This window comes from Heteronotia binoei, chromosome 4 (genome assembly GCF_032191835.1).
Source record: "Heteronotia binoei isolate CCM8104 ecotype False Entrance Well chromosome 4, APGP_CSIRO_Hbin_v1, whole genome shotgun sequence".
In the NCBI taxonomy this organism is placed as follows: Eukaryota; Metazoa; Chordata; class Lepidosauria; order Squamata; family Gekkonidae; genus Heteronotia; species Heteronotia binoei.
This window is the reverse complement of record NC_083226.1, coordinates 82770958-82843046: the sequence shown is the minus strand read 5'-3', so window position 1 is coordinate 82843046 and position 72089 is coordinate 82770958.

Sequence of the window (72089 nt, the reverse complement as noted above, 5' to 3'; positions counted from 1 at the left end):
TGACAAGACCAATGCGGGACAGGCAGGTCCGGCCACAGTGGCTGCAGGGAAAAGTCTGATTTGGGGTTGGTGCTGTAGCAGTATGATTCTTCCTCAATCTCCTTTTGTCCTCAAGACCAGCTATGCATGCGTTCTCAAAGGAAGAGACAGCCTGGTGGATGGTGTGCCTCCATGCTTTGCGATCTGAGGCTAGGTCAGACCACTGGTGATGGCTAATGCAACAGGTACCAAGGGATTTCTTCAAGGAGTCCTTGAACCTCTTCTTTGGTGCCCCTCTATTTCGATGGCCGGTGGAAAGTTCGCCAAACAGGGCAATCTTAGGAAGGCGGTGGTTTTCCATCCTGGAGATATGCCCTGCCCAGCGCAGCTGAATCTTCAACAGCAATGCCTCGATGCTTGTAACCTCCGCCCACTTGAGGACTTCAGTGTTGGTCACAAAGTCACTCCAGTGGATGTTGAGGATGGTGCGAAGGCAGCGCTGATGAAAGCGCTCAAGGAGTCGCAGATGATGATGGCATAATACCCACGATTCGGAGCCATAGATGAGGGTTGTCATCACAACCGCTTTGTAAACATTGATCTTTGTGCCTTTTTTTCAGATGCTTGTTGCTCCACACTCTTTTATGCAGTCGGCCGAATGCATGGTTTGCCTTTGCCAGTCTATTGTCAATCTCCTTGTCGATCTGAGGAGATGATGCACCCCAGGTAGCTGAACTGCTGGACTGTCTTCAAAACTGATTCACCCACAGTGATGAAAGGAGGGTGATAATCTTCCTGTGGTGCAGGCTGGTGGAGAACTTCTGTCTTCTTCAGACTAACTTCTAGACCGAATAGCTTAGCAGCCTCTGCAAAGCAGGACATCATATGCGGCAGAGCTGATACCGAGTGGGAGACAAGTGCAGCATCATCGGCAAACAGTAGCTCTCAGATAAGTTTTTCCATTGTCTTGGAGTGGGCCTTTAGTCGCCTCAGGTTGAACAGGCTGCCAGCAGTGCGATAGCGGATGTAGACACCATCGTCATCATCTAAATCTGCTGCGGCTCTTTAAAGCATCATGCTAAAGAAGATCGTAAAGAGAGTTGGCACAAGAACACAGCCTTGCTTTACACCTGTGCCTATTGGGAAGGGCTCCAAGAGATCGTTGCAGTGTCTAAGTTGGCCTTGCTGGTCTTCATGTAGCTGGATGACCATACTGAGGAACCTTGGGGGACATCCTAAACGTTCCAAGATTTGCCACAGGCCGTTCCTGCTAACGGTATCAAAAGCTTTGGTAAGGTCAACAAAAGTCACATATAGACCCTTGTTCTGTTCCCTGCATTTCTCTTGGAGCTGCCTGAGAACAAATACCATGTCGGTGGTGCTCCTGTTAACTCTGAAGCCACAATGGCTCTCTGGGAGGAGTTCTTCTGCAATGGTGGGCACCAGTCTGTTCAGGAGTATTCTAGCAAGGATTTTGCCTGCGATGGAGAGCAGGGTTATCCCCCAGTAGTTGGAGCAATCTGACTTTTCCCCTTTGTTCTTATGTAGAGTAATGATGATTGCATCGCGGAAGTCCTGTGGTAGTTTGCCTTGTTCCCAGCAGGTGACAAGTACTTTGTGAAGTGTGCTATGTAGTACTATACCCCCATGCTTCCAGATCTCTGGTGGGATTCCATCAACTCCCGCTGCCTTGCCACTTTTCAGTTGCTTGATGGCTTTAACAGTCTCTTCTAGGGTGGGGATCTCATCCAACTCTGTTTTCACTGGTTGAAGTGGGGTGAGGTGGATTGCTGAATCTTGAACTACGTGATTGGCACTGTACAGAACCTGAAAATACTCCAACCACCATTTCAGTATGGATGCCTTGTCTGTGAGGAGCACTTGGCCGTCTGCACTACGCAAGGGACTCTGAGCCTGATATGATGGACCATATACTGCCTTCACGGCTTCGTAGAACCCTCTTAAATCACCAGTGTCTGCACACAGCTGGGTTCTCTCTGCAAGCTTGGTCCACCACTCGTTCTGAATGTCTCGAAGCGTGCGCTGGAGGTTGCTACATACAGCGCGAAAGGTTGCTTTTTTTCTGGGACAGGAAGGCTGAGCAAGATGTGCTTGGTAGGCAGATCTCTTTTTCGCCAGTAATTCTTGGATCTCTTGATTGTTCTCATCAAACCAGTCCTTGTTCTTCCTTGTGGAGAACCCGAGAACTTCTTCAGAGGTCAACAGGATGGTAGTTTTTAGGTGTTCCCAGAGTGCTTCTGGAGAAGGATCTGTGAGGCAACTGGGGTTCTCAATTCTTGTCTGGAGTTTTGCCTGGAAGGCAGCTCTAACTTCGGCTGACTTAATGCTGCCAACCTGAAACTTCCTCCGGGGGATACCGCCTCTCCTGGGTGTAGATTTAAAGTGAAGACGGAGATTGCAGCATACAAGACGATGATCCGTATGACATTCTGCACTGGGCATTACTCGGGTATGTAAGACATCTCGAAGGTCTCTCTGGTGCACCAGAATGTAGTCAATAAGGTGCCAATGCTTGGACCGTGGGTGCATCCAGGTTGTCTTTAGACTGTTCTTCTGTTGGAAGATAGTGTTGAGAATGGTGAGCTGATGCTCCGTGCAGAATTCTAGCAGGAGGTGCCCGTTATCATTTTAACCTCATGACATTCCAACACATGTGAGTGTACCATCCTTTCACTTTTTTACAATGCCAACAGTTTGAGCTTAATCCTAGAAACATGTTGGCTAAGGTGGCTGGGGTTCTGTACCATTTGGTATAAAATTTTAGCTCCATTTCCCTTAACTTATGTATTTTTATTCCCTTAATTCCTTCCCTTAATTTTTTTTTTATTTTTTTGTTCTGTTATTTGAGTTTCTGTACTCCATTTTCTTTGAAGGTGGTCTATTATTCCTTCTTCATCTGAGGTCATTTTCTTATAAATTACACCTACCAATCGTCTTTGGGTTTTTTCCATTAATTTATAAATCTCTTCTATTGGTTCTTCTATATTTATGTCACTATTTTCAATTATCTTTTTTAATTTTTTGTGCATCTCTAAGCAAAGTAGGTGTTCTGTTCATTCAGACATCTTTTAATTCTGTTTCTTTGGCCTTGATTTTGTTTCTTAGAATGTCTTATTAGTTCCATATGGCTGTAATGGGCAAAACAAACAGGCACTACATAAATAAATAAATTACTCAGTAGAACCTTTTCTAAGTTTCCTTTTGATTTTTCAAGTCACTAAAATGTGCTAGTTCTCCAACCTGGATGGTACAGGCTAGTCTGATCTCATCAGATCTCAAAAGCTAGGCAAGGATGATTGGCTGCTGGGACTCCTCTCCTCCTCCCTCCCTGGGAGACCACCAAGGAATTCCAGGGTTTCTATGAAGAGGCAGTCAATGGCAAACCACCTCTGAATGTCTCTTTGAAACCTTACAGAGTCATTGTAAGTTGGCTGAAATATGACACCACTTTTTACCCCCACCAAAATGTGCCATAGTTTTGCATTCATCATTGAAATATTTCCTCGGAGATCAAGAACACACAGCCATTGCTGCTCCATGAGAATCACTTTTGGAGCACCATGCCAATGGACCCTCCTACTTTACCACAGGAGACAACAGAAGGCATTTTATTTCCCTCCAGCAGACCCATCCCTTACACACAGGCTACTCATGCCAAGGAAAAGCACTTGTGGTCTTTGTGTGGGACTAATGAGGGCAAAGATGGTGGGGCAGGTAGACTGGGCTATGGACCAAATAAATAAATATTGCCTTGGGGACCCTGTTTGTGTGGGAAAATGACATAGAAATGTTTTAAATAAATATATTTTTAAAAATGTAGTGGCCTGTAATGGTCAAGAAGAGCCCATGCAGCTCAGTATCCAGCTGGCTTGCTTACACGGGTTAATGTACAGTCACACCAAGCATAGTTTTTCAATAGGATTTAAAAAGTGTTCCATCTCTTGCATTACCTCATTATTTCTTTTCTCTTTTTGTGAAGGGAAGGGGAGCTTACTAAAGACATTGTTATGTATGTGGACTCAAGTGAGAACCGAATGGGGTGTTCCCGCAGGGCTCATTAGAGCCAGGCGACCAGCACTTGGGGACTTGGGAAAAATAGGCAGCAGGATCCAAATCTCTGCTGCCCTGATCCAGTCACAAGCCCCCTGCTGGTTTGAATGGACCAATAGAATGCTAGCACGGAAACCCTGACATGTATATAAGAATGGCCCATTGGCCCTTTTCCCCAGTCTTATACTTAGGCCTTACTATGCTGAAATCAATAAAGAGCTTATGATTCACTACCACCTTGCCTCTTCAATGTATGGAACCCACTATATTATAGTGGCGATGAAGGTGGGATCCTGGTGAGCGGCCCAGACTGGCACTGCAACGCGCATTGCTGCTCAGTCCCAGCACCATGCTCTGCACCACTATGGAAAAGATGGCTGCCATGCCAGGATTAATTCCGGCCTTTGACTTGGCCAGGCCTGAGAGTTGGGAAATGTGGTTAGAGCAGCTGGAGAATCACATCGAATACAGCAAGGTCACGGGTCACAGGAAGAAGATGCTGCTCCTTAGCTCCTGCGGAATGGACATCCTGGAGCTGGTGCAAGGCCTCATGGCGCCTGTGACCTTCAAGGCAGCCACCTTTGATGAGATCACCACGGCCCTCACAACTCACTTCGCTGGTGCGCCACCTTGAGTTCTTGGAGTGCAGCCAATGACCCAATGAGTCTGTGCCCGAATTCAGCGCCGCCTCCGCCAGTTGTCCATCCACTGCGAGTTTCCAGACCTGGACGAAGCGCTGAGGGACCGTTTCATCTTTGGTCTGTGGGACGAGAAGCTGCGTAGGAAACTGGTCGGTAAGGACAACACCGATCTGGCCAAGGTCATTAAGGAAGCCACGGCCTATGAGAAGACAAGGAAGGAGTGAGCTTTGACTTCCATGCATCGAGCTGCCGCTCCATCATCCAAATCTGAGGACTCAGGGAAGGACGACGCACTCAAGCTCCGGCACATGGTTTTGAAGCAACTGCTGAAACAACCTACTGGAAGTGTGCCAGCCCGTGAGTGTGCCAGCTGCAGGGAGGACCACAAACATCATTCCTGTCGATTTCGAGATGCTGTCTGCCACCAGTGTGGAAAGACGGGCCACCTTGCAAGGGTCTGCCACTCTGGGACAAGGCGATCCACCCTGAGAAGCACTGGCCGGCGAAATGCAGGCAGACACCAAGACACCACCTTGGCGGAAGATCTCCACTCCATCTACTCCTCGGATGAGCAGGTATGCTAACTTCCCCTGCCTTCCCCTGGGAAGTTGCAAGTGACTGTATTCTTAGAGGGCAAACCATGTAAAATGGAAGTAAACTCGAGGACCGGACAGACTGTAATTTTGCTCTGGATCTTCTAGAAGTTATGCTCTGGGAGGGAAACCCATTTGCAGCCATCCCCGTTCGTGGTCCGGGACTACCAAAAGCAGGATATTGCAGTAAAGGGAGTGGGGTTCCCGAGCATGAAATATTGCGGCTTCTCAGGGAGACTGCCCCCAATAGTTGTGGAAGAGAACTTGAGCAGTTTGCTGGGCAGAACATGGTTTGAGCCCCTCAGAATCCATGTGACTGGATTAAACCAAGTTCCTACGCAGCCCAGGGACTTCCAGAGCATCTGTGGGAAGTTTCCGGCAGTTTTTGATGGAACCCTGGGGACTTACACGGGCCCCCCTGTGTCTCTGCAACTAGACCCAAATGTCCAACCCATAAGGCTGAAAGCCCATCGTGTTCCCTTCGTCTGGAAACATAAGATAGAGGAGGAGCTAGACCTCCTGGTAGCCCAGGGAGTGCTTGAGCCGGTTGCTAACACCTGCTGGGAGACCCCCATCGTCACCCCAGTCAAGCCTGATGGCCGAGTCCACCTCTGCATGGACTATAAGTGTACGATAAATAAGGCATTATGGAACCACACCTACATGGTGCCAGTTGTGAGCCACGTGTTAGCCTCCCTAGCATGGGCCAAGATTTTCATAAAATTGGACTTGGCCCAGGTGTACCAACAGCTGCTGGTGGACACCGCCACAGCTGACACACAAACAATAGTGATGCATAGAGGCACCTTCAAGGTCAAGCGCCTCCCATTTGGAGTCAGTGTGGCCCCGGGTATCTTCCAGGACCTAATGGACTCTTTTTTAAAAGGTATCCAGCCATTTTTTGACGATGTGTTAATCGCCGCCACCATGGAGGATGAGTTCGCCTCCCACCTCCATGCAGTTCTCCAAAGATTCGACTCAGCGGGCCTAAAGGTGAAGAGGGAGAAATGTCTGTTGAGGGTTCCTAAGATCAACTTCCTGGGATACTCTGTGGATGCGAATGGCATCCACCTCTCGAAGGAAAAGGTGGAAGCCATCTGTGATGCCCCTGCCTCACCAATAAAGGGAAACTACACGCTTTCTTAGGACTTCTCAACTTCTACCATGCCTTCCTTCCCCACAAGGTGGCAGTAGCAGAACCCCTCCATCGCTTACTGGACAAACTGGCCCTGTGGGTATGGGGGCACCAGCAGGCTGCTGCTTTCCAGGCGCTGAAGGATCTCCTCACATCCAACAGCCTGCTGGAACATTTTGATGAGCAGCTGCCCGTGGTCTTGGCGTGTGATGCATCTCCTTACAAATGGTCATGAAGTTCTGGTGGCTTATTATTCGAGAACTTTGCAAAAACCTGAGCGCAACCACATGTAAATAGATAAGGAAGGGTTGGCCATTGTTGCTGGTGATAAGAAATTTCATGATTATTTTTACGGCCGACCCTTCACCATTCTCACAGACCATAAACCCCTCCTAGGCCTGTTTGCCCCCGACTGCCAGACACCGCAGATGCTGTCACCCTGGGTTTTAAGGTGGTCCATTTTCTCAGCAGAGTACCAATATGACCTCCAATACCGGCCTGGAAAGGCTATGGGCCATGCGGATGCGTTGAGTCTGCTTCTGCTTCCCTCTGGGGACCCAGATCCAGCGCCGGCACACTAGATAATGTTGTTGGAGTCGCTTCTAGACTGCCTGGTTCATGCTAAGGACATCACTAAATTTTCTGCCAGGAACAAAATCCTCTCCCGGATTCTCAACTGGGTATGGAGGGGATGGTCCATGGGCTGGGTGGGCTCGGAGTTTGCAACTGTCGTGTCCCACTGGGATGAGCTATCAGTTCACAAGGGCTGTTTACTATGGGGAGGACGGGTGGTGGCGCCCCCTACTCTGTGGCAGAAAGTCCTAACTGCACTGCACGGCTCACACCCATGGATCGTGCAGATGAAGGCTCTTGCCCACAGCTATATCTGGTGGCCGAGAATAGATGACACCATTGAATCCTGGGTGGCGAGGTGCCAGCCATGGCAGGAGACCTGGCCAGCACCACCCTGAGCCCCAATCCAACAGTGGGAGTCCACACGCAACCCGTGGTCCCACCTGCAACTGGACTTCGCGGGGCCCTTTCAGGGGCAGCTATTTTTCCTCATCGTGGACTCCCACTTAAAGTGGTCAGAGGTAGTCCCTGTGGCTTCCATTTCCTCCCGAGCCGCAATCACAGCACTCTGCAGGGTTTTTGCCACCCAGGGGCTTCCAGACACGCTCGTCTTGGACAATGGGACAGCCTTCACCTCAGGGGATTCCAGGACTTTTGCGACCATAACCTATTCCGGCACATTAGGTCAGCCCCTTTCCACCCAGCTACCAATGACCAAGCGGAAAGGATGGTGTGGTCCACCAAAAAGTCACTCCACCACATCATCCAAGAGGACTGCGAGGCCTGCCTCATGGAGTTCCTGCTAGCCCCTGCACAGGCACCAGCCGCTGCCCGGCTGAGCTCCTCATGGGCCGGCGGCTGTTGACCCTCCTAGACTGCATGCACCCTGATTGGGCCTCGGACATGCAAGAGATACCTGACATGGTCTGAGCACCCAAGGGCTTTGATACATGAAACTTAGTGTATGCCAAGAGCTTTGGGGGGGGGGCTTGGCTTCTGGGCAGAGTCTCAAAGGTACTGGGGTCTGTAATGTACGAGGTCACCACAGAGGGGGGTTCACCATGCAGTGACACATCGACCAGTTGAGGTCACATGAGGCACCCGGGGATGAGATCGAGGAAGACGGCATGTCACAGGACTCACCAGCCGACCAGCTTGGACAGCCCCCGAGCCGGCAGCCACAGCGATTCCAACCCCCACCATTCCGCTGGAACATGACACAGCAGGAAACTCCGAACCACCAACAGATGTTCCAGCATCACCGGCCCCTTCACTCACCGTGCCAGAGGCCACTGCCACACTGCCACCCTCTTCCACACCCAGGCAATCAACACGGGAGCACTGCAAGCCTACATACTTAAGGGACTATGTGTGTAAGGGCTTGTGAACTAGGAGGGGAGGGATGTTATGTATGTGGACTCAAGTGAGAACTGAATGGGGTGTTCTCGCAGGGCTCATTGGAGTCAGACAACCAGAGCTTATGGACTTGGGAACAATAGGCAGCAGGATCCAAATCCCTGCTGCCCTGATCCAGTCACGAGCCCCCTGCTAGTTTGAATGGACCAAGAGAATGCTAGCGCAGAAACCCTGACATGTATATAAGAATGGCCTGTTGGCCCTTTTCCCCAGTCTTATACTTAGGCCTTACTATGGTGAAATCAATAAAAACTTATGATTCACTACCACCTTGCCTCTTCCATGTATGGAACCCACTATGTTATAGACATGGATGTGATCTGTTCCTAGAATCTATTAAACAACTTTGAGTTTAAGATCTTCAAGTCTATTCTAGAGATTTTGAGTATCACTGAGCTGAAAGGGGGGAGACTCTTATGAAATTATCAGAATTGAAATCCTCTCTTTATGACTTTTGGGGATTTTTGCAGGAGAGATGAGAATCTTACATTATTCTTGGGTTGATCTTTCATTAGCTAAGATTACCCATATGAACCAATACATGAAATAATAGTGAATTTAGCATGTAAATCCATTTGGTTACATAGGGAAGTGACATCATTACTTCCATTACATGATTCTTGACTTACTGGGATCATTCAAAGAGAAATGAAACAAAGGAATGGCTGCCAAAAAAAACAGTGGGAGATGAGTGTCTGTGAACAGCTTCACACAACTGTGGGATTAAGGATGTTTTCTGGTGAGAGATTCACATCCTTCATTTGGAATTACTACTTCTGAGGTGAAAATAAAAGCTGGAAAACACTCAGCTGCACACTAATTTTCAAGCTATTCTGCTGCATTACCTTCAATAGGCCAGTGCAATGAGCTCACTAAACAGAATTCTACCAATACTAACATTGATGTTAGAAAGGAGACACTTTGCTAAAACATAATGTAATTGCCAATTTCTTCAATGTGCATTTGTAATGAGTTTTATCAGAAGCCTGATTCACATGAACATGCACAATTAGCTCTGACCAAACCGATTGCATGACTGTTGCCACTGCATTAGCCTTAGTTTCATTATCTTTTGGAAGTATGTTTTTCTAATGCTTGCAGCTAAGGAATTCTCTGAGCCTTACCTAATGCTCTGCACAATCTTGAAAGACACCAGCCTTTCAAAGTGAGATGCTAAAAAGGTAGATGTTATGTTGCTTGTGAAGGATAGCTTATCAACTTTTTAAACAGGAATGATTGCAGGTGATTCAGGCAACAAAACAGACTGACACCTCAGAAACTGAGGGAACTCAACCATCCAGTAAAACCTACACTCTCAATGAATAACACTAAAATACACAATTAATCCAAAATAGGTAGAAGATTTAAAGGCCCCGTGGCGCAGAGTGGTAAGGCAGCAGTACTGCAGTTCTGTGATATGAACTCTCTGCTCACGACCTGAGTTTGATCCTAGCGAAAGCTAGTTCAGGTAGCCGGCCAAGGTTGACTCAGCCTTCCATCCTTCTGAGGTTGGTAAAATGAGTACCCAGATTGCTGGGGGGAAAGTGTAAAAGACTGGGGAAGGCAATGGCAAACCACCCTGTAAAAAGTCTGCCATAAAAACGTGAAAGCAACGTCACTCTGGAGTCGGAAGCAACTGGTGCTTGCACAGGGGACCTTTCCTTTTTCCAAAATAAGAAGTGAACTAGGAGGGGAGGGATGTTATGTATGTGGACTCAAGTGAGAACTGAATGGGGTGTTCCTCCATGGCTCATTGGAGCCAGACAACCAGACAACCAAATCCCTGCTGCCCTGATCCAGTCACGACCCCCCTGCTGGTTTGAATGGACCAATATGTTGTACTAGGAAACACAGCTTGCAATTTGAAACCATATGCATTTTTGTTCTAGACACCAACTCTTCCCTTCACAAACAAAACAAAAAGGATAAAGTAAGAACTTCACATCTTTTTATTTTGTCACATGTAAGGATTGTCTCATTTTTCAGTTGTATGCTGCAGTTGGCTGCCGATACTAATCTCCCCTCTTCTACAAAAAGCAGTTAAGCCATCTATTTGAAGACCTTTGGTCCACCTAGAAGTTGCCACTCAGGTCCCAAAATGTCATCTCTGCATAGGAGCTAGTCAAGGCTGAGTCAGTTTTTCTGTCGTAAAGCAATGGCCAGAAAGAATGAACAAGGATCATTTGTGAACCTTGTTGTCAAGCATGTGGTAACAATGACGAGTCGAAATTGATACAAAATTACATTTATTGATAAACCGATACTTTCAGTGTAGCAGATTCTTGAGAGTGATGCTGCACATACATTAATACAATACTTTTAAGGCTTTCTTCAAAAGGATTCCAAAAGGTGGGGGTGAGGGATAGCTCTCACACATGCTATCATAAATGTCTACATTCTCACAGCGTTATCAGGACTCTGTCCTTGCTTTCCCCAGATGTGTCGCACTCCCTACCAGGAATGTATGGGAAGGTGCTGATTACTTCTCAAATTAGTTTTGTTTCTCTCTACTTCTACTTTGCAAGCAATAAAGCAGGAAGGGGGGAAGGGAAGGAATAACAGAGCTAACAGATCTTGGTTCTCCAAGAGACTTCACAGACCAGTGTTATGGAGGACCCTAAAACAATCAATTATCAATGGAATTTTACCATGCTTGACATACTGTCCCCCTTAACATCAACGTCGGGGTTTTTGAGGGAATGCTTTATAAAACTTGTTTATCAAATCAGGGGCTAAAACATCTTGTTTTGCTACCCATTCATTTTCACTGGCCGGGAAATGTTTCCACTTAATAAAATAATACAACACTCCACATTTTACTTTAGCATCTACAATTTCTTGTACTTCATGATGACTCTGATTCCCAATCTGGATAGGTTGTGGAGCTGGCGGTCGAGGGTGCCAAGGAGGGTGCCAAGGGTCTCTTTGCAAAAGACTGCAATGAAAGACAGGGTGTATTTTACTAAACATCTTGGGCAACTCCAGTTCTACCATCACTTTATTGATTACCCTCTTTATCTTAAAAGGACCCAGAAATCTATAAGCCAGCTTCTTTGAAGGATGATTCAGTGGAAGGTATTTTGTTGACACAAACACAGAATCCCCCACTTGAAAATCCCAAACAGGCACATGGGATTTATCATACTGCTTTTTATAAGCTTCTTTGGCCAATTTCAAGTTCTCTTGGATCCCCTTCCAACTGCTCTCCAATTTGCTCCACCATTGCTCGAAAGAGGTGGGGTCTTGGGTTCGCTCCCCCCCTGGCAACAATGGAACAGGCTTGCCTTCAATCTGAAATGGGAAAGCTTTGGCTGAGCTATGCACACTGTTGTTGTAACCATACTCGGCAAACAGCAAGAGGTCCACCCAATTAGACTGTTGGTGGTTCACATAACACCGTAAGTATGGTTCTAAAAGTGTGTTCATCCATTCTGTCTGTCCGTCCGTCTGTGGATGGTAAGCAGAGCTCAACCCCTGTTCTATACCCATCAGTTTGCAAAACTCCTGCCAGAAGTTGGCAACGAAGTGTGGGCCTCTGTCACTAATGATCTTATTGGGGAAGAAGTGGAGTTTCACAATATGGTGGAAAAACAAATAAGCTAGTCTCTTAGCAGTTGGCAGTTGCGCACAAGGAATGAAGTGCACCTGTTTGGAAAAGGTGTCCACTACTACCAGGATTACGGTCTTCCTTTGCGAGACTGGTAGTTCGACTATGAAATCCATTGACACTACAGACCAAGGATGTGTGGCTGTTTCTAAAGGTTTCAAAAAACCTGGGGGGCTTTCCTCCCCTTTTCTTAGCCATTAAGCAAATAGGGCAAGAAGCCACAAACTCAGAAACGTCCTTTTTCATGGATGGCCACCAGAACTGCCTATTAATCAGATGCAGTGTCTTCACATACCTAAAATGCCCGGCTGGGATGGCAAAATTGCAGGACCTTTGAGCGGAGGCTCTTAGAAACATAAAGTTTGCCATCTTTATACCAGAACCCATCCTCCCCCTTTTGCACTTCACCTGGTCGGTCTTCCCCTTCCTTTTTGGTCTCAGTGGCCAGTCGTTTCCACCCGCCCCCCCACTTCTCCGTTTGCAGATTCCGCCTTGTTTTGGATCGGGTGGTTACCATGGCAGCTACTTGAGAGGGGGAGATCAAGGAGTCCACTACCTCCTCTTTTTGGCTATTGTGCTGAGGGAGGCGCGAAAGGGTGTCTGCCAAGAAGTTTTTTGTCCTCGGGATGTGCCTTAGTACAAAATCGAATTTGGAAAAGAACCTCGCCCACCTAATTTGCTTTTCATTAAGTTTGTGACGGCCAGTGAGTGCCTCTAAATTTTTGTGGTCGGTCCAAATTTCAAATGGCAGTTTGGTGCCTTCCAGCCATGACCTCCATGTTTTTAAGGCATAAGTCACAGCAAAAGCCTCTTTATCCCACACCGACCAATTTCTCTGCTCCTGGGAAAACTTTTTAGAAATATAGGCACAGGGCTTCAGCCTTCCCTTCTCATCTCTTTGCATGAAGATGGCTCCGATGGCGACATCGGAAGCGCCACATTGCACAATGAAAGGCTTCAATTCATTGGGGTGGCTTGACTGGCTCACTTGTGAACAGCCTTTTGAGCCTATTGAACACTTCCTGACAATTCAGCTTTGCTCCTGTTTTTTTGGAGTCTGGACCCTTCCCCTTTGTTTTCAGTAACTCCGTGGGGGGCAACATTATTTGAGCAAACCCCGGTATGAAGGTTCGGTAAAAATTTGCAAACCCGAGGAACGATTGGAGCTGTCTACGTGTTCTCGGGAGAGCCTAATCTAATACCACTTGAACCTTACTTGGGTCCATAGCTAACCCCTGCCCTGATACTCTGAAACCCAAATAGTCGAGTTCGGTCTTGTGGAACTCACATTTTGACAATTTAGCATACAACTTATGCTTCAACAGTGTACTGAGGACCTTCCTCACTAGTTTCACATGCGATTGGAGATCTTGTGAGTAAATAATTATGTCATCCAGGTACACCACCACCCCCTTAAACAAATACTCCCTCAGCACTTCATTGATAAAGTTCATGAACACTCCCGGCGCTCCTTGTAACTCAAATGGCATCACTAGGTACTCAAATTGTCCCATTGGTGTATTGAACGCTGTTTTCCATTCATCCCCTTCTTTGATGAGCACCCTGACGTAAGCATTGCTCAAGTCCAGCTTAGTAAAGATCTTCCCCTCCGACACAGTACTGAGTAAGTCCTTGATGAGGGGTATTGGATAAGCATTGGAGGTGGAAATCCCATTAATCCTCTGAAAATCAGTACAAAGTCTGAGTGAGCCATCTTTCTTTTTTCTAAAGAGGATGGGGACTGCATGGGGGGCTATGGTGGGTCAGATAAAGCCTCTCTTCAGTTCTTATCTAGGAACTTCCTCAGTTCCACCTTTTTAGCCCACCCCATTGAGTACAGCTTGGCCTTAGGCAGGGTCTGCCCTGGAATCAGTTCAGTGGCATAGTCTGTGTCCCTATGGGGCAGAAGTTCGTCGGCTCCCTGTTCACTGAACACCCCTCTTAAGTCTCGATAAGCTTTAGGGATTGTCCGGACTTCCTCCATTGTCAAGCAAACTTTTTCATTTCGGGGCGGCGGACTGGGGCCCCACTCCTTATTCCAATGATGGGCTCGACACCTTGCATCATTGAATTCCATCATCTGGTCTCCCCATCGAATGTCTGGCTCATGCTTGGCTAGCCACCCTACTCCCAAAACCACATCGTAGGAGGATGATGGTGCTATTACAAAAGCCTCCTGGTCCCAGTGGTCTTTGATGCCCACTGGCACTAATTGAGTCTCTAATACGCATGGCTCCCCCCTCATTACTGACCCATCCATCTGCTCAAACTGGATGGGAAGCCCCAATGCATCCACCAGCTTAGGGATGATTATGTCTCTCGTGCACCCTGAGTCAATCAAAGCTTTCACCTACACGAACCTCTTGAGTCTGCTGTTTAGCAGAATTACTGGCACAAAATATAGCGACCCTGTTACTCTCACCCTGAGTAGTGCCGGTTCATCGGCGACCTGCTGACTGGCACCGCTTAGAGCAGGTCGTCCTCGTTTCCGCCAGCTCATCCTCCCAGGACATCTCACTCAGCTCATCGATGATGATGGTGTCCTCATCAGGCATCGAGCTCGCGGCTGTGCTGCTCTTCGCCGCATCCTTAGGGCGGCCAGTCTGCTTCTTTGGAGTCAGAGTGCTTGTCTTGGAGGTGCTGGATGGTGGTCTAGGGGGGTTCGGGCAGGTACTGGCCAGATGGTTCGGGTCCCCACACTGAAAGCACTTGCGGGTTACCGGGGGCTTCCCAGGTCCTCCCCCCACCTGGGTCTTTTTCACCTCCGTCTTCACCCCTGGTTACGGGTCACAGCCTGACTTGCTGCTCTGCTGCTGGTGTTGCATAGCCACTCTCTTCATGTTGGTTTCCACTTCCCCCTCCAGCTGTATCCACCCCACCAGGGTGGTTGGCCTCGCTTGCTGCAGGGCTCGATCCAGGACACTAGCGTTCAGCCCGCGGGTGAAGTGCTCGATCTTCATCAGCTCACTCCACCCCCTCACTTTGGCCGCATTCGTGTGGGACTTGGCCGCATACTCACAGATCGACTTAGAGCCTTGTTGTATGTCCCTCTGGGTGGCCAACGTGCAGGTCTCCTGTAGGGGGTCCTCATACTTGGCCAGTAAGGCTTGTAGGAAAGTGGCCCCATCATCCAGTTCTGGGCTCATGGCCTCGTACAGACTCACATACCATCGTTTGGCGGCCCTCTTCAGCTTCGATCCCAGATAGTCCACACAACTAAATTCATCAGGGAAGGTATTCCCCCAATAATGCATGTAGCTATTAGCCTGGATCATGAAATACTCCACCTCCTCAGGGTCCCCATCAAAGGTGGCTTCCAACTCCCTTCCTTGGCCCCCTTCCCGAGGGACCAGGGGTGTCGCTGGCTGCGCCCGTGGTGGTATTGTCGAGGGTCTAGCCGCAGGTGGTTGCAGGGCTCTTCTTGGGTCAGTCATTCTCAGAATCTGGTCGACTTGCCTGTTGAACTCTCTGGCCATCATGGTGGTCATCGCTTGCATCTTATCCCACAACCCCTTGGCGACCTCTTCAACTTTTTTCGTACCATTGATCGGAATTCTCGAGCAATCTCGTCTTCCTCCTCCCTTGGGCCCATTATCTTGTGGGTCCCAACTGCTTCCACCTTGGCCAGAGGTGGGTCGGCTTCCACGCCAGTCACTGCTGCACTCCCCTCCTCTCCAGGCTCAGCCACCTCGCCCTCTTCGTTGGCCATCTTCACCCAGCGCATGTGCCTGGTTAGGATGGCATCTCTAAGTGCCGGGGCCTCATACATCGTGGTGGTAGAGGTACGTGGTTGCCACTGGCGCGGGGTGACCAAGAGTTGAATATGGAGAGAGGAGCCCTTTCCCACGACTCTTCGGGCATCCAGCATGTGCCATGGCGATGTTGGTGCTCTCATTCCTTCCTCAGGTTCTGAAAGTTCACTGCTCACTGGAATCTTTTCAGCCATTCGGTTATAAAGTTGCCAGGGTGGTTAAACTTCTTATAGGATCACTCTCAAAATGTCAAGCATTCGGTTTCAATGACGAGTTGAAGTTGATACAAAACTACATTTATTGATAAACCGATACTTTCAGTGTAACAGATTCTTGAGAGTGATGCTGCACATACATTAATATAATACTTTTAAGGCTTACTTCAAAAGGATTCCAAAAGGTGGTGGCGAGGGATAGCTCTCACACATAAACTATCATAAATGTCTACATTCTCACAGCATTATCAGGTCTCTGTCCTTGCTTTCCCCAGATGTGTCGCACTCCCTACCAGGAATGTTTGGGAAGGTGCTGATTACTTCTTCTCAAATTAGTTTCGTTTCTCTCTACTTCTACTTTGCAAGCAATAAAGCAGGAAGGGGGGAAGGGAAAGAATAGCAGAGCTAACAGACCTTGGTCCTCCAAGAGACTTCACAGACCAATGTTATGGAGGACCCTAAAACAATCAATTATCAATGGAATTTTACCATGCTTGACATGCTTGTTATGCATGGGAAAATTCTACAACTGCAGAGTGTTGCAGAGATAACTTATAAAAACCCAATAATATGATCAGATAATGTTGATTCAGCTAGGACATTGCTTTGGGTTACTAAATGATTGACAGAATGCAAGGCAGGGTAACACTCAAGGCAATGAACAGACTTTCAAATGGAAACTGGAGCTATGAGATGAGATTTCATGAGGGCAGACTGCCATCTGATTGCTCAAATTTCTTTAGTTCAAAAGCAAAAGTCTGATTTAGAGTAGAATCATTATATCTGCTTGGCCAATCAGGACATCCATGAGCAAGGCTGTAGCTGAGTTAATATTCTCAGCTGCAATTCTGTCACTCAGTCTGAAATGATACAATTTCCTCAACTGGAAATCTAGATGCCATGCATATGAAATGTTTCAAAGTCTTCTACTGAGAGTCCTGGATGACCTGTCTCTAACAAAGAAAACTCAAACTTTTAAAAGCTTTCCTAAGCTTTGTATCTCCATAACAATATCACCGGAAGTTTTAATCTTATATTTTACTTTTAAATTGTTATAAAAGATATATTTAGTTGCAGGTTTATTTGAGGTACTTAAGAGGTACTGGACCTGCAGTGCAATTCTGAACAGAGTAATACTGATGTCAGTGAGCTGAGAAAGATGTAATTTTGCTTAGGATTGCACTGCTAAACACTTGAAATCAGTGAGAGTCTACTAGCAATCAATTGCAGTCTATCACTAGTTGTAATGTGGAACAAGATGGAAATTACCTACAATAACTGGGGCTAAAGGAAATATAAGTATCCCTGAACATGACCAGAATAGTTTTTTTCCACTTAAAGAAATTGGCTGCAGAGGATAGAAGTAATAATGGGTTAAATTAAGGACAGGAAGGTACTGGCTGGATACTAGGAAAATCTTTTTTTACAAAAAGAGTTGTTCACCAGTGGAATCAGCTACCTAGAGAGGCGGTGAGCTCCCCCTCTCTGGCAGTCTTTAAGCAGCAATTGGGCAAACAATTGTCAGGGATGCTGTAGGCTGATCCTTCATTAAGCAAAGGTTGAACTAGATTGCCTGTATGGCCCCTTCCAACTCTATAATTATTTGATAAATATATTAGCCCCCCCCCCCCCAAAGAAAATAATTTTAAAAGCATTTCTGAATACCAACTAGATGGGACCTAACTAGATGCTGAGAGATTGCGACTCACTCCTCCAAATGATGTATAAGGCACATACCAAATACAGGGGACCCAAATGTGCCTGTTTTTATTCTCCCAGAGCTTTAATTGTTGAACCTTTGCTAGTGTGGGTTAAATCTCTTCTCCCTCTGCACCATGGCTGCTAGTAAGACCTGCCTACTAGTTGTCTTTAAATACCTCTGTTTGTCCTGGTGATTTGGGGGTGATGCTGGAGTCAGGTGAAATTTGGGGAGGGGCAGAAACTTAGTGGAGATGTTGTGTCATACAGTCTGCCCTCTAAAGCTTGGAAACTTATCTTTGCAGTCCGGAGATCTGTAGTAATTCTGGGAGAACTCCTGGCTCTGCCTGAAGGTTGGCAACCTTATTCTGGAAAGATCCAATCACAGATTTTCCACTATTGTGACTAGATAGGACCTTAAAATGGTGGTGTCTGTCTTTTCCTTTCCTTCTCTGGTTTAATTCCTCCATGTCCCGATGCACACCAGTATTACTAAAAATTGATATAAAGTTTAGCTTTTGACTTTCATCTCATTATCCCTTGTTTTATATATCACCATCCTTTTGTGAAAAGAAAATAACTTTCTACACACAGGCAGTTACAAGTGAACTGGGAGGTTATCTTTGAAACTGCGGTATATTCTGTAATTTTCCAAAATTCACATTTTCATATATTCACAATTTGCTCCTTAATAGTAAAAGGAATAGTTTATTGTCCTAGTCAGATTATGCACTGTGCCATAAAGTGTCTTAGAAATTTTTGAAGCTCGGATCTTCTTTTGAAAAAAAGTTTTTTTGATATTCTGATAGAAGAAATTCTTTCCCCTGTTGATAATGAGAAATGAGAATCTATTAACACTGATTATTTTCATGACGCCCATTCATTACTTTATGTGGATAATCAAATCAAAATTCATCATATAAATTGACTACTCTTTTTCATCTGGCAATGATCCATTTTTCTTTCTAATTACCGTCTTAATTCTTTCCAAGCTGTGCACCAAACTATTCATTTTTTCTCAATTTGATGACAAGTACCATTAGAACTAAAAGCCTTTCAAAACTTTGAGAGTTTTAAAGAAAGAGAAAATAGCTTATTTGATCTAAGCACAGCTATTATATTTGACACCAATAGACAATAATCTATAATCATTGTATTGCCACATGGATGAAAATGAAAACCTAAATCTTGATTTAACTAGGTATTTCTAAAACACTTAAATTATTCATGCATTAGTTACTATAAAAGGCAATAGCAAATTTTGATTTGAAATATTTACTTTTAATGACGTTTCCACACATCTACAATTGAGCATCCCAATCCTGAAGGCCATTATGGAGTAGCTAGTCTCTACCAATGTAATAGTGGTAATGCTGGACCTTATGGACATTCTGTATGGGGAACAAACAACATGTGCTCCTCTGAACGACCTCGTAGTAAGCACACTGGAGTCCATAGTAATCCCAGTAATGCTCACCACTCAGGCAGTGGCTCACATAGGCACAGCCAGCCACTGCTTACCAAAGCATTCTCCTCCACCCCACATGTGCCACCAGAGGACAAAGAAGGAAGACCCAGAAATAGTACAACCCCAGCAGAGATATGGGAGCCTGCACATCTCTACCATAGCCCACAGGATGCCCACCCATGCCTCTGGTAAGATTTTAATGGGAGCACACAACCATCCCTGCTCCAAGCCACATGCTCCCTACCTTGTAGAAGAAAAGAAGAAAAAAGAGGCTAGGCTTGAACCTAAATGCTCCACACCCAAGACCAACATCCTGACCACTGGACAAATAAGACAGATGCCAAGGTGGTATGCTATTAGGCTTTAGGCAGCTTACTGCAGCTCTAATGCCACTACCAGCCACATGGGTCAGGAAGAGAACATTGCAGAGAGAAGCACGGCTAGGACTCCTGGTTTGATCAACACAAGAGGACAGACTAGAGGCAGAAAAAGAAGAACAGTATGGCCAGCCCCAGACAGCCACCATTTTAGATGAGACGCCCTTCATAGTTTATCCATGCTGCATCCATGGAACCCATCAACCCTGAGCCCTTTGAATTCCTGCACCACTAACCTGCATGGCTTATTATCATATGCCAGCAGTGCTATGGGGTGGTGAGACCCAGACACCTGCCATGTGTGTACATGCACATCAATTGTACCTACTCCATCAGTTTCTGCTGCTGCAGAGGGCTCTGATCCTGCCATGCCTCTTCTTCCACTAACACAGAGGGTTAAGCAGGTGATGCTCTAGCAGGAGTCTGTGGTATTGTTGTACTGTTAGCCAGCTGTGGTGCAGCAACAGCAGGGCACTATTCTTCTGTCATATCTTTGAGATATATGGTGTAGAGGCTGGTCAGCTACCTGAATGTTTTCACACACACAAATTGTGCTGCAAGTAATGACAAAAATGGGTCAGAGAAACAGAAAAAACAAAGCAATGTTTAAAGCAGTAATTTTTGTTTTCACAAATTCATTGCAAAGTGATAATTTTAAAATGATGGTTGTGGAATTTTAGCCTCCAGTGTGACAGGATCACCCACTTTGTAAATGGCCACAGGTTAGACCATTCTGACTCTGCAGTATTCATGAGCAGTATCTGCAGGAGAAATAAATCTTGTTGACTCTAGATAAAAGCAGGGGCCAGAGAAGGCACTAAGCTATTCAGCCAATATAATACTAAATGTACATCCCAGCTGCAAGTGCAATGGTGTCATGCTGAAGTAGTGATCATGAATGTGATGAAATTTAAGCATACCTATTCACAGATTTTTTTTTTAAATGAGCAAACCATTCCTTTCTCTCAGCAGGATACTACTTACTCAGTTGTCCTAATACAGATTGCTTAGTTAACATTGGAGCCTCACATCCAGTGTACATACTAAAGACCATTACAGGTGTATTTGGTGAACAGTGAATCAACATAGGAATGCATTATAGCAAGGAATACAGACAATGTTATTAGTTGGAAAAAAGAGAATCCCATACTTGAAAAGAGCTCTATGCCCATCAGAATCCTGTGGGTCATAGGACTGCGGTGATCCATTGTGGAAAGCAATAAGAATATTTTGCACCTTCAGTTCATTTTAATATTGTTTGGACATGAGCATCATACAAACACTAACGTTAATGGATTAGGCATAACAGCTATGTTAGGGTGCTTGCATGTGTACGGTGTATGGAATGTAGGTTATTGCAGTCCTAGGGGCAGGGGAGGAAATGAAGGAGAAAGGAAAAATAAACCAAGCAAGGAATGTGATTTGAGTGAAAAACAGGCCACAGCTATCCATCATCAGGTGACCCACCTGCTGATCAATGACACTCACCTTGCCCCAGTCTGCTGAGAGAGCACCATAGAATGGCAAGTCCCAGGATCCCACATGGGGACACACCATGGCATGGGTCCCTTGCTACATGGGCATAAGAGTCAGCTGACAGCTCCTGAACTGAGCAAATCATTGAATGGTCCATACCTGCCCACCCTGGCAGCCATCATCAATACTCAAACTGCCAAAAGAGCTGGGCAAACCACCCTGCTCCCACCAAAGGTCCTGTGACTGCAACCAAGAAAGCAGGCCATTGCAAATGATGTGCAGCTTAATGTCCTGACCTCAATCAGAGAGGTGAATGCCATCTGCCTAAAACAGTCGCCTGCCTGAAATCAATGTCCAGCTGCCAGATTATGAATAGAGACGAGAAAAGAATGCAATGATTTTGGGGTGGTGCTGGTTAAGAACCTTTATGAACCAGTCAATGATTGCAACACATATACAAGAAAGCAGAAAGTGTATAGGCATAAATGGTAATGCACAAAATTAGTAAACAATGGACATGGACATAAGCAATAATATTCTGAAAACAACAATTAATGCACAAAGAACTACTAGAGCAAGGAGGACAGGAATGCTGGCTAATACCCTGTTTTGAAATCTTCATACTATAACCTTTTGCTCAAATGTGACCTTGTGCTGTCCAGGCTTGCAGCCAACTTGAACAGAAAAGTCTTCTTTGTAGCTTGCAACCAAATTGAGCAAAAATGCCCTATATGTAATGTATGCTGTAGTTTGCATTAATAAGCAAGTTGAAGAGATTATCCTGAATGCATTACAAGTCTGTGACAAAATGTACATGATCAATACATGACCCAGAAAGCAACAATTAATGAGTAAAATAAAATATCACAAACCTGGTTGGAAAACTTGCAATAAAGTCATGAATTTAAGCATATGCTTGAATAATGGAATTATCCCGGTATAATACAAATCTGCAACAAAATACGCATTAAAAATGACCCAAACAACTGCAAGTAATGAATAAAAGAATTCATAAACCTGCTTAAAAATTAAAACATAGCCCTAAATTTAAACATATGCAGTCTAGAAGATGATAGGGTAGAAGTAAGAAAAGTGTTGCCTCAGCCAAGTCTATATACCAGTCAAGGAGTACTTCCTTGAAGAGAGCAGAACCACATTAAATAATGAGCTATTAGGGAAATAATTCAAACTAGCTCTTTAAGGTAAAAGGTTAAGTAAAGAGTGTGTATGTAAGTAAGGGATCTTTAAAAGAACCAAAAACAAACTATCTAGAATACCAGTATACAGGAATATGGGCCAACATTCATAATAACACAGAATTATATGAAGGGAGAACCACACACTGAATGATGAACCACACACTGACTGCATACAAACTGTACTAGTTTTGAGAGGTTTATGCCTGAAACAGCTGAGCCACGAGGGGCAGCCTGTTCCCATGGCTCAGTTGTTTTGGGCTCTAAACAGCAAAGTCATGGAAGCAGACTGCCCCAGTGCCTCAGCTGTTTCTAATCTAAACAACTGAGCTGCAGGAGCAGCTGTTTAAAGAGGTTTGCTTGAGCTGCCAGCACTGTCCAAAAATGCCCCTTAAATATCTGAGCTGTCAGATCAGGTTCAAATGTTTTGAGTCCAAAATAGCTGAATTTTAGTAGCAGGCTGCCTCTATGGCCCAGCTGTTTTTTTATCTTTTGGTGGCGTTTGCAGTTTCCACATAGAGGAGAAAACAGGGGTTTAAAAACCTTTGCTTCTTGCTTACCATGAATCCACTACCACCATAAACTGCTTTAAAAGTTCATGGAGGTTCATGACTAGACTGGGAACTGGCCAAAACTCCACAACTGCAAAGTGGCCAAAATTAGTCACAAATAAAACTTCATAAATCTGAATATCTGAATGTTTATCTGTTTTAGATGTATTTAAATGGTTTTAATGGTTTGAATGGTTTAAATGGTTTTAGATGTATTTAAATGGTATGAATATGAATATGTGTGTTTGATGTGTTGGTATGTTTTGTGGAAGAGCACCTCATTTCATTGCTCTCTTTTTGTTGAGAACAATGACAATAAATTTATCTATCTATCTATCTATCTATCTATCTATCTATCTATCTATCTATCTATCTATCTATCTATCTATCTATCTATCTATCTATCTATCTATCTATCTATCTATCTATAAATCAGTTCATGTTTGGTGAGCCAGTTTGGTGTAGTGGTTAAGTGTGCGGACTCTTATCTGGGAGAACCGGGTTTGATTCCCCCCTCCTCCACTTGCACCTGCTAGCATGGCCTTGGGTCAGCCGGAGCTCTGGCAGAGGTTGTCCTTGAAAGGGCAGCTGCTGTGAGAGCCCTCTCCAGCCCCACCCACCTCACAGGGTGTCTGTTGTGGGGGAGGAAGGTAAAGGAGATCATGAGCCGCTCTGAGACTCTTCGGAGTGGAGGGCGGGATATAAATCCAATATTTTCTTCTTCCTCTTCATGTTCATCATTGATAACATCTGATTTGGGGCCATCTTAGATAGTTTGTTTGTATGTATGTACTGTCATATTGCAATTGATTTATGGCAATCTCAACAAGGCACTTTCAAGGTAATTGAGAAGCAGAGGTGGTTTGCTATTGCCTTCCTCTTCAGAGTTTTCCTTGATGCTCCCCCATCTAAGTACCAAACCAGCTTAGTTTTCAAGATCTGATAAGATTGTGTTATACTTTACCATTTCACATCCCCTTAGACACATTTTTTGGTTCAGTCACACAGTCGAGTCTGACTCTTTGTAACCACATCATTTAAAATCAACTTGGTTTTGGTAAAAAGACACTATTCATTTTTGAAGGTTTGACTATTCATTATTTATGAGCATGCTGTGATTTGAACACATGCTCCAAATGGAACAAAGGCACGAAAGATCAACTAGTATTTGATTTATAAATATAATTACTCCTAAACTTGCTCTGTGATAAGTAGCACTGTGATTCTCTCTCTCTCTTTCTCTCTCTCTGTCTCAGTTCCCCCTGAAATCAGAAGCGCAAGATAGGTAATATGGTAGTAGTACATGACAGAAAACTACTTGATCAGGAAGTGACTTTTCACCAACAAATGGTAAGACAAAACAGGCTTCAGCTGCTGCTCTTTGAATAGACTTCCATGCTCAGTTCTAGTCCCCAACATCTGTTTTCTCTTCAAATAAAAGGTAGAAGGTACTTTCAGAGGACTACCTACCTGTGTAGTGTGGTCATTAATGTGTGTTTGTTTTGGGCACATGGACTAATCAAATCAAAATTCTTTGCATATAAAGTTGTAGGGAAACACCTCAGGCACCGCCTCTTTTAAAGGGATGACAGAGGTATTTCTTTGTCACCAGGTTTTTATTTAGTTGGTGTGCTGTGTAAAATGCCCTCAATACCACTTTGTCCCTGCCCTCCACCCTTCCCACTCTTCCTTGGAGTTTTAAAAATGTTCTATGTTGAGTGCTACCATGCTGAACCAATCCTGAAATTTAGCATTTCATTGTCTCAATTGAAATGCATAGATCCCATTGACATACGCTAAACGATGTACAGATTTACATGAAGAGCCTTACTGACTTCAGTACATTTACTCTAGTGTCAAGCATTGGCACTCACCATGCTGCTACTGTTTCTCCTCTGAGGGATCCCATGGAAGGCTGCTATTTCCATTGTGCCCCCCCCACCTTTTCAATAGCATTTGCACCCCTGTTTTCTTCCTGTGAAGGGGTGGGGAGGTTCCTTACTCCAGCCACTTTCCTTTCCTCTCAGCATCATGGGTTTAAGAAATCTCCAAGAGCCTCTCCCATTAAGTGGGCCTGGTCATTTCTCCCCACCCCCTGCTCTATACACATCACCTCCCATTCTTCCTCTCTGCATAAATTTATGATCTGGAGGCACCCAGTGCAACATGCAGACTTTTTTGTCTGTATGGAATACTGCTGGATTCCACGTTGCACAATATTTATGTGAATGCATGTGTGGGATCTGAACTTAGAGAGTTTCCTGATAGCATACGGTTAGTTAACTGTAGGATTCAGAATACTGGACCTCTTGGTCTTTTCCAACAAGGCAATTATGGGAGGCTCTCAAACAACAGCAATACTCTTGTACTTAGAGCAGACATTTCCATCACAAAAGAAGAGGTAGATAATGGAAGTGGCACAACACACACACATTCACACACAGGGCCAGCCCGATGTCCTGGGGTGCCCTAGGTAGAATTGCTGCCTGGTGCCCCCCCAAGCACTCCCCCCGGCTCCCCCCCCCATGGCTCCATGCCCCCTCCTCTCCGTCCCCCACATGTCAATTGTGATGCTGGAACCAGCTCTAACGTTGTGTTCTGGTGATCAAAACCTCCCCCCACAGGCGATGACTCACTCGGTGGCTAAAACCGCACCGTGGGGCCTTGCTTGCACTCTGTCCAACTGGTGTCCTGAAAGGGCGACCTCGCTGTCATTGACTCCTCCCCTCCCTGGATGGGAGAAGAGTCAGCAACAGTGAGGCTGCCCTTTCAGGATGCCATTCCAGACAGAGAGCAAGCGAGTGCCCGCGACGCGGTTTTACCTACCAAGCGAATTATCACTGACAGCGGTGGGGTTTAGATCACCAGAACGCAGTGTTAGAGCCAGTTCCGGCATCGCAATTGACATGTGGGGATGGGAGGGAGGAGGAGGAGGCATGGCAGGTGGAGCCGTGGCAGGGAGGCATGGCATGGAGGCGAAGGGAAGGGAGGGGTGGTGGTGGTGGGCGGCGGTGGTGAGTGAGGAGGCAGGCAAACTAGGTTCTTGCCTGGGGCACCAGGAGGGGCTGGGGAGCCGAATTTTCTGCCCCCAACTTCCCAGCACCCTAGGCAACTGCCTAGTTTGCCTAGTGGGAGAACCGGTCCTGTTCACACAGATAGTGTGCAATGTGTAATTCAGTAACATTCCATACAGACAAAAAAGTTTGCATATTACAAATCCGCCTTTTTCATCTTTGGTGGGTACAGCATCTGGCCCCTTTCCTGGAGCCTGATGACTTAGCAATGGTGATCCATGCTATGGTCACCTCGAGAATAGATCACTGTAATGCTTTCTACATGGGGCTACTCTTGACCCTGACTCAGAAACTACAGCTAGTGCAGAACACTGTAGCATGGCTGTTAATGGGGCTCCCTCGATGAGAGCACATTCACCCAGTGCTGAAAGAGCTGCTCTGGCTACCTATTGTGTTCCAAGTCCACTTCAAGATATTGGTATTGACCTTTAAAGCCCTATATGGTCAAGGGCCTGCCTATCTATGGGACCACCTTTCTCCATATGTTCCCCAGAGAGCACTGCATTCAGGAAAACCTACTATCTATCCCCAGACCAAGGGAGGCCAGACTGTGTTCCACATGGGCTAGGGCCTTCTCAGTGGCAGCACCAGAAATGTGGAATGCTCTCCCAGAGGCCATAAGGGCCCTGCAGGACCCCTCTCAATTTTGCAGGGCCTGTAAAAATGAACTATTTCAATAGGCCTTCAACACCTAGGCCAGGAGAGGACTGCCACACTACACTGCTGAGGAACCACTCTTAGAAGAAAGAAAGATCCCGCCTATATTGAAGTTGGACAGCACCATGAAATGTATTTTAATTGTTATTTTATCATTTTAAATTATAACTGTAAATATTTTGGATTGACTATTAGCCACCCTGAGAGAGGGTGGGATAGAAGACGAAAATAAGAAATAAACAAACAAACAAACAAACTGGTTGCCTCGTGATCATAAATCTATGCGGAGAGGGAGAATGGGAGGAAGGCAGGAAAAAAATGGCCATATTGCACCACAGACAGCTCATTAATAGAAGGAAATTTGCTTTGTAAACCCCTCCGTCCTTATATTGCTTTACTTGAAATTGGGACAAAGACAAATAACATCAGACATCAATTTCTCTCCAGGTCAGTTTGGTCAGGGATCCTAGAGAGCCATCTTCTAGGCTTGAAGCAGGAATTGCTGAGTGTATGTGTTGGGGGAAAGATATGAATTTTCTGTGTTGTGCAGGGGGTTTGACTAAATGACCCTGGAGGTCCTTTCCAACTTTATGGCTGGGTGCAGACCAGTGGCTTGGAGTGGCAGCCTCCTGTCCCAGAAGAAAGGCAGCAGAGGAGGAAGTGCCCCTGGGGTGGTTCGATTGCATGTGGCTCACTGGTGGGCCAGGCTGTGCAAGCACTGGAGGAACAGTCAGACCACTCAGATGCTTGAGTGGCACTTCCCAGGTGCTCCCTGGCTGTTCAGACAGCCAGGAAAGGTGGGAGGGAAATGTCATGGGGATTTGCTACTGCTTCAGAAATAGTAGCTTTTTCAGTTGCTTTAAGGACAATGGGGGACAGGTTGAGTACGGGAGTGGGACAGTCTCCAGATGTTTGTGTCTGAATGTTCTATTTTAATCTGACCATCCTTGTGTTACCTCAGACTGTCCATCTGGACCCTGCCTATGATTCTATGATTTCTTCTAACAACTTGTTATACAAGTATTATGGTTATGCTTAAATTTGTTGTGACAAAGGCATAGGTATGTTTCTATTGTGTGATTTCCTGTGAGGTTACTAGGAAGCAAGAATCTGACTTCTGTTGCTAGTTTCTGACGTCTTTCAAGCTTCATGGTTTCTAATTGGTAGTGAATATCTGGTTAGAGACTGCAGAAGAAGAATCTGAACTGACTGATTAAAATAGCAAAAAAGTTAATAGCTAATCTATTCTTTCCTGTGACATTATTTTGTTAATCCATTTAATCAGATCTAATAATTAGCTCTTGCTGAAAGAGTAAGCATTTCATTTTAAAGCTATAGGAGGCCAGGAGGTAGGATTTTACAGCCTATCACAGTGCTACTATTTGTCAGTCTTCTCTGTGAGGGATCCATTAATTTTTTTCCCTTGTAGAAAAATATCCATGAAGGTGAATGAGCCATTCTTTTCTTTGTCACTTGAAGGTGATCAGAAGCAAATGCATTCATTACAGAACTAGTTTTTAAAAAAATTCTGTTAAGTAAATGGATCCTTGAACATATCGGTTTTGGTTATTTTATTTCCTTGAAAACTGTTACGGAATTGATAACATCAGCAAATGCTTTGAAGGACTTTTTTTTTAAAATGACCTGTAGGAGGGAATAATAATATAGCCCAGAAGAACTATAGAGCTGTAGAAGAACGTAAGTCAGTATGGCCCAGTGTAGACTACTGGTAAGAATGGTGTCTCCTCTGTTCTGCTTCAAGGACCCCAGGAACTGCAACATAATCAGTCTTTTCCATATTGCTACAGAGCCATACCCCTGAAGACTGCCAGAACCTCAGTTTGGTTGAAGATCCAACATATAGAGAAGACAGAGTTGTTTCCTGACTTCTCAGCCAAACTCTTGGGGATTTACAGTTCCTGGTGCAGAGTGGGAAATTGCTGGATTGAATGGTTTAACGGCAAGGAAGTAGAAGTCATTTTCTTCTTTTTTAGAGGGAGAGGAATTATTAAAAGAACAGAAGGAATTATTATAAACAAGAATTATTAAAAGAACAGTTTGAGATTTATTATCTGGAAAGATGATCTCAGATAATAAATCTCAAGCTGCATTTGGCAATATGAAGCAGATAAAAAGTTTGTAAACTGCAAAATTTGACTAGTATATTGTTTTAATGTTCCTCATGTAAAATGTACAGTTAAGCAGAAGCAAAGAAAATCCTGAAGAAATAACTTCTGCAACCATTTGGTTCATCTCTGACTGAATAGCGGCCAAATTATTCAGAGGAAAGAGAACTGTGGCTTTACAGCATTGATCAAATGACATGGAAGACAGAAGAACTCAAATTATCATTGCTGATTTACTGTAAGTGAAATTGAAATGTCACTTCTTTCTGAAAGCAATGAACAAACTTTAGAAGTGGTCCGGAAGCCTATAATCTATCATTCAGTTTATAGAATATTCAAAGCAATTTTTTGCAGAAGATCTCTACTACAAATTGCAGCCATAGAGTCACACAACCCTCCTTACAGCTGAGCATATTTGCTGAGCATGCATTTAAGTAAAAAGCATTTATTTTGTCCTCATAAGAATTTCCATGCTGTGCCTATATATATATATACGTAGAGTTCCCTTCAATGCTCTGACACAGTAATATTGGACTTTTGATAGGGGAGGGCAGATTTTTGGTTTGTGGGAGCTACTTTGTTTCCCCCAAACCCTTGAGAGCTGCCAGTCCAAAATGGCAGCTTGAGAGACACAGAGGCAGTCACAAAATAGTGGCTTGTACAAAAATTTATATCTAGCATCATATCCAGTACATAAGAACATAAGAGAAGCCATGTTGGATCAGGCAAATGGCCCATCCAGTCCAACACACAGTGGCCAAAAAAAAGGAGGTTCACAAGTGGGGCTAGAAGCCCTTCCACTTTGCCCCCCCCCCAGCACCAAGAATACAGAGCATCACTGCCCCAGAGAGTTCCAATAATATGCTGTGGCTAATAGCCACTGATGGACTTCTGCTCCATATTTTTATCCAAACCCCTCTTGAAGCTGGCTATGCTTGCAGCCGCCACCACATCCTGTGGCAGAGAATTACACTAACAAAGTACACAAACGTTGTATTCTATATGCTTTGAACACCAATACCTATCAATTCTCTCTTCCCAAAGTAACTCCTTTTATAATTTGGTAAATAATTGCTCATTGATTAAGCAGACTGCAATTCTATGCATACTTATCTAGGAGTAAACCTATTATAAGCTATTCATCAGTTATCTAAGGAAAAGGTTGAAAGTGACTCCATATGAAACACATGTGATTATATATGTCATTTGCAACAAACCTACACACACTTACTGGGAGCATAATAAAATCAAGTGTTACAGATTGTCTCTCTCACACACAAATCTCTACTTGTATTACCAAGCCTTTACTGGATAAAATTATGCATAATGACATCAGAATGCTGATAGTTTTTTTTTAAAAAAAAGCAATGCAAGACAAATGCAAACATTATTGATTTTGCTGGCTTTTATGCAGGGATTTCCAACTACTTTCACAAAAATGAGTTGAAATAATACATCACTACTTATTATCTTTGTCAAGCATATTCATAGCAAATTCATCCTTAAATAATTTATTAGGAAAGGCAATTTTGATCTGGCATGCTTGACTGGGTGGACAAAGGCGAAGTGGTGGCTCTCACTCAGCTGACTCCACCAGGATACTCGGTCTTTTATCAACTGCAAACAGGAAGATGGGGTAGTGGTGGTAATTCTCATCAGAGATTCTTTCTCCTTTGAACAGCTTTTTTCACCAAACATTGCCAGCATTGAATATATAGGCCTGTTGTGGGGTGCCAGGGAGAGGGTGGGAGGCTTGCTGGTTTACCTTTCATCTAGCTTACCAGCTGATTCCCTGCTAAGACTGGCTGAGACAGTGGGCCTTGAATTTCCCCATACTGATAGTTTTGGGGAACTTCAGTGTCCGCACCAATGCTGCCTTGTCTGGTTCCTCCTTAGACTTCATGACTGCCGTTACATCATTAGGACTCTCCCAGGTTGTGTTGGCCCCCATGCATAAACAGGTCACACTCTGGTTTTGATCTTTTGTGCAGGAATTGATCTGATTTCAGCAGGTCTTTGTGAACTGGTGGCATGGACTGATCATTATGTTTTGAAGGTCAGTTTGAGGTTTGCCTCCTTCCTCTACAGGTGTGGCAAGCTTATTTATGTTCATCCACAAAGACTTATGGATCCAACTGGATTCCAGAACGCTCTGTGGGATTTGTCTGGCTCTGCTGGCAGTTCGCTTGATGAACTCACTGATGCCTGGAATCTGGGCCTTCAGGTGGCAACTGACTCAGTTGCCCTCTGGCACAGAACAGTAAAAAGGAGGCTTAGACAGCTAATGTGGTGCTGGTGACAAACTTGTGATGAAGCAATGGGAGCACTTTGTAGAGTCTGCTTAAAGGTTTATAAAGTGGAAGTGAAGGTAACAAAGCAGGCTGACTTTTTTGCCTCTATTACATCAGCCATTATTATTAGGCAATTGACCACCCCTTTGGTGGCTACAAAAGTGGGTGAAAATCTGGCTATTAGCTGTGACACATTTGCAACATTCTTTTCAGATAAAGTCTCACTCATACGCCAAGACTTAGCTGTCAGATTGGGAGTCAGTAAGAATCTCAGGGACCTGTGCGCACAATCAGGTCCATTTTTTGATGGCTTCAACCCACTTTTCCAGGCAGATGTTGACAGGGTCCTATTGGCTGTGAAGTCTACTACCTGTTCCTTGGATCACTGCCCTTCTTGGTTGGTGAAAGCCTCCAGGAAAGTGGTAGGAGGAACCTTGGAGGACGTTATAAATCTCTCACTGTTCTGGGGCTCTTTCCCTAGCTCTCTTAAGGAGACAGTGGTGACACCTTTCCTGAAAAAGTCACAGTTAGATGAGAGGGACCTAGCCAATTACTGCCCACTATCTAATCTTCCATTTCTGGGAAAGATAATTGAGTGAGCAGTGGCTGAACAGCTCGAGGAATTCCTGAATGAGACATCTGCCTAGATCCCTTCCAATCTGACTTCTGGTCGGGGTTTGGGACTGGGACAGCTCTAGTTGACAATATTTGGTTACATCTTGAGGCAGGTGGGATGGCACTACTGATCCCGTTGAATCTATCTGCTGCCTTTGGCACAGTAGACCATTTGGTCCTGGTCAACCAGTTAGTATCCCTAGGTGAGAGGGGCATGGCCTTGAGCTGATTCTCCTAATTCTTCCAGGATTGGGCCCAGAGGATAGTCATGGTTGGAGAGAGGTTGTCACTGAAGGCTCTAACGTGGAGTTCCACAGGGGTTACTTCTCTCCCCAGTGTAATTTAACATCTATATATACCCCCGGTGGACACTAAGGATATTTGGAGTTGGGTGCCATCAATATTTATATCACTGGTGCCACCTTTTTTCATTTTTACTTAATAGTTTTAACTGTTTGATTCTTAACTGTTCTATTGTGTGATTTTAACTGTTTTTATTGTGTTGTAATCCGCCCTGAGCCCATCTTGGGAAAGGACGGACTATAAATTCACAAAATAAATAAAAATAAATTTAAAAAAATATGCGAATGACACCCAACTCTACCTCTTTTTAAGGAGCTACCAACAGCCAAAATTCCAGTCTTGGTCTCCTGCCTAGATGTAGTGGTGGAATGGCTAGGTGAGAGTTGGTAGAGGCTAAATCCATCTGAGACAGAGATTATGTGGCTGGGGAAGCCTGGACCACTAGGATGGCCACTACTACCAACCCTTGGTAGGGTCCATTTTTCTACAATTGATTTGGTCAGGAATTGGAGAGTATGGGCTGATTCTTGCTCTCTTCATGGACAAACATGTCTTTAGTGAGAAAGACTGAGTTTTACCATCTGCTAACTGGCTCCCTATCTTGCCATGGTAATTCATTCAACAGTCACTTCGAGACTGGACTATTGTAACATGCTCTATGCAGGGCTACCTTTGAAGATACTTTAGAAGCTACAATTGCAGCTAACAAAACCAGGACATTCCTGTCAGCACATATAACACCTATCCTACAGCAGCTGCAATTAGTTTCTAGGGCCAATTCAAAGTGTTGAGAAATGCTGAAGGTTTTGTGGAACATATTTTCTTTGAGACAAATAGAAAAACAGAACTCTGAGCAACAGACATCCATAACTATCACAGAAGATGTTAAATCCACAGATTCTTGAAGTCATCAATACAAGTTTTAAATATGTATTATTTGCTTTTAATTTCCTTCTTTTCTGTCAGTTCCGCTTAGTAAAGGAACATCCTCAACAACAACAAACAGCAGCTTTTGTGCTGTTTTCAGGCAGCTCAGGGAAAATCTCTGTTTTTGGTTAAATTCTACAACTTGTTCTACAATTTAGCTTGAGATTTAGTTGCTGCAGCTAAACATTTAGTCATGGACATGACCAAAGAAAGTTAGTATTTCTTAATGTCTGTGGATCCTTTCCCAAATGGGAAATTCACTGAGACAGTGACTGATTTCCCACTCACCTTACGCCGCTGTCAAACTCCTCTTCTCAGTGGGGCTTCCCTCCAATTTCACACTATCTGCCCCGGAGCTTCAGCCAGTGTCGACTTTTTCATGCAGCAAAGAGAAACCTCTAAAAAACAGTTTCTCTTTGCTGCGAGAAAAAGCTGACACTGGCTGAAGCTCCGGGGCAGATAGTGTGAAATTGGAGGGAAGCCCCGCTGAGAAGAGCAGCTTGACTGCGGTGTAAGGTAAGTGGGAAATTGGTCAGTGATGCTCTGCAGACTACAAGAGGAGTGTATGTGTGTGTGTGAGAGAGATCTATGATGGTATATTACATATAAATTTGTAATACAAAAATATGCCTTGTATCTCAGAATCATACATTGTGCTTGGAATGCAATTTGTATACATTTATCTGAGCTAATAGAGGGTACTGCTGCAGTCATCTTTTATCTTTCTATTTTGTGCCAAAGGATGGAGACAAGGTCTATGCTTAGGTTATTTCTGAGCAGCATACTACTGCAGTTGCAGGAGCCCTAGATGGCAGAGGCAGGCAGAAGGTCAAGGGTAATCTTTGAGAGCCTGGTGAGAGGCATTCTACCCATCTCTGAAGTAGGTAATGTCTCTCTTTGAGGATCTTTCAACACAACCATAGGTGTGTGTTATGTCTTGAAACATAAGCTAAGGTACCGCATGGCGATCGCTACAGAGGCGACCCAGGCAAACCCACGGGACTCTGGATGTAGCTCGCTATACACCCCGCCCATCAAGATCTGTGGCGGGAAGTTGACTGGCCAGGATTGGACTGGTCAGACTGGGGGGCAGTTCTGGGAAATGTATATAAGCGGGACCCGGCCCGCGTGTTCCCTCTCTTGTAATGTACCACCGAATAAAGTATGTTGCCTTCAAACTGTCTCGTCACTCAGTACATTACAGTGTGCTTTAATATGCAGGGCAGTGTTACATCCAATAACAGTGAAAGGGTAGAAATGCTGTTGTTGAATCTTTTGGTATATAGCCATACAACTTCTCATCATTGTGTTCAATGTATCCAGTTAGGGAAAAATAGTAGGCAGATAACCAATTAATATTACCCCAGGATCCTTAAATGCATTAAGGTGCAGTCAGTCATCTTGATCATCTAGTTCAGTCAGTCATCTTGATCAGTCATTGATCAGTCTTCTGCAGCAAGGCGGAAGAGAAACGTTAAGGAAGTTGCTTGTCAGTGTTTGGCAATCTCTAAGTCCTCTTTTGGTAGTTAAAACCAAATGTCGTAAAGATACTAGGTTGATTTCAGGCACAATTCTTCCAAAGCTGAAGGTTCATTCAGTACTCACTTAGGATCAATATTTTTCTAAATGAAGTCTGGCATTATAATATAGTGGGTTCTATGCATCAATGAGGTAGCAGTGATAAACAGCTCTTTGAAGTTAATGCACCTAGGTTGTTATATTGCACTTAACAGCTATTAAGGGAATACATTTTACGCATAAGAAAAAGTAGACGTTTATCCGGACCCATGATGTCCAATTTGTTCCAGAGAAGATCCCTGGAAATAGAGTCAAATGTCCCTTTTAAATCAAGGAAGGCTGCAAACAGCCTTCTTCCCCCTCTACCACTGTATTTCTCTATCAGATGGTTAAGAATTATACAGTGGTCCATTGTAGACTTGCCGAGACAAAATCAAATCTGTTCCCTATTTAGGAGATTTTGCTCTTTCATCCATGAAGTGAGTTTTCCCAAGAGGTGTCTCGCATATAATTTGCCTGCTATGTCAAGCAGACTAATTGGGCGATAGTTCTCTGGTGCTTGTGGGCCATCCTTATAAATTGGGACAACTATGAAATTTGTCCATGATTCAGGCATGGTCCCTGTTTTATCGATCACTGTGAAGAGAGTCACCAGAGGAGAAGCCCATCAGTCAATAGTAAACAGTTCTGGTGGGAGTTGTAAATAGTTCTGGTGGGAGTCCATCTGGGCCTGGGGCCTTCCCTGCCTTCAATTGATTGATAAAATGATTAATCTCATTAGGACTAACAGGGGGCCATTCAGGTAGATCAGGGGCGATTTGTCCTTGCTTATCCAATACAATGGTCAGAGGGTCAAAAAATAAATGTTGGAAGTGGTCTATCCAGACCTCGGCAGGAATGGAATGTCTAGAACAGTAGCTCTTCATGCTTGATCGTTGCTCATTTTCAGGTCCTGGCTTGGCAGCCATTCTCAGCAATAGTAGTGTGATGTGTGGAGCTGGAAACTGCAGCAAGGCGTGGTGCGGTGCTGGGTGCTGGGCTCACCTACCAGGATCCCTTCCTCGTCACCACTATAATATAGTAGGTTCTAAGCATCGATGAGGCGAGGTAGCAGTGATAAACAGCTCTTTATTAGGTACAGCATGGTAGGTGGCTGCACTAATAAGATTGGAGAACTGACCAACGAGGCCAAAACTGTATACAACTCTGGGTTCCCGTGCAAGCACATTATTGGATCATTCAAACCGGCTGAGGCCCTGTGATTGGTGCAGGGCAGCAGGTATTTGGATCCTGCTGTCCATTGTTCCCAGTTCCCCAAGCTGTTTGTATGGCTCCAATGAGCCAGGCAGGACACCCAATTCAGTTCAGATACATACATAAGTCCCCATACATAACAGGCATATACATAGTATATCTAATAAACATTTTTAAACCATTTTATATTTTAAAGATTATGTACCTTTGTATTGTTTTTATTGGCATATTTTAAATGCTATTAGCCAACCTGAGTCCAGAAAGGACTTGCAGGGGGGCATCTTATTTTTTCTTCTCACACTATTTTCTCATTTTCTACTCTGAAAGCCCCCATAGCCCATCCTCTTTTCTGGTTTCCTTCACTCCTTCCCACCTGCAGCTAAACTTACCTTTATCTGCCTCCCACTATCTCCAACTTTCCTTCCTTCCGACTCCGCTCAAGAAAACTATGGCCCAGTTGTACAGTGACTACTGATAGGCCAGACCAATATGTGTGGTGGGGAACTTGTAAGGACTTTCAAGGCACAGCTCACTTTCCTCTGTATCCCCTCCCCATGTTGTTTCCTCTTTTCCTCCTCCTGGGAACCCCTATATCTTTATCTTTCCTTGCTTCATCTCTCCTACCTACCCACCAATTAATCTTTTTCAGCCTCCCACATCTTCAGCTACATTTAGCCACCTTGAGTGCCATTCAGGGCAAAGAGGGTGGGGGTTATAAATGTGATAAGTAAATAAATAGCAAATAAACAGTGTTGGGAAAAGCTGAAGGTTTTGTGGAACAAATATTTTCTTTGAGACAAAAAGAAAAACAAAACTCTGCGCAACAGGCATCCATTACTTTATTTCATTTATACCCCATCTTTCTCCACAATGGGGATCCAAAGCAGCATGCATCATTCTCCTATTTTCCGTTTTATACTTACAACAAACCTGTGGGGTAGATTAGAAATATCTTGTCTTGTCTGTCCATGTATTTAAGTATCTACAGGTTTGGTCTGGCTGGAAGTTAGATATATTGGTATAGTCAACTATTATTTTCACTTATATATAGGTAATTGTGATGTCCTCTGGAGGCAAGGGAACATTATAATGGGGGTCCATCAAGGTCTCAAAAGCAGCAGCCTAGTCACTGCTTCCTTGCAAAGGTGGTTATTATTTCCAGTTGACTGTTCCAAGTACCTGAAAGTGTGGTTAGTTTCACCCAGCTCAAGGTTACAGTATATTACAAAGGAAAAGAGTCAAAATGCTGCAAACTACCTTTATGCCTAGGAACCTCCCAGAGACAGCTCTTCTCCCTCTCTGACTGCAACTATTGTACCTTCTCCCTCTATCCCTTCTTCCCTCTTTCCACTTCCTATTTATAGCCCCAGCTCGGCACCTGGTTTTCATGTTAAGTTCCTCCTCTTTTCTGTTATCTGTGCCTTTGCAGCTCCTGTTTTCCATAGGCATGCATTTCCTTAAACCACCTGGGCCCAGATAGCCATTGTTGCCTTGCCCAGGCTGCCTGCTACCTGCTTGCCTTCTGAGCCTTCCTGTATAAGATTGCCAAAGCTACCCTGTTGCTGAGGCTACCGTGGCTGCACCATTCAGCTCCTTGTCCCACTCTCCTTCACCCAGGTGAGTGTTGCTTCTGGATTCAGGGGTGTGTCCTATCTTGCCAAGTGGCTTGTTGCTGGGTAGCCCACTACAGTAATAAATAATGGGGTCCTAAGTAGGGGAATTAGCTCCCACTGAGTTCTGTAGGATATGTTCCCAGGTTTAGGTGCTTAGGGCTGCAGCCCAAGTAAGCATTAATTTAAGAATTTTGAACTAAATTCCTGTGGACACACACACATACAAACTTTTAATTTTTATTCTTAAATTATAACATCAAATCAGCACAATTTAGCTTGGGGACCAATATTTTTGAATTCAGCATACCCAAAAGGCATATAAGTTTCTGGTTTCTGGCTCCCAAAGACTTCCTAACAGCTACTTTTTCCAGAAACGTGACTAATCTATTAACTATGCTGCTTCTTCTGTAAGGTTCAATAAAACAACAAGTGTATTGTGTTTCATTTCTTTTCTCCAAAAACACAATAAGTAGAAGGAAAAAATAATAAGGTGCCTTGTTTTGAAATGTACAAAGCTGAAATGGGGTGGGTGAGGGGAGAGAAAAGTGGCAATTACTGGCAGATTCTTAAAGTGTAGCTAACAGCATTCTATGTTACTAATTAAATGGGGAGGTGTAAAAAGGTTTCCTATGAAAAGACCAAATGAAAGCAATTTTTAAAACAATTACAGCCTCTGCTTTGAGAGATATAAGAGCCCTCTAACAGCTTTGTAAAAAACTATCTGTCAATATCTCTTGTTTCAATCAGTTTACAGAATCCAGATGACACATTAAATGATCAAAGTTTTCTTACCAGAAATGTTCTGCTATGTAAATAACAATTTTTAATGTCTTAAAAACATAACCCAAATGGCTGTTGCCTGAAATGTTCTATTACTGGGATCAATCCCACATCCCATTGTAGGAAAAGGAGAACATCATCCTGATTTTAATGAATATTATTTTAATGGTTCAGCTTATTTTTAAGGAGAAATGTGGTGATCCTTGTGAAGAGTTAACTCCTGCTTCCACAATGTCATGTCTTATTCCATATTGGTCCCTTCCCTGGAAGGCTTTATGCAGCTCATGTGCCTGTGGGTCCAAAGAGGAGTTATCACAATCATTAGCAAGAATTATATCCCCAAAAGACTTTGAAGAACAATGAGCGTTTTCGCACTGACCTTACTCGGGAGCGACGTCCCTCTTCACCGCGCAGCGTCTGCGCGGATTTCGCACTAATTGCTCCGCAGAACCCAGAAGAGCCGCAAAATCCCACGGCTTTTGCGTCGCAAATGTAAACTGGTTTTGGGTCCCGAGTAAGGTCAGTGCGAAAACGCCCAATATTTGTAAGCAGGCCTCATTTTGGGCAAGAGCTCATAGGAGCAGAGCTCCAGAACCTCTACATCAGTGGCCCCCAACCTTTTTGGCACCAGGGACTGGTGGGGGTGGGGTGCTGGGGTTTTTGCTGCTCCAGTCTGCCCCCACACCCCATCCCTGCTGCCCATGGAAGTCTTTAAATGAGGAGTAGGTGAAGGTCATTGCCGCACTGCCCCCTTCCTCCCACCCAGGACCTGGGTGATTGAAAGAGGTAGTGCTTCAGAGTGAGGCTGCACTGCCTCTTTTATCCGCCTGGGATCCAGATGGGCAAAAGGGGCAGTGCGGTGCCTCTGCTTCACTCCACGGGCCGGTTGCTAACAGGCCATGGACCGGTACCAGGCCACGGACCGGGGGTTGGGGACCCCTGCTCTACATGGTATTGTGCTTTTTCTTTCTTCCCCTTCCCCAATACTTGCTTCTGGGCTCCATTGTTCAAACCCCCTGTGAGAATTTTGCTGCACTCTAAGCTTGGGCAAACTTTCTAACATTTTCCCTTACAAAAAAGGGAAAATAACCAAAGCATATAAAGCAGACAGAGGGAAATCATCATCATGCTTCTGTGGCCACACAGGAGAAAGTAATTTTAAAAGTATGATGGGAGTAAGGTTTTATTATGATATTTATAATTCAAGAAGCATTTTAAGGTAGATGCTGAGGTGGTATAGTTTAATGCACCTTCCAGTAAAGTCAGGGGTGTGTGGCATATGCAAATGAGTTATTCAAATGAGTTGTGCTAATGAGCTCACCACTTTTTCTACAAAATGACCCCTATTTGGAAGCATCTCTTTGTGGCGGGAAGGCTGATATGCGTAATTTCTTTGACTTGTATTTTAAAGTTAGATTTATATCCTGTCTTCCTTAGATCACAGATTTTAAGAAAATTTCTGGCACTCTATTTGAAACTAGAGAGAACAGAGCACTGTCTAGGGGCAGATTGGACAGCTGAAACAGCCCTTTAAAAATGTATCAGAGTGACCTATTACGTGCCTCTGATCAGGTTAAACAGAGGAGCCTAGCAGTTCCAAGTAAGGTATTGGTGCCTGACCCTGACCAATAAAAATCAAGAAGCTTCCTCTTCTTCTTGCACAGTTGTTTTGACCCATCTTTCTGTTTACCGTATTTTTCGGACCATAAGACGCACTCCCCCCCCAAAAAAGGTGTGGGGGGGAAGTGTGTGCATCTTATGGAGCGAAGGCACGTACCTTCCTGGGGGGGGGGGGGGGCGATCCGCTGCCTCTGCCTCCGATCCGGCGCTTCCCCCGCGCCTCCCTGCCTGGCTCCATCTTCTTGCAGCAAGCGCTGGGATCGCTCCACGTGGCCCCACCGCAAACCCAGCGCTTTGCGAGCGCCGGCTGTAGAGGGGGCAGCGTGCTTCCCTCTTGCCTGTGTGCCTGGCTCCACCTCTGATGCTTAAAGCAAGCGCTGGGATCGCTCCCTCCGCCCTCCGATCCCAGCGCTTGCTTTAAGCATCACAGATGAAGCCAGGCACACAGGCAAGGAGGAAGCACCCACCCCCTCCGCAAACCCAGCGCTTTGCGAGCGCCGGCTGTGGAGAGGGCAGCGTGCTTCCTCCTCGTCTGTCTGCCTGGCTCCACCTCTGATGCTTAAAGCAAGCGCTGGGATCGCTCCCTCCGCCCTCTGATCCCAGCGCTTGCTTTAAGCATCACAGATGAAGCCAGGCACACAGGCAAGGAGGAAGCACGCTGCCCCCTCCGCAGCTGGTGCTCGCGAAGTGCTGGGTTTGTGGTGGGGCCACATGGAGCGATCCCAGCGCTTGCTGCAAGAAGATGCAGCCAGGCAGGGAGGCGTGGGGGAAGCGCCGGATCGAAGGCAGAGGCAGCGGATCGCCCCCCAGGAGGAAGGTGCGTCCTATCGTCCGGAGCGCCTTATGGTGCAAAAAATACGGTATTTCCTAAAATGTATGCAGAGATGTAAGTCCCTAGTTTTGTGATACCTGTGCCTGAGTACAGTGGACAACTTAAAAGCTGGGGAAGTTTCTAAATCTTGAGGGTGAGTGAGTACATTTATATGCCATTGAGCCTATAAGGCAGTATTAGTGATCACATATAAAACAGCTTTGGTCCATCAGCAAGTTCATCAGGTCCACAATCCTGTTTCACATAGATTAGGGGTGTGTGCTCAACATAAACCAAGCCAAAAAGGTACCTTATCCGTATTTATTTGGTATTTTTTCGGGTGGCTGATGACTCAGCTATCCAAAAGTGGCCATCCCCAACCCCCAAAATTTTTTTGGAATTTTTCAAGGCCACTGGATAGCTACAGTTGCAGGGCATTTAAAGGGCTCTGTCATGTGCTGGTCACGCACATAAGCAAGGCAGACACTGGGGTTTCAAGCAGAATCCAGAGAGCCATCCAAGAAGTCAACAAGCCAAGAGTTTACACCAGAGTGTCATTACTAGAAAGGATGAGCCAATGAGCATGATTAGGAAATCCAGAGGTCATACATGAGTCAGGTTAACAAAACTGAAGCCAGAATCCAAAAGCCAGTCCAAGGTTACACAAGCAGGCAACGTTCAGGAGCTGCGGTCATAAACACTACCAAGCCAACTTGTTGCTTCCACACAGGACACTACCCTGACTGGCTTTTTATATCCATCTGCAGAACATGCCCCATTGTAGCCAGCAGTTTGAATATAAACCTGCAACTACTTTTCCTCAGCAAGCAGCTGGCATCTGGCCAGGTGACATGTACTCTGCTTTCTCTCCTGAAACTCTGCTCTAAATCTTAGCCTCTTGTGTTCCAAGAGAGGGGTGAAGCTGGAGGGCTGGTAATGAGCACCTGAGTCTCATTTGTTGTAGCAAGACTCGGGTGTGCTGCCAGCTATGAGTTTTATCAACCTTGTTGCTCAGACTCTGCTGCCTCAGAGCTGATTCCCTGAAGCTCTCCTCCTAAGAAGACCTCTTCTCCTGAGGAATCTCCACTGTTGAAATGTTCTAGTTGAGGTTCTGACTGAGCTTCTGGTTCTGGCTGACCCATGACAGCCCTCAGTCCATTTAAATGCCTTCAAAGTGAACTCTCAGGCATTTAAATGGACTGTGGTCCCTTTAAAAGCCTTTCACTTGCCATGGTGTGGAGTTGTGCCACAGCTTGGGAAAGGCATTTAAAAGGACTGTATTCCTTTTAAACATCTTTTTTCTCCATTGGAAACAATGAAGGATGGGGGCACCTTCTTCTGGGGTCCATAGACTCCTTGGTCCAATCATTTTGAAACTTGGGGATTTTTTTTTTGAGGAGACGCATCAGTAGCTATGCTGCAAATTTAGTACTTCTACCTAAAAAAAGAGCCCCCTCCGAGAGCCCCAGATATGCCTGGATTGATATATCTATTATATATTGACTATAATGGTCCCCAAAAGGTATAATAAAGCTGAAAAAATTCAGCAATCCCCAATATTTCCCAGCCCCAAAGCCATACTGATAAATTAATATATGAAGCAGCCAAATAAATACATAAGCACTGCCATAGGTTTCATTTGGAGGAGTTGCGCAGTGCACACTAGCAGAACAAAGAACCCTAACAGCCTCCCATTGAATTTGTGCATGACAAATGTACTTCAAATAGCATTTACTTTTATAATTACTTCTGAACTAAAGAGACACAATTGCTCCCCTATAACTAAAGTAAAGCAATTTGAGAATTTAGTAGTCAACATTACTAGCCTGAAATTTCTGTTACAGCTTTGCTTTACCAAATAATGAAAACATTAAATCCTAAGCACAAGTTCTATACATAAATAGCTATCTTGCCCCATTTTCTCTTTGAAGGGTTGCTTTTTCAGTTAAACAGCCAAATAAAGAACATTCTCATCAGTGCAGCAGCAGTGACTAGCAGCATTTTGATACAGTGGGGATGACATAGGACAACTTGCCTCATTGTGATGATACATGCATGCTATCTTGCAGTGCCCAGCAATCTAACCAAGTCTATGTGGGAGCAGGACTGCAAATCATTTAAAAGTGTGCTACATAAATGGTTCTTGGTACAGGCAATGGTGGTTGTCAACTCTTGGTTGTTCACCACTTTAAAACACTTAAGTTGAAACTTTTAATATCAGAATAAAAGCCAGTCAAAGTAGAAAAGCAAACAAATAGTAATTTTCATTGATTTCAATAGTGAACACATTTTGAGTGTAATCTACAAAATTTGATTGAAATTCTCTGGGACTGTATCTCTCACCCAAGGAATCTTCCCTGTCAAAGTTTAGGAAGACAAGAAAAAAATCCACTAAAATCCTTGTTTATCCATTGGACGTAGGGCAGTATGAATTGAAATGTGAATGAGCTTTTCTCTCTCCTCCCAGGATCTTCAAAAAGAAAATTTAGCACATGGGTGAGCTCTTACCTTCTGTAATCAACTTTTTTTAACAACATGTTTCTGCTATTTTGTTTACACATAAATGGAACAGTTTGCCCATCATTTCCGCCTACTCTAAATTTGAATGTGTGATGGTGATCCCTACAAGTATTTTCAGGGAGTGCAGACATTGGGTAACACCTCCATGATCCTCTCATTTTCCTTTCATGGAAAGAGCACTTCCAAGGCTTTTCCCTGATGTCCATTTGCACAGACCCTGGGGAGATTTTTTTCTTTCCTGTGATCCCCTGTGGGTATGCATTTTTGTTATTAAAAAATCTCTTGCAATGTGCTGCTGAGATTTCATCTGGAGTCTCTCCTGTGAATTAGATTATTTTTAATGCGATTTCATTAGTATCACATTAGACAGTCATTACTGTTAGCTTCTCTAATGTGATATTAAAACTATATCACACTAGATAACCATCTAAGATGCATGAAAGACTCATACTGACACCTTGGGTATACTTTTTAAGATATCTCTTACAAATGAAAATAAACTCCCAGAGACTTCAAAGTGCCCCCTCCACCTCATAGGCCTAGCAGACACTGGTGAAATGGGAGCCTTTTCCCAAAGACCTCTAAATCACTGGTTGACAGAAGAGTTTATCTATGACCCTCATTGCCCCCCAAGTCAGAATAAAGAGGCAGACACAAGTGATTTGGTAAAAATATGTGCCACTTTATTAAATAATCCTAGCAATGGCAAGGACAACCAGAACTGCGGCCAGGTCAGGGCCAGGGGTCTCCACAGACCACTCCACTGCCTTTTTCATGGGCAAGAGACCCAGCTGGAGCTGTGTGTCACAGCTCCTATCAGGCAGGTCCAGCAGGGAGGCATGCACTGGAGGGCCCCAGTCACCAGATGCGCGTCTCAGCAAAAGGCACCCATCTGATCAAGTCTCCAGGACAGTCTGCATTCACAATAATAATAATAATAAAAAAATAATAATAAAATTTTATTTATATCCCACCCTCCCCACCGAAGTGGGCTCAGGGCAGCTAACAACATATTCATATAGTTATACAAAGGTTTAAAATCACATTAGTTTTAAAACATTCCAATTTAACCAAATACAATACAAAAAATTTCAGGTGCTAATTCTATTCATAAGATAATGGTGACAAAAGTCACCCAACATCAGTCGCTCAGCCGGCAAAGGCCATCCTGAAAAGGGTGGTCTTGCAGGCCCTGTGGAACTGGTCAAGGCTCTGCAGGGCTCGCACTTCTTCTGGGAGCTGGTTCCATAGATGTGGAGCTGCGATAGAGAAGGCCCGTGTGCGAGTATTTTGTAGTTTGGCCTCCTTTGGTCCGGGGATAGTCAGCTGGTTCTTCCCTGCTGACCTCAGTGCTCTCTGGAGTTCATATGGGGAAAGACGGTCCCTCAGGTAGGCAGGTCCTCGGCCATATAGGGCTTTAAAGGTAATAACCAGCACTTTGTAACGAACCTGGTAAGTAACTGGCAACCTGTGCAGTCCGCGTAGCCCCGGCTGTATGTGCTCCCACTTTGGGAGCCCCAATAACAGCCTAGCTGCCACATTCTGCACCAGCTGCAACCTCTGGGTTCGGCACAGAGGCAGCCCCATGTAGAGGGCATTACAGTAATCCAATCTTGAGGTGACCGTTGCATGGATCACTGTTGCTAGGTCCCGGCACTCCAGGAAGGGAGCCAACTGCCTTGCCCGCCTCAGATGGAAGAATGCTGACTTGGCAGTGGCTGCTATCTGGGCCTCCATTGATAATGAAGGCTCCAGTAGGACTCCCAAGCTCTTGACCCGGTGCGCCGCTTTCAGTGGCACACCGTCAAATACCGGGAGAGGTATTTCTCTCCCTAGAGCGCCACGACCCATGCAAAGGACCTCTGTCTTCATCGGGTTCAGCTTCAGGCCACTCAGCCTAAGCCAAGTTGCCACGGCCTGTAATGCCAGGTCCAAATTCCCTGGAACGCAGTCAGGCCGGCCATTCATTAGCAGATAGAGCTGGGTGTCATCTGCATATTGGTGACACCCAAGCCCATATCTCCGGGCAATCTGGGCAAGGGGGCGCATATAGATGTTAAATAGCATTGGGGAGAGAACTGCTCCCTGTGGCACCCAACAATCTAGTGTGTGTTTCTGGGACAGCTCACCCCCGATTGCCAACCTTTGTCCCCGTCCCTTGAGGAAGGAGGAAAGCCATTGTAGGGCTAGCCCCCTAACCCCTATGTCAGCAAGGCGGCGGGTCAGTAGCTGATGGTCGACCGTATCGAATGCGGCTGATAATCTAGTAGCATCAGCACTGCCACGCCACCTCGATCCAGATGCCACTGGAGGTCATCTACTAAGGCGACCAGCACTGTCTCCATCCCATGACCTGGACGAAAGCCGGACTGGCAAGGGTCTAGGATGGAAGCGTCATCCAGAAAACCCTGCAACTGCAACGCCACTGCCCTCTCAATAATTTTACCAAGAAATGGTAAATTAGAGACTGGTTGGTAGTTTGCCAATTCGGCCGGGTCTGCTGTACTTTTTTTCAGGAGGGGGAGGACCATGGCCTCTTTCAAGGGTGTTGGAAAGTGCCCCTCAGAGAGGGATCTATTTATGATGTCCCGTAAAGGACATCTGAGCTCCCTTTGGCAAGATTTAATCAGCCAAGAGGGGCAAGGGTCCAAATCACAAGTTGTTGGGTGTGCGGAAGAGAGAATTCCATCAACTTCCTCCAGGCTGAGTGGGTCGAAGCGATCCAGAATAAAATCGGAAGACAGGCACGGGGCCTCAAGTTCCTGTACTGTATTCAATGTGATAGGCAGGTCCTGGCGGAGCGACGTGATTTTATCTGAAAAATATTTCGCAAAAGCCTCACAGCATATCTCTAATTCTCTCACATTTGGTCTGCCTTGAGGCAGTGTAGTAAGACTTCCAATTATTCTAAACAATTGAGCTAGGTGCGAATTTGCAGATGCAATCCTGGCCACAAAGTAAGCTTTCTTCGTGGCCTTGACTGCCATCTCATAAGACCTCATAAACGTTCTATAGGATGTTCTCGTCACTTCATCACGAGTATGCCGCCACTGCCTCTCTAGTCATCTGAGCCCTTGTTTCAGCTGGCGTAACTCCAAGGTGTACCATGGCGCCAGCCTCACATGAGGGCGTAGAGGACGTCGAGGTGCGATCTCATTGATTGCCCTGGATAGCTGGTTTTGCCAGGCCTCCACCAGATGATCAAGGGAATCGCAGGGGGGCAGGGATCTCGCAGGGCCATTTGGAACCATTCCGGGTCCATTAGGCTCCGCGGGCGAGCCAAAATAGGCTCTCCGCCCATACAGGGTTGAGGCGGTGTCTCCATACGGGCCTTGAGGGCTAGGTGATCCAACCATGATACCACTTCTACCGCAATATCATTCACCAAAATCCCGGATGCAAAGATCAGGTCTAACATGTGTCCAGCCTGATGTGTGGGTGTGGTGACAAATTGAGAGAGTCCCAGAGTCACCATGGATGACACCAGATCCATCGCCTGATTGGAGGTCGCGTCATCAGTGTGGACGTTGAAATCACCCAGGACCATAAGCCCTGGGTACTCCAACACCCAGCCTGCCACCGCCTCCATCAGGGATGGTAAGGCGCTGACTGGTGTGTTAGGCGGACGGTACACCAGCCAGATCACCAACCCCTCTCTGACATCCCACGCTAGACCAGCACATTCAATACCCTCAATCGTTGGGGCCGGGAGAGGCTGGAAGGAGTAACCCTCCCATATGAATAACGCCACTCCTCCCCCCCCCCGCCCGCTAGTCCGCGATTGATGAAAGACCGAGTAACCCGGCGGGGGGTCATCTGGGAAAGAGCCACTGTCTCCCCATCTCTCACCCAGGTCTCGGTCACGCAAGCCAGGTCCATGTCCTGCCAAAGCAGGAACTCCCTGAGGGTTGAGGTCTTATTATTTATGGACCTGGCGTTGCATAATAACAATGACAGAGACGGGCATTTCCTCTTGGCCCCACTACCTGTCACCGTTGGGATGGGAAGTAGGCTAGAAGGGGGCCGAGCACTGTTTTGTCTCCGCCTCCTTCTATTACACTTCTGTCTATTCCCACCGTCATACCTTCCCCTCCCCAGGAGCACTGGAATCCCCTGGCCAAGCATCCACACCTGTGCCCAGTATGATTTTTCTAATCCCGGACAGTCTCCCCCCTCCCATCCAGATTCTCAGTCTGCAGCTTGAGTTCCTGCCTCACCATCCACTTCAATCCCCTTGTTGTCTGACTCACTATATATTAGGTTGAATTAATTAATTTAAAAAAAACCCACCCTACTACTCCCTCTAATTGATTAGTCAAGTTAATTTATTAATTTCCATTTCCAGCACATTAATAAATAATCCCCCCTTATAATTTCCCAATCAATCTGCTAAAAATATAAATATATAAATATATCTATTCCAATATATAAATATATATTAACAATCCAATTACTAATCAATCACCAATACCCAAAGGTTGATCCTGCCAGACCCCTAACTCCCCAAAAGGGGGAGGCTAACCGGTCCTCCCCAGGCCGCCTGGCACCATAAACCCAGTAAAACCTGCCCTCAAAAGTGACCAACCTTTAAGAAGGCACCATCCCGAAGCCAATTCCACAATCCACTGATATGCTATGCAGGATAGGCAAAAAACACACCCCAGTCAAAAGCTAAACAGCCGGAGAGTAAAAAATTCCTACCCGGCCCCTCCATAAAGGAGGCGACCAGCACTTGCCTACATAACAAACAGGGTGGGCAGGAGGGCCGAGCAATGTCGAGGGACTGCCAAGAGGGGGCGGAGGGCCTTAAGAGGCACGTTCAAACTCCGCCCCCTAAAGTTGCGCCTGAAGCGTGCGCAAAATCCGCTCTCCCATCCTGGGAGGCAAACAATCCTCAGCAGCCAAACCGTGAGGCAGCAGGCTGCCAAAGACTCAATTGCCCCCCAAGTCAGAATAAAGAGGCGGACACAAGTGATTTGGTAAAAATAAGGACCACTTTATTAAATAATCCTAGCAACAGCAAGGGCAACCAGAACTGCGGCCAGGTCAGGGCCAGGGGTCTCCACAGATCACTCCCCTGCCTTTTTCGCAGGTGAGAGACTCGCTCCCCCAGCCGGAGCAGTGTGTCACAGCTCCCATCAGGCAGGCCCAGCAGGGAGGCATGCACTGGGGGGCCCCAGTCACCAGACGTGCGTCTCAGTAAAAGGCACGCATCCGATCAAGTCTCCAGGACAGTCTGCATTCACACACCTCAGGTCACCAATACCCAACGGTTGATCCTGCCAGACCTCTAATTCCCCAAAAGGGGGAGGCTAACCGGTCCTCCCCAGGCCACCTGGCACCATAAACCCAGTAAAACCTGCCACAACTAAGACCAAGTCTCTACTTAAGGCTTAGCACCCACCAAAAGGCCCAAAGCCAAAACCAGCCCTTGCCGAAGATCCCTCAGGAAAAGCATATTATCCTTTTCTGAGAGATGCACCCCCATCCCCTCTTAGAAATATCTGGATGAGGCAAATAGTGGCCCAAACCACCCTCCAATATCTTGCGGATCTCCTTATTTGCTCTGTAACGAGCCCTCTCTATCCCGGCTGGATTCCAAGCACTCCGCCACACCAAGCGCGGAATCATGGCCGACCAAACTATAATGGTACCAGGCCATCTCTTCCTAATGTACTTGAAATCATCTCGGGCCTGCAAAATCAAAGCCTTACTCTTAAACAGCCCGAGATCATTTCCCCCCAGGTGAATAATCAAAACCTGAGGAGGAGGAGTCAAACACCCATGAAACAAAAGTGGGAGCAGGCCAGGCCACTGAAGACCCCGGTGCCCCCGCCATTTGACCGTAACATATTTGCTGAGCCCCAGCTAAGAGCCAACAGCAGTTCTCTGATGTGCCACCCAAAACACATAACTGTGCCCGCAGATGAGAACTCGTCTCCTCCGGCCAGGAACAACAGCATCTAAAGAAAGAAACAAAAAAGTTATAAAACCTAACCATAACTACCCTAGCTCCAACAAACAAAGCTATGAACGGAGCAAAGGGCGAATATAACCTTTATAAGCCCGCAACCACCAACGGCCAAGGCGCTAAATGTATGGAGAAGAATATCCCAAAACCTCGGCCGTAGAGGCCGCCCCAATTCTAAAGGAGTGGGTACCAAACCTCACTCCCGACAACTCCAGAAGAGCTAAGGCCCTAGACGTCACTGCCCAAAACTGATGTTTTGTCAGAGGGCTGCCTCCAGAGTGACAAAACAAAACCTCCAGAGTGACAAAACCCTTTGCTGCCTCCAGAGTGACAAAACCCTTTGCAGCCTCCCCATACTGCCAAATAATCAGCCAATGCAGAAACCCGGCAAAGCTCAGCTTCCGCACATGGACCAAGCTCCAAAACAGTCCCAATACCCTGCTGGTCCGTCTTAGAACGACAGATGATAAGAACCGCCTTACCCCCCGTTAACCTAACATCCCTAAATAACAACGCCCTACCAGAAACATCCTTCCTGGAGCTTGCCACTAACTCACTAACCCTGAGTGCCCCAAAAAAGGCCACCAAAGAGGCTGCATGAAACAAAACAGCCTCAAAATGAGATGCACAAACTGCACTCCAAACCCCTTTCAAACCCCTGAGAATCCCAGGAGACATAGGGCATCGGGTGTCAGGATTAGGCCCAACCTCTCTGGACCACCCTTCCAGCATCTTTTGAATACGAAAATCTGCTGTTTCCTCTTTATACCCCAATGCCTTGCTAGCAAAAGCCAGCGCAGACAGGCGTCCTTTAATCGATCGCACAGCCTTTTAAGGAAACACAGTAATGGAGCAACTGCTCCTTCTGGAGGGGCCAAACAATGCAATACCCTACCTCGGCCCTAAAGTCTTCAAACTGCTGAATGGTACGTTCGTAAGACTTCCTGGTGCTAGGCGCAATGGCTGGGCCTATCGCTCTGCAGGCCTCGGCTCTCCAATCAGCCATAGCTCCTGGGGCATTGGTGCTGCCTCTTGATCAGCATTGGGGCCAGCTAACAAAATCTCTCCAGCTGTTTATGAGAGAGACCGTCAGCCACCCCGTTATTCACCCCAGGAACGTGCTTGGCAAAAAACAAAATATTAAGCCGCAGGCAACGCAAAGTGAGGGCCCTCACCAACCTCATAACCCATTACGATTTGGATGAAAGGGAATTAATAACATGAACAACTGCCATGTTATCACACCAAAAATGTACGGTGCGATCAACCATATCACTCCCCCACAACCAAACCACAACTAAAATGGGAAAAAATTCTAAAAAAGTGAGATCCCTGCACACGCCAGCCTGCACCCATGAATTCGGCCACACCTCCATGCACCAGTGTCCATGGAAGTAGACCCCAAAACCCAATGACCCAGAAGCATTGGACATGACCTGAAGCTCCGCCTCGAGTCTCATGTTCTCTCTCCAAAAAGAAACCCCGTTAAAGACTTCCAAAAACTCAGTTTAAACAATTTTATTAATAACATATGGTAACAATGTCTGTTATATCATTACTATCCCTAACCCATATGATATTTTTCAATCCCCCCTCCCTCTGTTACTAGACGCCTGCCGAAGTTATATACTTGAGTTCACTTATAAAGGTATCTTTAAACAATCAAAGTTCAATTTCTCCCTTTCCTCATACTCATTATTAAAAAAATTGTCCAATGTCCTTTTACATTCCACTCTTTCTCTATATATCCTCTAAATTTCTTCCACTCCCTTTTAAACACTTCCAAATCATAGTCTCTTAAAATTCTTGTTAGTTTGTCCATCTCACTCCACAATAAAACTTTCACGATCCAATCCCATTTCTCTGGTATTTTTTCTTGTTTCCACAACTGCGCATACAGTGTCCTAGCAGCTGAGAGCAAGTACCAAATTAGAGTTCTATCTTCTTTTGGAAATTTTTCCATTTGTAATCCCAACAGAAAAGTCTCTGCAACTTTCTTAAAGTCATATACCAAAATTTTAGATTTTTCTTGTTGTATCACAGGCTTCCAAAAACTCCAGTCACACCTGCAGGTCCTCCCTCATGCTGCTGGTAACCCTAATCCTATGCAGGGGTGAACAAAGGCCCATCATAGCATCACAAAACCTATGCCAAAAGGCCCTTCCAGGGGCAACCACTTTGCAAGCAAAGTTAAGGTGCTCCACAAACTGCTGAAGCTCAAGAAGCATAACCTTCTTCTTGAGGAGGAAAGTCCTAATCCTACCCCTTAAATCCTCCAGCTTCTGACCAGAAATCCTGGACGATTGCGCTATGGTGTCCAACTCAATACCCCAAAACACAAGGCATTGGGTCGGCCTTCCATTTTCTCCTTGGCTAATGGCACACCCAACTCAGCGGCCAGCTCAATAAAACCAGACAACAACCGAGTGCAACGTCCAGTACCTGCAGAACCCACAAACAGATGGTCATCCACATAATGAATATCTTGCAAACCCACTTTCTCGCACACAGCCCATTCAAGGAATGTGCTAAAACACTCAAAAGCAGCACATGATACAGAGCAGCCCATAGGCAAAGCCCTGTCCATGTAAAATTGCCCTGCAAAAGAAAAACCCAAAAGCTCGAAATCATCCAGATGGACAGGGAGAAGGCGAAATGCAGATTTGATATCGCATTTTGCCAGCTCAGCCCTCTGACCACAGCGTCGAATGACGCCCACGGCCTGATCAAAAGTAGTATACCTAACTGAGCAAAGCTCCTTGGGAATCCCATTATTAACCAAAGAATCCTTGGGGTAAGAAAGGTGGTGAATCAAACGAAATTCACCAGGCGCCTTCTTCGGGATCACCCCCAAAGGGAAACCCTAAGGTTAACCACTGGAGGACTAGCAAATGGGCCCAAAATCCTGCCAGCCAGCTCCTTGGCAGTCTTAGCCTCCACTACATGTTCTAAACCATTAACCAAACTAAGGTTCCAAGACCAAGTTGGCACCCAAGAACTCTGAAAAGGAATTCTAAAACCCAATGTAAAACCCTGCAACAAATATAAACTATCGGCCCTACGCAGGTACCTGCATAGCCACCGTTCAAGAGGTCCCAGCTTTATCGGGCTGGGGCCCTTTTCCAACTTGGGAAGAACCCCCACTCCCACCCTGTCTCTTCTGACCCTTCCGTGATCAAACTCTTGGACAGTTATTAAAGAAGTGTGGGCTGGTGCACAGGGGGCATTCATGCTTGAACTGGCAAGCTTTCTGATTGTGCACCCCCTGTGAGCCAAACTCCCAACAAAGCAAGCGGTGTTGAACCACCTGCCCCGCTGAACCACGGGAAGATGAAGAAGAAGCCGCCTTGTACCCTTCCCTTCCCTTGGTGGGGGTTTGGCAGCCATTTTATTGGTTTTCAGCCTGTGCTAGGGTGGTGGCCATTTTAAGGGTGTGTGGTTTGGAGGCCTGAAAAGCCATCTTTGAAACAGGCCCCTTCTTAGAACCCGACAACGGTGGTAACCCAAGATGGCCGCCACACCACGAGGCACTAAAAAATGAGGGAAATTCGATGAAGGGGAAGGTGGGGGGGGGTGGATAAGTGGTCAGACCTCAAGCAGGAGAAGCACCCAGATGCCACCCCACACCGCAGCCCATAAAAGCACCCAACCTCACTGGCCTAGTCTCCCCACCACAAACTGCCATATATATATATATATATATATATATATATATATATATATATATATAAAATGAAAAATCCAGCAACGATCCCAGCCATTCTTGACAGACGCAGACCTCCCAAAGCGCCCCCGGGTCCCAACCAGACCCGCAGGACACCGTCGACGAGGCAACCAGCCTCCGCGCAAGGCCCAATCCCCCAAAGCTCGGCAGAGCAAAAAACGTGCTCCTGACACTCTGAGCAACGTCGAGGGACTGACAAGAGGGGGCGGAGGGCCTCAAGAGGCACATTCAAACCCTGCCCCCTAAAGTCGCGCCTGAAATGCGCATGAAAGTCCGCTCTCCCGTCCTGGGAGGCAAACAATCCTCAGCAGCCAAGCTGTGAGGTGGCAGGCTGCCAAAGACTCAATTTTTTCCCTTTTTGGGTAAATGTATTTAAGAAAGTGTGCAAACCCTTTCTTTCTTAACTGGTCCTCTGATGTCCCATGTATCTAATCTGCTTAAAAGTCCCCTGGGTTTCAGTTGCAAACCATGATCAAATATTTTTTGTGTTTCTCTCTACTTAATACACCTTTCATACCTGAATAATTACTTAGTTATTCTACTTGCAAACTTTTTACATACATACCACAGACCTAGCAAACTCTGTATACAGTCTAGGAACTCCCAGTTGGATCCAATAATTTTTAATAATTGCAGGGGACTCATTATTTGATTAAAGCAATGGCATTAGATGAAAGGCCTATTTAATCCTCCTGCATTATTATTTTAATTTAAATCACTCTCCCTCCACCTTCTATTTGTCCTGAAAACAGGGGGAGGGGGGAGAATATAGGTACCTATAGGTTTCCTGCATGAAACCAATAGAAGCTTTTTGAGAAGAGTTGTTTAAATCAATAAATGGTGGGTCAAATGCCCCCCCCCCATCTCCATTGTTCTAATAAAATTCAGAGTGTTCCATTGCTACTAAAATAAAAATGTTAGGACATCTAGAGAGCCGGTCAAGTCAGAATCCTATTGAGGTCTATCCAATGGGGCTTACTGCCAGAAAAGTACTCTTAGCATTGCACTGCTAGTCATGGAATGCTAAGTTTGGCCCTCAGACTCAAGCAACACATTATAGATATGGAAGACTCTCAAGCTTTTACACAGGTCCCCACCTACAAGAGTTTTTTTGTCTTCACCTTAGTGGAAGAGGCTGCAGATTATATGAGTGGGACTGCTCTGTCCACTGAGGTGAATGAGCAAGTCTGCACCTCTGAGTGTATCTGAACACATACATAGTTTTGGCCTGACATAGTTTGACACAGTGAGGATGTTCACTGCCTGATCAAGGGAGTACAACCATTGTAAAATCATAAATTCTCAAAGCATCACAACAGCTGAAACTCATTTAGACCGGGTTACCTCCTTAATTGTCTTATGTCACAAAAGCAAGAAGCAGGTCAACACACATTTTACGAGGACAATGAAAGCCATATTCATTCTCCTGCCAGTCTTATCCCCCTTTGCTCTCTAATTGTGAAAGAAGATTATTGAACTTGAAGTCTCCACTGTCCATCACTGGCAATAAAAAGAGATTTTATCTTGGGCTGGAACATCAATTTCCACACAGCAATGACAGGAGAAGTACTGTGGCACATCAGCTTGGAAAAGTTTATTCTGTAAAGCTTTTTTTCATCTTGAAGCGTCATTCTGAGAACCATTTAATGGGGACTGTTGGAATGTAATGTAATAGAGGCTAGAAATGGTTCTCAGTCATCTCCAAAATGGCAAAAATGTGGTTTAATATCCAAAGGGTATAAAATATTCCAAAATATTGATAGTTTAACATTACAAATGAAAAAGGCTGACCTTTTAACCTAAATACCTACAGAGACTCAGTGCCTAAAACTCTAGAGAAAGCTTAGGAACTATACTAACAGAAATAATGGCTTCTCCAAAACATGTACATTGATGGCATTTTTGCAATATGCTCAATCATAATTGAGTTTACCCATTTCAAACAAGTACCATATCCTAGCAGAGAAAACCAATTGGTATTATCTAAGAGCAACCATGCTCTTAGATAACCATGCTGCATATGACCAATAGTCTATTGAATCCAGCAACATATTTTGCACACTGTTAAACTAGATATCCTTGGAAAGAATATAATAAGGCACAGATGCCACAGCCTCATCCTGTTGCCTACAAAACTGGTATTTCGAGAATCAGTGCCACAAACACTGAGGTTCCGTTTAATTGTCATGGATAATAGCCACTGAAGGACCCATTCTTCCTGAATGTGTATCCGGTCTCCTTCCAAAGTAATATAAATGTGTGATCATCACTCCATACTGTGTAGATAAGGCACAGAAATTAATTACACACTGTGGGTGTTTTCGCACTTACCTTTTACTGGCGCGAGTACCCTCAAGTATAATTAAATAATAATTTTGCTAAGCTATTTGTATATTTGACAGACTGCAGAGGGACCTGGCTTGCCCATGGCTGGCGTGAGGGAGTAGGTGAGGTAGGTGGCAGTCTGGGATGCCACCTCACTTATGAAGTACTGCTAGGCATCCCCTCCCCCTGTCCCGCTGCTCTCAGATTCCCGGGTCACAGAAAAAGGAGAATGTGCGCTACCCGGAGGAGAATGCGCTGTGACCAGCTGCTCTCACCTAGAAAGCGAAAGCAGTTGAGCAGGGTGCATTCTTCTTCTCTGAGCTCAGCTTCTCTTGCAAGGGAAGCCAAGTTCAGAGGAGAAGAGTGCACCCAGCCCTGCCTAGCTGCTCTCACCTGAAGGTGTGAGCAGCTGAGCAGAGTGCCTTCGTCTCCTCCAAGCTCAGCTTCCCCCTTGCCTGGCCTGGCCAGGCCTGGGCTTGCCACAAAATAACACTGGCTAATGTAAAGGCAAGTTGTGTCAGTTTGTGGCAAGCCCAGCGCTTAGGCCTTGGACAGCCCAGGCTGACATCTGCACCAGCACCCCCCACCTGTGCCTGCCACACCACTGCATCCACACCTGTGGGGAGGGCAGGCACAGTGGCATGGCAGGGGATTGCAGGGAGTGCTCTGGGAAAGCTGCACCCACTCTTTTGGAAGCAATCCAAGACTGCCCTTCTTAAGACAGTTTTTTGAATGACTATGAGAGCACATTCACAGGTTTTCTCCACCAAGCTCAGCTTCCTTTGCAAGGAAACCTGAATTTGGAGGAGAATGCACCCTGCCCAGCTGCTCTCATCTTGAAGGTGAGAGCAAGCAGGGCCAGTTACATTTTTCTCCTCCAAGCTCAGCTTACCTTGCAAGGGGGAGAGCTGAGCTTGGAGGAGAAGAAAGTGCACGACTTGGCTGCTCTCTTCTTGAGCTCAGAGAAGAAGAATGTGCCCTGCTTGTCTGCTCTCACTTTCAAGGCGAGAGTAGCAGGGCACAGTGCATTCTCCTCTGAGCCCGGTTTCCCTGCAAGGGAAGCTGGGCTTGGAGAAGAGCCTCACAGATGCACTATCCAGCTAGTCTCAGCTTCCTGGGTCTGTGATCCAGGAAGCCAAGAGAGGCAGGATGAGGGGAGGGGACATCTAGCAGCACCCTGTAGGTGAGGTGGCACCCCAGGCCACCACCTATCTCACGTATTCCCACATGCCAGCCATGAGCAAGCCAGATCCCTCTGCAGTCTGTCAAATATACAAATAACTTAGCAACATTATTATTTAATTATAGTTGATAAAATTACAGCACAAATTGTTGCATGTGACTATGACATATTTTAATCCTAAAGTAACAACATAAAATATGGATAATACCTGTTCATTCTCTTAAATGGAGGTGAATGGTTATACACAATTACAAATATCTATAGTGCTTTTCATGGTATTTTTCCATATGGGCATTTTGCCGTGTGGACATTTTTCCTGTGAGCATTTATGACCATGGGGTTTTTTTTCTGTGAGCTTTCTTCCCATGGGCTTTTTTCAGGGAACCAATTATACAAGGCCTATCTTGTTTTCCACCCCTTTCCTAATATTCCCTAGCATAGAATTTACTTTTTAAAAAAAATTGCTACCACATAATGGCTCAATATTTTTTCATTGTTATCACCTATTATGACACCAATCTCTCTCCTGGTCAGTCAGTATTGTGTGTGCAAAGAAGTTTACTTTGTTCTTGCCATCAGTTTGCTATTGGGTAACTGACTTGAAATATCTTTACATAAATATGCTGGCATCAACACTTTTGTTTGTTTGCTGTTAAAGTGGCTCTGGTGTTGCCAATCCCCATTCGTGGGCCAGGGATCCCCCAGTTTGGAGGCCTTCCCCCTGTTGAAGGGTTATCTGAAAGTTGTGAGGGGGACTGAATGTCTGCTGGTACTTCATTATACCCTATGGAGACCAGTCCCTATAGGGTATAACAGAGAATCTATCTGTGGTTATCTGGGGCTCTGGGGGACTGTGTTTTGAGGTAGAGGCAATAAATTCTAAACATAGCATCTAGTGCCTCTCCTCGTGTTTCAAAAACATTGGGCTGGGGGGGGGCAGTTCTATGAGCTCCAAATGAAGGTGCTCCCATCCTCCATTATTTCCATTGAAGGGAAGGTATTTAAAAGGAGCACAATCCATTTAAATGTGATGGCCAGAACTCCCTTCAGAGTTCAATCATGCTTGTCACAACCTTGCTCCTGGCTCCACCCTCAAAGTCCCCAGATATTTCCTGAGTTGGATCTGTCAATCCTACCTATAATGTATGTAGACTCAAGGGAGAACTGAGTTGGTTTTTCCTGCCTGGCTCAATGGAGGCTGACGACCAGAGCTTGGGGACTTGGGAACAATGGGCAGCAGGATCCTAAACCTGCTGCCCTGCTCCAATCACAGGTCCCTGCTGGTTTGAATGGCCCAATCAAACTCTTGCGTGGGAACACGGGTGTGTATATAGTTGGCCCCATTGGCCCAGTACAGCAGTCTTATGCTTAGTTGTGATTATGCTGAAATCAATAAAGAGCTGATGTATGCTACCACCTCACCTCATCATTGCCTAGAACCCACGATATTATACTACCGAAGCCCCATTAGTTTATTTTTACAAATTTCCCATTTGCTATTGGTTGCTGACCAGTTTTTGCACTTTGCTTGCTGCCCACCAAGATCTCCTGAAGTTCAAATTCATTTTTTAAATCCTTAGTTCACTATCAATGTTTCCCTATGACATTAATCATAAGATTTAACATGTGTTCCAAAGGACACTCTCAGTTCCCATAGAACAATCATTAAGGTAACAGGCTTCCTTGAGGGCAGAAAATCTGAAAATTACTGTATTGACTACAAAATATTGCCTATCTTTGACCAGTTGTCTTTTTGTAATTTATTTGTTATTTATAGTCCATCTTTCTCATATGTGCTCAAGGCAGATTACACATAGAAAGTCAGTACAGTCAACAAAATGTGATATTCAATAACTAATGTGTTAGGGTATTAGAAGACTGGAAACCAAAGCATAAGTGTTAATATGACATATTAAGCAGTACTGAAATTACATAATAGGATCCTATTTACAATATGTTGTATACAGCAGAAAAGATCACAAGTCCTGATAATTTATCCAAGTAGGTTTATGAAACCATTTTGTACTGTGCATTCCTATAACCTGTGCAGAAAAGCCCTCTTAAGTAGTTCAGTTTTGCATAGTTTGCAGAAGGCCAGGAGAGTGGGGTTTTTCCTGACTTCCTCAGGCAGGCCATTCCATAAGGTGAAAGCCACAATGGAGAAAAGATGTGTATAGGCAGCATGCATGTGAAAGTGGACAGAGTATGGCTCTACCAGATGGCAGCCCTTGTTTCTGCTTTAGGATGGAGGGCTTCTTTTGCCTTCATGGAAGGAGCCAGAGACCACTGGGGCAACTGCCAGCCATACAGGTTCTTTCAGGGTGCAGAACCTTTGACTTATTTGTTCTGCTTGTGTACCTTATAGGCAGTCTTCACTTCTTGATCACCAGTGCTGACATATCTGAATGGGCTTTATGGTTCAAAGTAGTTTACTGTGGCTCAAAGTGTCATGATTTACTGCCTTGACCACTTCCTTCTCATGTGACCTGCTGGTTTGGCCCACTGCACCTGCTTCTTACATTGTTTTATTTAGCTGGCAGAGAAGTTTGGGGTCCCCTTAGCTCACAAAAAGACAGAGGGTCCATCAACTGTTTTGACCTTTTAGGAAGTAGAACTATGAGGGTGGGACTCAGTTTCAAAGTGTGCCCATTGTAGTGGGGCCACATTCACGCCGACACATGTTGTATGTCTAACAAAGACATGCTTCATTGACCAACTCCATATATTTTTTTAAAAAATTACAGTATCATATGGTGTTAAATAGGAGCCCTGTGGCACAGAGTGGTGAGCTGCAGTATTGCAGTCCAAGCTCTGCTCTCAACCTGAGTTCGATCCCAGCAGAAGCTGGGTTCAGGTAGCTGGCTCAAGGTTGACTCAGCCTTCCATCCTTCTGAGGTTGGTAAAATATGTACCCAGCTTGCTGGGGTGGGTGGGTAAAGTGTAGATGATTGGGGAAGGCAATGGCAAACCACCCCATAAAAAGTCTGCCAAGAAAATGTCATGATGTGACATCACCCCATGGGCCAGTAGCGACTCAGTGCTTGCACAGGGGACTACCTTTACCTTCGTGGCATTAAAAATTTCTTCTGTGACACTAATGTGAACACTTCGCTTAACTAAATATCCTTTGTTTAATCTAATTACTCATGCTCACAGTGCTGTTATTGGCATGTTTCTAATAATAACATTATGTGTTGAGAACTTGCTATTGACTAAAAATTAAGATTGAGGAGGAAATAATTTAAATATACCCCAGGGAGGCTCCTGGAATGACATGTTTCCCCATTTTCCATTTTGTTTTCTTCTATGTGTTGTCATTTTTATGTCTTTTGAATTTATATCATTCCTGTTCATTTTCATGGCCTTCAGAGGCCTTTTTTACTGCATTTTTTTTATTTTTCCATTCAACTTGAATGACATTTTCAGTGATTGTGCCCTGCACTCAAAGAATAATCTGGAACATTTTTGGTTTTGCTTATTTAGGATTCTGATGTTGTAGACAAGTCACATTCTCATATATCAACTGACAGAAGCAGATGGTGGCATTCTCAAGCAGCATTACACAATGGGCAGAGACTGTACTTGGAGCACTTAGGAAGACATGCAGGGCATAGTGAAGAACATGTTGAATTTGACATTGTAGGTAAGATGTGCCCCTTTTCTGGCAGATCAGGAATAGGATACTCACTGGGGTTCCTGCTCTTAGGTTCACACAGCAAAGACATATGTGTTCAAACCAGCAATCATTTTGTAGAAAAATAGGTGGTGGAGCTCATCCAGGGATTGTTATCTATTCAATGCACAAGGAGGTGGAACTCTCAGAAGGAGGAGGTTGAACTCTCAGAAAGGTTCAGGAGCTGTGCTCCTGTGAGCTTCCATTGAATCTGAGCCTGGTTCAAACCAACATTTATTTATTAGCAGGGAGATATAGGGATGGGAGAAACTGGTTTCATGCCAAGGGAGCTCACATACACTGATCACCTGAGACATGAATATATCAGAAAACTGAGTGATTTCCATTTGTTTACATTGCCATAATGAATTGTGCTTTTTCAGTTTTTGTTTTTCATTCATTTTGAAATGAACATACATCTCTGATCCTGATGCAGAAATAGCATTTTGTCTATAGCTGATGATACGTAATTGTGATACTAATCTGAACTTTACTGAACTTTACTGAAGTGATTTGATGTGAACATTTGAACATATGAAGCTGCCTTATACTGAATCAGATCCTTGGTCCATCAAAGTCAGTATTGTCTTCTCAGACTGGCAGCGGCTCTCCAGGGTCTCAAGCTGAGGTTTTTCACACCTGTTTGCCTGGACCCTTCTTTAGAGATGCCTGGGATTGAACCTGGGATCTTCTGCTTCCCAAGCAGATGCTTTACCACTGAGCCACAGTCCCTCCCCTAATCAGGTGAACATCCCCATTCATCACTACCAGTCACTACATATAGTTTATGTTCATAACTAGACCTGAATTAAAGAATTTTACAGATCTGTCAGACTCTGTTCATTGATACTCTTCTTGAATACTGACCACTAACCATACTGATTAATAAAAGATATATGCTTACTAACTCTTATTAGTATAGAAGTAGAAGGGGGGCCAAGCAGGGGCTAGCCCAAGAGTAGCTTCCCAGGGATATCAAAGGTTGTTAGCTGGTCTTTGAAGTAGAGAGTGCCTGGGCAGATTCTCACCTCCCCCCTAGAGGCGGCAAGGACATTGCTGCTGGGAAATGTCCACCAACTGTAGAAGATAAGGGGGAGCCGTGTGAAATGTATCACATGCAAAGACAGTCTTTGTTTTGGGAATTAGGGGTAGATGTGAATGCTTTGATGTATAATGTTAAATACCAATGACTCGAACTGCTAGCCATCAGTTCCAATGTCTTTCATGCTGAAGTAACTTTGGAGAATACAATAAATGCAACTTTGTTTCAAGCAACTAAGTCTGCTCATTTTGGGAACTTCAATGAACCTTCGCTGACAAGCTCACTCACTTACTCAAAAGCCTTGGCATATATCAGATTATAAACAAACAAACTGATACAGAAATAAAAAAAGTCATACGCAGCTAAATTTTGCAAATAATTATGGAAGGCCACTATAGACCCTAAAACTGAGGATTAACAGAATGTGATCTACATGTAGGAGATGGAAATATTTTAATTATTGAATATTTTAATAAATCTAAATAAAATGTATGTTATGTGAGATTTAAATTATACAAACACTGTCCTGTCCTAGTATTATTGACAATAAAGACAATAATGCTAGGAAAAGTTGAAGGCAGCAGGGAAATAGAAATACCCAACTCCACCCCCCACAGTTGTCTCTTTTCTAAATGGAAAATTCCCATACTCTTCAGCCTTTCTTCATAGGGAAGGTACTCCAACACCATAATCATCCTGGTTACCAATTTCTGTACTTTTTCCTGATCTGTAATGTCCTGTTTGAGGTACGGTGACCAGAATTCCAAATGAGGCCACACTATAGATCTATACAGAGGCATTATAATATCAGCTGTTTTATGTTCAATCCCTTTCCTAATAATCACTAATATACAGTTTGTGTTTTTCACTGCTGCAGCACCATGGGTTGACACCTTCATTGAGCTATCCACTGTGAAACCAAGATCTTTTCCCTTCCCAATATCAGTAAGTTCAGACCCCTTTAGCCTAAACCTGAAGTTGAGATTTTTTATCCTCATGTGCATTATCTTATACGTACCAACATTGAACTTTATTTGCCACATTGTTGCCCATTCACCCAACTTTTGGAGATCCTTTTGGAGCTCTTCACAGTCAACCTTGGTTTTTTACCATTCTGAATAATGTCAAAAAAAGTTTTGGTCTCAATTATGCACATTTTAAAGTTAAAAAGGTAAAGGTAGTCTCCTGCACAAGCATCAAGTCATTATCGACGAATCACAACGTTTTCTTGGCAGACTTTTTACAGGGTGGTTTGCCATTGCCTTCCCTAGTCATCTACACTATTTATTTATTTATTTACTAGGAGTAAGGCCCGTTGTGAAGAAAAATACAATGGGCTCTAGAAGGAGGCTATGGGTGAGTGCCTGCCACCCTTGCTGCCTTCCTACCCATCCAAGTGAAGGCACTGACCACCCCCACACACACCTCAAGGGGAGCTAATCTCTGCCATCTAGAGAGCAGTTGTAAATCTGCAGTGCCTCCCCAGAAGGAAATGGCATTGTACCTGTCTGAGGTCCTATCCCTTCTCAAACCCCACCCTCTTCAGGCCCCACCCCTAATCTGGAGTTGGCAACCCTATCTCCTTTCCTTTATCTGCCCCTCTGACTTCAGCTTTCCATTGCCTTCCCCCTCCCTGCAGCTTCTACACAGGAAAATGACAGGCTGATTCTGCACTCACCTTGGTCCGGGGCAGGCTTCCATTTCCACGCGGAGCAAGCTGGCAATTTTGCACCAGTTGCTCCATGCCACCATTTTGCATGGGGCAAACCCGCGATTTGCTCCGCACAAAATGGCAGTGTAGAGCAACTGGTGCGAAATCACCAGATTGCTCTGTGCAGAAATGGAAGCCTGCCCTGGACCAAGGTGAATGCAGAATCAGCCTCAGTCTTTCTTCACAGTGTGTGTATGTGGGGGGCAATGCAGTTTGCATCAGTCTCCTCTCCTCGCATGCAATATGAACAGCAACCCTGTGAGGCAGGTTAGGTTGGAAGTCTATGCCTGGTCCAAAATCACCCAGTCCAAGCCCCCCCCCCCAGCCTGGCTAACTTCCCACCCACCTAAGCGAAGGTATTCCCTACCTCTTGCCATCTCAGTTCTTTCAAAGTGGATGACGTGGTCTCCTTCTTGAAGTGCATGTTCAGCTACAGCTGATTTTTCTGGCTGAAACAAGCGACAGTGTCTCTTGTGTTGTGAAGTATCAACACCCGCCTCACCGAACACAAGAGACACTGTCGTTTGTTTCAGCCAGAAAAATCAGCTGTAGCTGAACATGCACTTCAAGAAGGAGACCACGTCATCCACTTTGAAAGAACTGAAGTCCTTTCTACGGTATCACATTATCATACCCGCCTGAACAGAGAAGCTATTGAGATTTACAAACACCAGCACAACTTTAACAGAAAGGAAGAAGGCATTTCCATCCACCATTCTTGGTATCCAGCTCTGCAAAATACCCTACAGACTATAAATTGCAGAAATTCACAGAACAACCAGTACATTCCAAAGAACAATCAGCACAGTCAACAACCATCTTCCTTATCTTCACACCCCTTCCAACCCTCCCAGCAATTAACACAGAACAATGGTCACATTCAACAGCCAGTTTCCTTATCACTACCCTTCCAGGAAGCCCCACCAAACAATGGGCACATCCACAAACCTATTGCCCTTTCACCACACTCCCTCCAGCCTAGAAATAGCAGCTCTCCAGCAGCCCTGGCCTCACTCAATGCACAGCAGCCAAGAAGGTCAGAGCGCCTGCTCCGGCTGCAACGCCACTGAGGATGTTCTCCGCAGCTGAGAACGAAATATCTGGAAGAAAAACTTTCTCCAGTAGAACACGGCACTAGAGCCTGAAAGATTCTACAAACCCTAATGATGTTACCAGCTGTGAAAACCTGAAATCTTTGATAACTATGCTATTGCTATAATTGAAATGTGAAATTCAAAGGAGGGCTCTGAAGTCTGATGTAACCATAACACAGGCAATAAAATTGTTTGTTTGCAATGGCAAAGTATTTGCCTGTAATGATCATAACATTTAGCTTTTTTCCCCTCCCCAAAATATTGAGGTTTAATCTGTAGCTGAAGTGATTTCAGATGGTAGGACTGAGAAACACATACTGAAAAGGGAGGAGGGATGAACCAAGAATGCATGATTTTAGAGAAGGAATTTAGCTCAACGATTGGGCATTCTGTAACTTTTTGTAATACCTTTCCCACTAGGACAGCGGTTTGTATGTGGAGGTGGATGGGACATGAGTGGAAGCACATAAAAATAGTTGGGGTTCTGGGTCGAGACTGTTCACTGCATGATTCTGTCTCTAGGTGACCAGGGATTCTCTCTTGTCTCAGAAGTGTTACTAACCAGTAAGAGGAAACCTGTTAAGCTTTAATTTATTTTAATTTTTTGCTTCTCATCAAGTTTACTGACAACTATCCAGCATCTTCACCTATAAGTATGCATTAATTATGTTTTTATTTCATTGTTCTCCAATGAGCTTAGACATAGTCTGCTTTTGTTCCATTAGGGTTAGGTGAGAGAAAAAGTGACTGTCAAGGTATGCTTGTGACAGTTCCTCATCCAACACTCTAACCACAACAATCAATTACCACCTGTCTCAATCCATTTTGTCACTTGTATGCCTCAGTTTTACTATACCTTCTTTCTTCAAATCCCTTGCCTCCCATAAAAAAAATCTGATAGAAGAAACTGAGACAGAGAGGTGTGTAATATGGTACAGAAGGGGCTGGACTCTCTCTGAGAATCTTCTGCCAGTCACTAGTATTATTCCCTTATAAAGTAATTCTTAATCCAAGTCCTTACTTGTATATTTCTTGGAAAGCTAGATTAAGTTGACTTCAAAAATGTATTAATGTTTTTGCTAATAACTTCAGGATTCAGTAAAAAATATCAACCATACTTCTCCGTTCAGTAATCTCGGAGTGATATTGTGCTTTCTCCCTGTTCCCTACACCCACCTCTCATATATTTTCTACCAATACAAACAAAATTTTGCCCGTGGTGTCATCATCTTGCATTGAAATTCCTGCAGTGATCTCTACATTGCATGACGAATCTCCTTCAAAATGCTGCTGCCAAAGGAGCTTTTGTTTGCTTCATTACTCTTCATGTGCCCACCCATTTCTACTAGTTTCACTTATACTTTTCTCATTTATCTGCCACTTCTAATGCAAATAATTGAAAACACACACACCAACACCTCCTCCCCCAGCACTGGAAAAAAAATCAGGCTTAGTTTAATTAAATTGGGCACAATTTATATTTCCAGTTAGATTAAATGCATAGGAAACTCCTAACTTTGAAGTTAGTGGCATATCATCTTGCCATGGTGATGGGGGTGGTTGGGCTAAGGCTATCACTTTTAATATGATCATAGCAGCAAACTTCTAAAGGCTTGCTCAAGGCACTGAAAGGGCACTGTTGTTTTCTCTGAAACAAAGCATGAGCCCTTTTATTCTCTGTGTCAGAAGTGTCAAACTCATTTTTTATGAGGGACAAATCAGACATAAATGTTACTTGGTTTGACTGGTCCATGTGTGCCATAAAAAGTAATAACAGGTATTATTACTATAAATGGGTGTATAAACTATAAATGACACAGGCAAAACCAATTAATGATATTATTTTTTACTCAAAATACAAACAAAAACAATTGATCCCTAGGAGTGAAAGCAATTGATTTACTGGGGAATCCACAAAAGTCCCAATAAATGTATTTAATCATATACAAGACTTGTTTCTCCACCACAAAGGAATACCATTAAAGTGTGGAGGGGTATCTTACATTTCCATACAAATTAGTTAATTTAGTGTATATAGCACTTTTAGGAGACAAGTCATCTTCCTTGCAAGTAAATAAAGTAGTTTTTCAGCAAAACCCACCCCCATATGCCCAGTCTCAGCAGTCGAGGATGGCTATGATACTACTAAATTGCCCACTAAACTTACTGATGGAATAGCACTAAATGTATTAATGTTTTTAGAATTTTATGGATTTAATTAACTGTTTTTAAATGTCATTTATTATACAATGTATGTATCGAACTGGTCCGAGGTGACCCAGATGACAGGTTCCTGGTTCAGGATAAGGAATGTCTGATCCCCCCCACAGCCAGTACTTATCCCTCCTGCATTTCCCACAGAAACAACAGGGCTGAGGAGAAGGCCTGACAGAGAGGCAGTTTCTGAAACCTTCAAGGGATGCTTTTGTCCTCCTACAACCCCTTTCCCTTCATAGATTGAGAACAGGTGTAGAGGAGAAGGGAGGTCACCATCCCCCACTCTCCCTGATATGCTACCTCCTGGTTCTGCAGCTGTTCAGACATGTGGCATTAACAGTGGTGCCCCTTTTCCCTGTTGATCCTCCACTTGTTTCTGAGGCTAGAACATATTTTTCCTCAGAGTGGCATGGATAAGACACCCCAGTTGCCTCTCAATCCCTGCACCAGCCCTTCTCTCTCTTGCCAGCTCTGTCCCTTTACTGGCAAATCACTGCACAGCCCACCTGCTCTCATCAACACCCCACGGTCACTGTTTTGTGTGCCAGTGATAGCACCAGCCACTCGGCTTTGCCCCTCTATGTAGTGACTTTGCCAACCCTCACTGAAAAAAAATGCCACAGCTCCTCTTCCTCTGCTTTCACTGTCATCTCTCCTCCACCATTTTACCTCATCCTCATAGTCTGCCCCTAGCAACTTCCTTTCTATTTCTTGACAGATTTGACCACACACACCACATCATGTTTGCCCACATCCCTGCTCCACCTCCCAAGCAGCCTCTTGCCTTCCTTCCCAAGAGCCAGCTTGGTGTAGTAATTAAGTCTCATCTGGGAGAACCGGTTTTGATTCCCTACTCTTCCACATTCACCTGCTGATGTGGCCTTGAGTCAGCCACAAGTTCTCACAGAGCTGTTCCTCTCAAGAGCAGTTTCTGTTAGAGCTCTCTCAGCTCCACCTACCTCACAGGGTGTCTTTTGTGGGGAGAGGAAGGGAAAGGAGTTTGTACACTCTGAGACTCCTTCAGATAGTTTAGTTTATTCACAGCCTAAGCCAGCATTTTAAACAGTATAATCATACAAAATTAAACTGAATGACTATAAAATTGTACATAAAAAGGCATAAAATACTGTTGTAAAACTACAGATATAACAGAACACGGCAGTTACAGCAAATAGATTGGCAAAGGTGTTCAGCCATTTCCTTCAGGTAGTGAAGGGCAAGGTATAAATCCAATCTGCTCCTCCTCCTCCTTCTTTTTCTTCTTCTTCTTTGCATCAGTTGCTTGCAGTCCAGATAAGAACCCTTGATGGGCTGGTTCCAACCACCAGGCTATATGTTTGACACTCCTGCTCTGTGAAATTTTGAGGACTCTTTCTGTGAGTTATATGAAGTTTAGATTTTATTTTCTTCAGTTAGCCATCTATTCACTATACCCTCTAGTGAATGAGTAAGAACTAGGCCTCAGATTCAGCGGGAGCACACAGGAGCGCAGCTCCTGAATCTTTCTGACAGTTCCTCCTCCTTCTTCCCTTGTTCTTTGAATAGTAGGTGCAGCTGCATAACAATCCCTGGATGAGCTCCACTACCTTTTCCCCTACAAAATGACCCCTGGTAAGAACTCCTGAACTACTTGAACAGGTCAGGAATGTCGTCTATCCCTCTGCCTTTTAGAAGATGTCTCAGGACTAAACTGTTCAAGATGGTGTCTGAGGGCAGTCAGTGGAGGAACAACAATGCATGTTACCTGATCTTGACTTTCTGTTTGTTATTTATGTGAATAATTATTGTTTTTAAATATTAGGACATGCAATAGTATTACTGAATGTTTTTAAAACTTTCTTACATCATCTCATATTGACATTTGTCAAGGAACCTGTTTGCATCTAAAGATGGCAGAGGCACTTCTAAGGCATTGATTCTCCAATTGGGTTCAGGGATCCCTGGGAGTCTCTCAGGTTCCTCAGAGGGCTTTTAAGCCCTTTGTAAGGACATAGGGTTCTTTTTATTTGGCTAATGCAGAAATGGAATCCCCAGGGCTCTTTCTGCAGCAAGAACTCCTTTGCATATTAGGCCTGATGTAGCCAATCCTCCAAGAGCTTACAGGGCTCTTAGTACAGGGTCTACTGTAAGCTCTTAGAGGACTGGTTACATCAGAGGTATGTGGCCTAATATGTAAATGAGTTCCTGCTACAAAATAAAGCCCTGAGAATCCCTCTTGTACTTCAAGACAAGTCCTACAATCACTTTCCTGGAGTAAACTCTGTTAAGTAGATGTAGGAATCTCATAAGACCTGCTAAGGATAGATCTCACAGTTTTCTAGAAATAGAGGCAAGGATTCTCTGCCCCGAGAAAAGAAGATGGAATTGGTTTTCCTCCACTCTTGTGAAGGGTGAGAACTCAGAATTGTCACAATCTATTGTCACCCAGTTCCATTTTACCTTCAGAAGAGTTGTTAGAAAATTCACAACTGGTTGCTGAAATCCAGTAGCTCAGATTGTCAAGCATGGTAGAATTCCACTGGTAATTAATTGTTTTAGGGTCCCCCATAAAGCTGGTCTGTGAAATATCAGGGGGACCAAGGTATGTTTGCTCTGTTATTCTTTCCCCCTCCCCCTTCTTGCTTTATTGCTTGTGAAGTAGAATAGAGAGAAACGAAACTGACTTGAGAAGAAGCAATCGACACCTTCCCATACATTCCTCCTTGGGAGTGTGAAACATCTGGGGAAAGCAAGGATAAGATACTGATAACATTGTGAGAATGTAGACATTTATGATAGTTTATGTGTTAGAGCGCCCCACTTGCCCCCACCCTTGGGAATCCGTTGAAATATGTCTTAAAAGTAATGTGGCAATGTATTTTTGGCATTACTCTCAAGAACCTGTATTGAGATCATATCAGTCTATCAATAAACGTAGTTTTGTATCCACTTAACTCATCATTGAAAACTGCATGCTTGACACAGATTAAGGAATTCTTGTTTGGCTGGCCTCCATGGGACACATGTGACTTGCTTCACAGTTTGAAAGGAGGATTTCCAGTGTGTGGCAGGCCCAGTAAAGGGGGAGGGGTGTCTGTGGGGAAATTGTGGGGAAAAATCTAAATGGGGGATGCTATAGTTTGAGAACAGCAATTTAGTTCCTGTGGATTGTATTGGACCTTACCATGCCAGCTGTGAACTGGGAATATGTCCTAGAATAACACATTTCCCTGAGATTGTATATTGTAAATGATAGCCTGTAGTAGTCGGAAAGCTGTATTTCAGCTGCTGTTCTTATTAAGGAACTTGTGTTTTCCAAAACCAAGGTCTGAAACTGCTGGTATACCATGCTGCACAGAATTTGGTTAGCATTAAATAGTATTGGATAGTTGACATGTATTGGCATTTTTGGTCTCATACCATTTGATAGCTATCATGAAATGGTAATTAATATTAAACAACCTATAATCTGAATTTTCATATCTGAAGCCTAGTAAAATCAAAAGACTCAGGAGGGACAATAAATCTGAAGCATTCAAATCTGAAATGAGTGAAAAAATTACATTGGAAATGTGCAATCCAATTTTTTTGGAATTAAAAAATGTGAATGTCAAAATTGGAAAGTTTTCCAAATTTTGAATAATTGCAGTTCTTCATTTGTGCTCAAATGCCATTGGATACACAGTAGTTACTTACTACTTTGGTGAGATAGCAGCAATGATAGAAGCATTACTTTAACTCATGTTCATGCGTAAATTGCTCTGCACAGTCACTACTAAAGTGTTGCTGCAGACAGCCAACAATATCTATAGTTAATAATAACCAGTTGTGGTTAAGTTTTCCAGTTTTTAAAATAAATATATTACAAAAAGGTAATTCAGGGGTTCCCATCCTTTTTGAGCACATAGGCACTTTTGGAATTCTGGCACAAGGTGTTCAGAAATGATTCTCAGGAAGTGCAGTCACACAGAGAGAGAAGAATCCCAAGTGCAGATGAGAAGAGGGCTATTTTTTAAAATTTTATGTAAAAAAATTTAGGAAAGAGTGAATGAAAATTAAACCAACACTGTGGTAGTAGCTGAACAGATATCCCCTGGACAGTGAGAAGCTTGCTGGGCTAGATACCTACCTGGCTTTACCCACTTTCTAAAAAGCACTTCAAGGGACCCAGGAAGAGGTCAGCAGGTACCATGGCATCCATGGGACCTATGCTGGGGATCTCTTTGGATTAGTATGGAACTTGTTCTAGTCAATGCCTAAACTGTGCTGAGTGGGATACAATTAAAGACAAACCTATATTTTAGACTATATTTGCCCTAGTGCTTGATTTACCCTTTCCCCTATGATTTTGGTTTCTTCCATAGGCAGTGTTGATGATGGTTGCACTGGTAGGTGCAAATAGTCATGAGGTAGTGCTGAGGATCAGTGGGTATCCCTGTTGCTTACTCATTCATGTTTTCTTTCTGGGACCAACTCCCATGTCTTGTGAAGAAGAGAGCAAGAGAAAACATATTGAATAAATGCAGGCTGATGTTGTTTCTGATCCTCTTTCCATCACTGGTATTATGAAGAGCAGGGGCAGCAGGGCACAAAGAGGAGGAGGAGGTGGAGGAGATTGGATTTATACTCTATACTTCACTCAGAGTCTCACAGCAGTATACAATCTCCTTTCCCTTCCCCTCCCCACAACAGACACCCTGTGAGGTAGATGGGGCTGAGAGAGCTCACTGAGGACTGCTCTTGAGAGAATATGTCTGAGAGAGTATTTGACTGACCCAAGGTCACTCCAGCAATGCAGTGTCAATCTTGTTCTGTCACAGAGTTAAGAGAGCTGTTGGGCAGGACTCATGAGAGCATATAGGCACTGATAGATGTGGCTTTTCATCATTGCAGTTGTTCAATAATTCACCCTACCTTTCCTGAAACAGCAGATAGGCATAAAGTTTGTGGACGGCTATAGCTAATAATATATGAAAGAGCAATAGAAAGAGTAGCTGCTGTCCTTTTCTTCCATTGCTACTTACTTTCATGCCCACCACTCAGTATCAAGATTGGGCAAGCAGAACAATGAACAGTGCATGTAGCAAGGAGGAGGATCAAATCCTCCTGGTTGACTTACCATCTAATTTTGTCCACCACTCCACTGTGGGGTCTTTCCCCTCTCTACTCCTGTCCTGCCACTTGCACCTAGCCAGTGAGCAACAGAGAAGTTGAATTTTCCCAGGCTCTCCCGGCTCTCACAAGTGGTCTTGGGAAGCTCAAGTAGAGAATCCTCTAGCATACTAAATGGATTTCCTTTCCCACTGCACACCTTTTGTTATCAGGGGAGCAACAGTATGGGAGAAGTTGGTAGCCTGCAGAACAGAAATGCAGAGTGGGTAGGAAGCCAATGCAGTATCAAATCTCTTAAACAGAAAAGGCTTTATTAACTAACTTGCAGCTTATCAACTATTCAACACTATTGAATAGAATCTGTTGGCATATAAGAGAGATACGGTTTTAAAGAAATAAAAGATAGACATAAGAAGTATTGCTAATGTAGCTCACTATGGAATCACCTGATATCCCCTCCTTTCTGAGGAAAAGGATGGGAAGGCTTAGCAAAGATGCTCTTTCTTCCACCTGTCGGTTACCCACACCTCACCCACACACACAGACTCTCCAGAAAGACTAGCTGTTTAACTTTCTCACTATTGGTTACATCAATACCGAGGTAACCAATCTGCTTAATGGAAGGCTGGACTTCTGAAGCCCACCAGAACTCAGTTAGCTGGCCACAACGTAAACAAAACTATTTACTATAGTAGTGACAGAATAGTCCAACACTCCTGTGCTGCTGCTGTGAATCAATGCTCTGAAATTGTTCAGCCCTCCTTAATTACTCATCGGCTATAAAAAGGTCTTGATGTAACATTTACCCACAGCTTTTATCAGCAATACTTAAGGATTTACAAGCTATGTTCTAATGAGGCCACTTGAGTTATTACCTTGTTAATCCACAGTCTAGCTTTATATCCTTTTATATACATCTAACTCCATATCCAATAAAAGTTCATTAATCCTTCCAATATTTAGCAATGAGTTTTGATAGCTTCAAACCTTTCACATTATGAGCATTAATGGGTCAAATGACTTTATAGGCTGTTTCATTCTTGGGTATGTAATCAAACCATATCTGCATTTCTGTTTTTTGACTCTTCCTATTTGGGAATGGCAAATGGTTTAAGGTCAAGAAGACAAACAAAGGATGTAAAGATAGAAGGATTAATTTTAAGCTCTGTGAACAGTATACAAAGTGTATTTTAAATAGAAA